Here is a 72,089-nt window from a genome sequence, read left to right as displayed (position 1 = left end):
AAATATTGTGGCACCAACCATCATATCTAACATATCATCAAGCCTAGGGATGAGAAATCGATACTTCACTGTGATCCTATTAATGGCACGACTATCAATGCACATCCTCCAAGAACCATCTTTCTTAGTAGCCAAAAGGGTAGGAATTGCATAAGGACTTAAACTCTCATGGATAAAACCTTTGTGAAGAAGTTCACCCACTTGCCTTTGGAGCTTAGCATGCTCAGTGGGATTCATCCTATAATGAGGCAAGTTTGGAAGGGACGCTCCCGGGACAAGATCTATGGCATGTTAAATATCTCGTAGAGGGGGTAAGTGGTCAGGGAGGTCTTCAGGGAAGACATCCCGAAACTCCTGAAAAAATGATTGGGCCTCACCAGGAGCCATTATTAGGGACTCCAATGAAACCTCCATAACAACCACGTCAAACACAACAGAAGCACCCATAAGTGCACTTTCAAACTTCGTAGAGTTAATGATATTTAGTCCTTTTCGTTCCACAATTTTCTTTGTTTGTTGTGAGTCAACATGTTTTGGGGCTAAAGGGTTAAGATGAATCTTCTTTCCATTAAACACAGAGGAACATGAATTGGGTCGACCATGGATGGTCACATCTAACTCGAATAACCAAGGCCTTCCAAGAATGACATGACCAACATCCATAGGAATGACGTCACACCATATACGATCCTTATATTCTAGGAACTTGATAGGCACCAGACAATGCTCTTTCACAACTATGGAAGAAGTATCAACCCAAGAGACATTATACGGCTGAGGGTGAGGCACTGGTTGCAACCCAAGACGGGACAGAGTAGCCACAGAAACCGCATTAATGCAACTCCCACTATCCACAATGATTTTACAACCCTTACCATTGATTTTGATATAAGTATGAAAAATAGCATGACGACGCCAATCATCAACACCTTTGGGTTGGGTAAGGGTACAACGTACAACACTTAATCGAGGTGTGTCAGGAGCAAGGGGCACAGAACCTAGATCCACAGTAAGGGTCCGGATACAACCTAAGAAGGTATCCTCATCATCACCTAAATCATCAAACTCCTCAAGCTTAGGCTCATAGATTTGATCTTCTAACGGTTCATCAATTATACCCTCATGTTCCTCAATGACTAGGGTTCGACTAGGACAATTGGAAGAAATGTGGTCAAAACCCTTACATTTGAAGCACTGCAAGCGGGAAGAAGTCCTGGGAATTTCAGGACCTTTACCCTTATTTTTCCATACGGGGGAAAATTAGATGGTGGAGGCCCTAAAAGAGACTTAGAGGAAAGAGTGGGCGCTGGGGTGATGGGAGGGCAGTTGTCACCACGTCTTCCATATGGAATCCTCATAACCGACTCATGGTCTCGGACTAAAGAGTAAGCATGGTCAAGAGTAGCGACACCTCGAAGGACAAGCTCGCGCCTAAGATCATATTTTAGGCCTTGTCTAAACCTACTCAAAGTCATGGCCTCATCCTCAACAATATGACATCTCATTTGGAATTCATTCAATTGAGTGACATACTCAGTCACTGGCCGATTGCCCTGTGTAAGGGCATTCCATTGGTCCAGCACATTACTCCTGTAAGATTGGTGCAAGTACTTCTTTTGAAGACGACATTTCATTTCTTCCCAACTTCCAACAAGAGGCACATGACGCCTCTCAAGGAGATCCTCTACACTTTCCCAAAAGAGTTGGGCAGTGCCAGTTAATTTCAGACTAGCAAACTAAACTCTCCGATCCTCAGGGACTCTATATCAGGTAAAGAAACGATCCATATCCCTAATCCATTGAGTAAAAATTCGAGGATCTAGGCAATCATCAAAAGTAGGGGCCTCTAGCTTAATGTTTAGCACTTTTCATGGCTAATAGGAGACTGAGTACCCTGATGGTAATGGTCTTGTTCTCGCTCACGATCATAATCCCTACCCCCACGATCATGTCTGGCATGTTGTCGATCACCTCGTCGACGACGATAGTGCCTATAATGGGACACTTCAGAGTTGTCAGAAGAATGAGGGGGTTCATCAAAATTGTTCAACCTAGCAGCTAGATCCCTGTTCTCTTCACGAGTAACAGCCATCTCAGTTTGGACAACCACTAATTGAGTTTGTACATGTTGCTGGTTACTGGCTAGTTGAGCTAATTGCCAAGTGAGGACATCAAATTGGAAAGGATCCATGGTAAAGGTACTGGAACTAGAGGTGACAAGACGACTACTAAGCAATTGCATGCAATGCAACAGTAGCTAAATGAAGTGCAACGAAGAAATCAATGAACAATAAGTGCAAGCCATGAAAAATATCAACTGAGCAAAATAATAATTTTTTTTTTGGATTAAGTAAATCCAAAATACGGCAAACAAATAATGATGATATTTAAAATGACAAAGCAATGGTCAAATGCTAATCAAACAAGTCCAATCACATAGCAATGCTGATATTTTTTTTTTAAGAATTTTTTTTTTTTGGGAAGGACAATCAATGCAAAGATGAAAAGTAAAAGTTCGGGCCATGAAAGTGAGAATGGGAACACAAGAAATAGGAAGTAAAACAAAATCCAAGTGTTGAATAAATTTGGCCGTAGCAAATGCGAGTTTGGCTAAATTCACTATGGTAACAACAACACATAGAAACAATTAATACATTTTTAAAATGAGCCGACAGTGTAAAACCAAAAAGAGATAGTAAAACTCCCTTTGCTCGTTGAGAACTGTGCACAGTCGATGAAAGAAGCCATGCAAAAGGAAAAAGCTTCTTGATGGTGTACCCGACTCCCTCTCTTTTTTTTTTTTTTTTTTTTTGCTGGCTTTGTTTTACTGCACCTACTGTCCCTGGCTATTTCTGCAGTGGGAGTCGCGCGAGAGGAGAGACCGAAAGAGAGAGACGTCTGCTAGAGGGAGAAGAATCAGAGCTGAGATTTTGTGTTTTTGGCACTGTCTGCCTCAGGTCTGGTGGTTTCGCCGAGGTCTGTGTTGTTTTTTTTTGTTTTTTTGTTTCTGCACCTGTTGTCTCTGGGTATTTTGGCACTGGGTGTTTCGGGAGAGGCACGACAAAGAGTAAGAGCTATATCGGTTGCGCAACACAGATGGAGAGGCCAAGGGATGGGACGGAGGTAAAGGAGAGCCTGAGAGGCTTATCGACAGTGTGCTCGGGAGGTGCAACGTGTCTCAAAGGTATGAGGTGCGATGGGACTCCATGAGGCGGAGGCGCCTGGGGGACGATCCAGGGGAAGACGAGAGGCAAAAAGATCACGGTTTGCCTTGGCGGCGAGGGGCGCTGTTGAATCCAGTGGTCTTTGTTGGTCGCAGCCTGAAATGTAGATAGAGAGAGCGTTTGCTAGAGGGTATATGGATTTGTAGAAATGGTGAACAATGTGGGTTCGATCTAATGTTTGAGAAAACAATAGAACTGGCTCTTGATACCAATATGATGTAGGATAGAAATGAGAAAATAAGTAGGATAACAGTGGAAAGAGAATGAGAGAAACCAGAAGATAAAGAGAGGGAGAAGAAAGCAAAGAGAAAGGGGTTGGAAGGATGCGGCTGTAACAAGCGCTCAATTCTCAATTCAAAACCTCATATTCCAATGTTCCTTACAAGTCCTTAAGTAGTAGGGAAATACAAACCCTAAATAAAACAAATAACACATTAATAAAATAACAATAATAAAATGTCCTTAAATAGTAGGGTAATACAAACCCTAAATAAAATAGATAAGACATTAATAAAATAGATAAAGCATTAATAGGAGATGTCCTCATCAAGAATCCACCACATGTCTCATTCACTTGGCAGAACATTAAATGCCAAAACCCAAGACAACCACCTCCAATTGAAACATGTAGTTGAAAAAGCCAAGGAAGTAGTGTGACTACATTTAACTTTTCACTCATAGTCTCACACCTTTTGCATAACCACACCTTTTGCATAACCACGTCTTTTGCAAATCATTCTACAAATACCAATGAGCAACAATCAAAGTTTGACAAATCCTCATGTGCAAAAGCAATCAATATAAGAGGGCAGAAGGGAGTAAGTATATTAAAAATTTAGAAAACCAAGTTGATATGCTTACTAATAGACAAAAAAGATCGAGAGAAAAATGTCATGCATTACAAATTTACAAGATAGATGTTGAAATAAAAATTTTAGCAATAAAAATTTTCTAGTATCCAAGTGAATTCACAAACTCAGTTATTGATAAATAAAAAGATTAAAAAAAAAATGCAACTAGCTTCCATTTCAATAACCACGAAATAAACCTTGATATCAAGAGCTTTAGAGGCCATGTTTATTGTTCAAGGAGGATAGAACCCTCCTATACCAACTCCAATTCACATTAAGATAAACTTAGATGCTTAATCGGGCATATTCGTAGCTAGTGTTAGAAGATTAAACATTCTTTTTCACTTTTCTTGATAACATACCAATGGGTCATACCACTCGATTTAAGATCTATTTCGCCGGAAAACAGAACAAGCAAATCACTTTTGCAAATAATTAGCACAACAACATTAGAACCTATAACTTTGTTTTCCTAATAACATATTGATGAACATCACGATAATGATCATATAGAGCTAATACTTAGAGATGCCCTCATCACGACAATCAAACCGATAGGGAAACATCTTCTATTCATCATGTCATTTTCCAACACTAGCAGACCGACACTTTATAAGGAAATCGTTAACCTAAAGAAGGGGGTATTTATAGGGAGATTTGTAAGAGATTGTTGCTGTAATTTATTGTAGAAGATTATTGTAGGGGTCCAGATATGTAATTTATAGAAAATTGTTACCCTTAAGAGGGGGTATTTCGTCACACATACCTAGGACAACAACAACTAGGGACGACGACAACTAGGGACCAGGGACGATGGGATCCAGAGATCCTCTACTCAAGGGAAAACGAGAACTAGGGACGAGGAAGATAAGAGGGAGGCTCGGGCAATACGAGGGAAATAAAAGGGAAAGAGGAGAGAGGGCTGTTGGACTATACTTTGTTAATAAAATATTCATTTGGTCTATGAACAGTACCAGGCCAAATATGACTGATGAGAGGAAATCACTGTAGCTCAAAGTCATAAAATTATGCATTTGTCTAATCCAATACAAGCATTCTTAAGACAAATGATGCAATATTTACAAATACTGACATTTGACAAATCCAATGCCAGTACTCTTAGAAGGAGAAAAGTAATAAGAAATTTTCTTACTGTTACAGTAACTGTCGAAGTGAAAATCTAGATGCACAGTGATTGTCACACTATAAATTTTCTTGCTGATGAGTAATGCTAGGTAGAAGCTCAAAAAGTCTTGTGTAAGTCTTTTATTAAAAAAATGGGATCCACTAAAACAAAAAAAGTTTCCCACACTTTTTTATGGTGGGTACATTGTTTTTTATAAAAGATTTACACGAGATTTGTGCATTTAAGGTTTGTATATATCATTATTCTTATTTTATTAGGTTATTATTAGGAAAATTTTTCTTTGAATTATTTGAAATGTTTCAAAAAATTCCTAGTGTGAGAGTGTGTACCTTCAAAATTAATCTAAACGACGTTCTTAAACACCCGATACTAATAAAATATAAAAAGTAACATTGCTTTCGTGGCTAAATTGAAAACTAAATCAACATGGCCAACACTACAAAATCTATGGTACTCCACTCTCTTTCTAGAATCTCTCTTCACCTTCTAGTGACTTTCCACTCCTTCATAGAGTACTCAACCCTTTTCCAAATGAAATAGAAACAAAGATCTCCAGAAGCAGAATTGCACTTTATGAAAATGGACTCACTAATCCAATAAACAGAAGCTCTTTCATGGAAAGACCTCAGCTTAGTACCAGCTATTGAAGCAGTCAAAAAAACTATTGAGCTTGCACTGGTTGGACGACTTGTACCTGCTTGCCCATTGAATAAATCTGCAATACATGCAAGTATCAAAGTGGCATGGAATTTTATACAGAAATTCCTCATAAAAGACTTAAAAGCAAACCTTTTTCTTTTCACTTTCCAGTTAGCTCAAGATAAACACAGGGTCCTTAACCAAGCTCCATGGAACTTCAAAGGGCATCTGCTCATCCTCAAACTGTAGCCTCTAGGATTTACAAGGCAAGAGATAAGATTGAATCACTCAGCTTTCTACGTGCAAATACATAGACTTACACTGGATCACATGACTTTTGACAATGCCACAAACTTTGGAAAGGCTTTGGACAACCTACTAGAAGTGGAAGAAGATCCTCAATTTGGAATAGCATGCAAAAAATTCATCAGCATAAAGGTAGAAATTGACATTACAAAACCACTGAAACAAGGCTTTTGGCTTCCTAGAGATAACAACATAGACATATAGGTTTCCGTAAGTATGAAAGATTGTTTGATTTCTACTATGCATGTGGGAGACTAGGCCACTCACAGATTTTCTACACTCTCCTAAAATTATCCCCACCCACTTTCCATTTGACTCAAGGTTATGAGTAGATAACCCAACAACAAATTAGCCCCCAACATAAATCCCAAGCAATCGCACAACCAAATCCAAACCAAATTGACAACCCATCTCAAAATCCAAGCTCTTAGATCACCTTGTGTTATGAACCTACTAGGTAGAACTCACTCTTGAAAACTAGATTACAAGGGAAGGGTGCCTAGGGGCTTATAAACCATCAACCAATCTCGTACTTTGTTGATGTGGGATCGTAACAACCACCATGCTCCGCAGCTGACGTCCAAGACGGTCCCAGCGCTTACACGGGCTGGCTGTGCTCTAGGTCTTTTCCTAACTCTGGGCGAACACTGTCATGCCGGCATCACTCCCGTGGCACACGATTGCAACTATCGCAACATGACCTCAGACGTGGGGTGACTCTAATACCATTTGTTATGAACTCACTAGGTAGAATTCGCCCTTGAAAACTAGCTTACAGGGGAAGGGTGCCTACTAGCTTATAAACCATCAACCAATCTCATTCTTAGTCAATATGAGATCGTAACACCCTGACCCTTGTACTGATTGAATCGCAGGCACAAAACCAACATCCAGGGAAATTTTATCTAAGTGCAAAAGGAAAGGAAAAATAAGGGAAAAAATTCACAAGGAAGGGAAAGAAACATTAGCTCTCACCTGTGAAAATATCGGTGTCGACATCGGCATCGGCAATCTCCAAGATCGAGAATCTTCATGATTGGCTCTCACCTATGAAGATTTCCCCTTCACAAGATCGGCATTGGCACAACAATCGAGTGTCCACCAGATCTCGGCAAAACTAGCGAGCTTCCAACCCTTCCATGGTGGCGAGCTGTTGTTCAGCAATCTCCAGTAGGAATTAATTCCTTACCACCTAACCCTTCAATCCCGATCAAAGTAGACTTTAATATCATCTCTGTGAATTCCTTCCTATTAGTCAATCCAAGCTCTTAAACCACTCCAATGGAGTCTAATTATTCATACCAATCTCTGACTGATTAAGCACAAGAGGGAATTTCATTTCCCTACATACGAAACAAGGTTGTCTGGCACACCCAATGGAAGTAGTTGCAAGCTGTAGTGGTAGGCTACAAAGCATAGCAAGCAAAACACAATAAAAAGACTCTCTCGGCCGATACAAGCGAGCCCATATCCACCTACCCAAGTTTGGCCATTCGAGGACCTTGCCTAAGCAATCAGGCCCATCATCACTTCAATTATAGTCAAGCAGTCACCAACCCCTTAAGCCCACTGTACACACAAAGCCATGGACCTACAATGATCAATTTATCTTTGAATTGCTCAACTAATGCTACAATATCTCTAGGTAGGAGTAATGCTACATCTAGTTGTGGAGTGCGCAAGTGCAGTGCAGTCATTTTGAAAAAGAGTAAAGTCTATTATTAAAAAATTAATTTTTTTCATGTGGGTCCCATATTTATTCATTTTTTTCAAAATGATTGAACGGTGTTTGTATACTCACGATTGCAACTATCATTTCTCCTCTAGGTAGTCCACCAAAGTCCATGAAGCTTTCCAAGCAGACCTCCCTAACTTAGAGAAAATATTCAAGAGACTGAGCACTCCTTCCACACAAGAAGATATCTGGCTACTGAAAAAAAGTTGCAAAAGAATCTTACCAAAAACCCATCCAACTTATATGTAGAAAATGACCAAAAATCAACCTCTAAAGAGAAAACTCTAGTGGTCATGCTTCTTGAAATGCACTTTAGTGCTTCGGGAAAAATCATAAAATCAAAGGAGCAATTTTGGTCTAATCCATATCATAGGGCAACATCATATACAGTCACCAAGAAATCCAAAACAGCCAATGAGGCGAGCTCAACACTGTCTCCACTAACTCCATGAAGACAATGGTATGGAATTGCAAGAACTCGCCCGACCCAAAGTAGTTAGAAATTTAAGGGTTAATATTAAGAAATATAATCTGGATATCATATTTTTGTCGGAAATCATGGTTCCTACAGAACGCACCTTATCTATTGTGAATAGTCTTGGTTTCTATCATTTTGTAAATTTCCCAACCTCAAAAAAGAAAGGAGGCATTTTGTTGTTATGGCGTCCGGGTGTAAATGTTGAATCTATGCATATTAATATGAATGCAATATCCATTTTGATTTACTCTAATCCTCATAACCACCCTTGGCTAGTCACATATGTTCATGCCCCATCTCAATGCCATAATAAAGCAAGCTTTTAGAAATTGTTAGACTTTACATTCAAAGCTTTCCTGGGTCCATGGTGTTGTATAGGAGATTTCAATGACCTCTTAAACTAATCAGAAAAATTTGGTGGGCGAGTCCTCTTCTGTTGGTGGATTGAAAAATCTTATGGAAAGACATGGCCTAATTGACATCGGATTCACTGGCCCCTCATTTACATGGACAAACAACAGACATGGTAATGCATTAATCAGAGAAAAATTAGATTGTGGAATAACAAATCCTCAATGGAGACTATTATTTCCAAATGCCACGCTGCAACACCTTACCTCTTCGGCATCAGATCATCACTTGTTTCTACTCAATACAACAAAGGCACCAACAACGTGCTTTCTCTTTCAAATTTGAATAATTCTGGATCCATGAGCCACTAAGTCAAATAATAATTCTAGAAGCCTGGAGCAGGCAATTTATTGGGAACCCGATGTTCATACTTTGCAAAAAATCAAGGCTACTAAAGATGCCCTCAAACATTAGAACAAAGCTCATTTCGGGAAAATTCAAGTTAATATCCAGCAAACAGAATGAACTCCTTGATATTTAGTGCAATTCACCAACCCAACAGAACCTCATAAGAGAAAACAGCTCCAACAAAATCTCTAGGAACAACTAAAGCATGAAGAAACATTGTGGCGTCATAAATCCCAAGTTTCTTAATTAATTTCATCAGATTTCAATACCAAATTCTACCATATCTCAACTACCATCCAAAGATGTAGTAATTGGATCGAGACCATCAAACTGGGCCCAGGTAACTAGACAATAGACTAGTTATTGAATCCTCATTCATTAATTAATTTTGGTCTGTATATACATCCTCAAACCTAGTTATGTCAGAAGAATTAGAAAATCTTTTGGAAAAACAAATCACGGATCAGGAAAATGATTTTCTAAATGCAATATCAAACGATGAAGAAATCTATACTGATTTTAAAATAAATCCCAAACCACAAAACACCGGGGTCAGATGGAATGACTACTCTCTTCTATAGATACTACTGGATCATTATCAAAAGAGAAGTAATAGCTGCAGTACAAAATGTTTTTCATAATGGTAAACTTTTGAGACAGATGAACCATACTAATATAGCGCTCATTCCAAAAATACCAATCCAAGTTCACCATAACATTTCCAACCCATCAGCCTGACCAACGTCATCTAAAAAATCATCACCAAAAACATTTCTCCCCTTCAAACAACTTTTGTTATGAGTTGCAACATCAAGGAACATACTTTGATTGCCCATGAATTTTTTCATTACCCCAAAAAAAAAAAAAAAAAAAAAAGGAGAAAGGGTCAAATGGAAATTAAGCTAGACATGGAAAATACCTTCGACTACATAAAGTGAGACATACTTTGATTGCCCATGAATTGTTTCATTACCCCAAAAAAAAAAAAAAAAAAAAAGGAGAAAGGGTCAAATGGAAATTAAGCTAGACATGGAAAATACCTTCGACTACATAAAGTGAGATTTCTTATTTGCAATGATGAAAGTGTTGGGTTATAGTGGGTGGATAAATTTGATTAAAGAATGTGTCACAACAGCTTCCTTCTCAATCCTTATAAGTGCCTCACCCAAAGGATTTTTCAAAGCGTAAAGAGGACTTGGACAAGGTGACCCTACATCACATTTCCTCTTCATATTATGCACAGAGGTGTTATCCAAATTAATAGGTAGATTGGAAGTACAAGGCAACTTTGAAGGTATCCAGTTAAGTCGAAACAGTCATCCAATATCTCACCTTTTATTTGTAGATGATTTAATCATTTTTGAAAAAATCAGTGAAAGAAATGCTCAAGCAATCATTGACAATCTAGGAAAATATCAGGATTGGTCAAGACAAAGAATCAACCAAAATAAGTCCTCATTTTACATTACAAGAAATACTAATCATGCCACCAGATATGCAATTTCTTTAAAACTGCCATACAAGCTATCATCATCCATAATGAAGTACTTAGGGCTTCCAACCTCATCTGGCAGAGCAAAAAAAGACAATTACAAAGAGCTAATGGAGAGAATAAATAAAAAACTTGAGGGTTGGAACTCAAATCTACTCTCACAAGCAGGAATAACCATGCTAATCAGAACAATGGCAAGCACAACTCCTTCATACCAAATGTCAATGCACCCACTGCCAAAATTAGTTTGCAAATATTTGAATACAAGTTTTAAAATTTTTTGGTGAGGCTTCACCAAAGAACAAAAGCATAATTTAACTTTGAAATCTTGGAAATCTATTTGAAAACCAAAAAATATAGGCGGACTTGGTTTGAGATGAATGGAAAACATGAATTTAGCTTTATTAGCTAAAATGGGATGAGAGATGAGTCAATCAAATCCAAGTTTGTGGCATTATCTTCTAATGGAAAATTACCACAACACATCAACCTAGGCAATGTCAAAATCGATTGATTCATAGTTATGGAAAGGAATCCTCAAGATAAGAGAGCTACTCTCAAAAGGTACATGCTCTCAAATATTCAATGGACTATTTCTCAATGTGTGGTCAAGACCTTGGATTCTATAGAAAATTTTACACCAAAGCCTCTCCATCAAATGCATGAGACCCAACCTTATTTGAAGGTCTCTCATCTGATTATACCTAACACTCATTCATGGAATACTGAGAAAATGATAACCATTTTTGAGCAAGAAAGCATCACAAAATCTATAAAATTCCTCTTCCTCCGAATAATCAAAGATTGGACTCCTTGATTTGGACACCAAGCCAAAATGGTAAATTCTCTATTAAAATAGCTTACCATATAGCAGCAAAAAATTTCAATATACCATTGCCAAAATGTTCAAGCATAACACTAAAAAAAACTTTGGCACTTGAAAACCCATGACCACCATAAATTATTAATTTAGAAAATCATTTAGAACATTATTCCCACCAGGGGAAGACATAAAAAGTCATTCCAAACCTCCCTTCAAACAGTCTTCCACTGTCCAATGAATATGAAGAAACCATGTTCCATATTTTCATTGAATGTCCAATCACCAAGATATTATGGAACCAAAGCAGCGAGCCCTTAAATCTCACATTATTGCCGATTAACTCAATGTAGGAATGGATATTGATTATTATTAACCTAGAGCCTATTCTATGCATTGGAAAAAAACACCTATTCCAGACATTTGCAGTTTTAATGTTGGATTTTATCTAGAGAAAACAAAATGATATAGTCCATAATCAATTAGTATTATCTTTGAGGAAGTCAAAGGAACAATTGGAAATCTCCTACCAAGCATATCTACAGGCATGGAAAGAAAAATTAAAATCTCAAACAGTATTCAATTGGCAACTCCCACCTCGGAACCAATTGAGTATTTCTTTTGATGCTGCAGTGAGAGACTCTTATTCAACGTCTTTAATAGTAGGTCGTGACTTAGAAGGTAAGATACTAGAAATATGGACATAAAAAAATTCAATCCACAAATCCAGTCATTGCAAAAACCTCTTCGGCCTTGCTCGTAACAAAGATGACAGAACACTTGCAAAAAAGTCCTTTCATTCTGGAAGGTGACTCTCAGTTGGTTATCTCAGCCATCAAAGTGGAAACTTCATCACCAATATGACAGATAATTCCCATCATTGATGATATCCTTCAAATCTTACACGCTCGAAAAGTTTAGAGCATTAAAAAAATTCATCAATCTCAAAATTGATGTGAACACTCAATGATACAATGAGCAGCAATCAACTTAGCCTTTAGTTGCATACCTTTAGATACTCTATCCATGTGTATTTTGCATATTGACAGTGGTCCTTCAAACTTTTAGTATTGTTGTAATATTTCTATATTAATATTATGCATGATCGATTAAAAAAAAATGGACACGGCAAGCGAACACGATAAAAGTAGGATAAATGATCCTTGAAACTGGAAATTAAGCCCAATCAACCATATCACGTGTGGTCATAGATGAACCTCTTAGTTGCCACGTAGGATTTTCTAAATATTTGAGAAACTCATGTCAGGCATTAATTCTGTGCCATGAAAGTAAACTTAAAAAGATAAGGAAAACACACACAGAACGTAGAGCTCTAAAATGAGCTGCACTTTGAGCTTCCAAATTCCCAAAGCTCGACCCCCTCCTTTCTCCCCGTCTCACTGCAAATCTCCCTCTCTCTTCACCACTGCTAAACACAAACCATCGCACAATGACGAGCCCTGCCGGAAGGTACACTTTTTTCTTCTTCTTTATGCTCAGTTCTTTTCGATCGATTTTTTCCTACATGTGAAGTTTTTTTCGGTGATTCTATGTGTATATGCATGAATTTCACAGCCCCTTATGTTCAATATCAGACACCTGCATGCATTAAGTACCAGAAGCTCTTCCCCGAGTTCAGTCTAAAGAAAGCCTCTTTGGCAATTCAAGTTGGAGCCCTTTTAGCAGCCGTAAGATCAGTAGTACTCTTATCTCATGATCAGTATATAGATTTCCAAAACAAGTTGTTCTGATCTTGAGCTGCACTTTTAAATGGCAATTGTCTTGACAGGTTGAGCAGCCAGCCTTTGCTGTTACTGGGGTGAACAACGAAGAAGATCTTACTTCGACTTTGATACAATTGGGAATCGTGGCATTTGGGTACTTCATTGTCATGCCAGTAAGTGAATGTGGAAGATTTTCTACTTTTGTTTTCATGAATATTTTTGCAATATTAATGGAGCTTGAAATTTGTGGTATTATGTTTTGGTGTATTGCAGCCGATCATTCTGAACTGGCTTAGGATACGATGGTACAGAAGAAAACTCTTGGAGATGTATTTTCAGTTTATGTTTGTCTTCATATTCTTTCCAGGGTGAGATTCTCTTTTCTTTTTCACTTTATTTCTAGTGGTACGATATTAATCATAGAGAAATGTCGTTCTTCATCTTAATTTTATCATATCAATATATCACATATATCACATTAATTGATAGTCGAATTTTAAGTGGCTTTTCATTATATGGTTGACTATATCTTAATTCAAAATATTTTTACATGTGATATCACAATTTTTCTCAATTTAATATTTCTTTACACGTGGGATCCACAATCTTTTTCAACTTCTCATAAATATATCTAAATTCATCTAAACATCCAAACACATTTAGATCCCGTTTGGATTCAAAAAGTGTTTCATCTTATCTCATCTCATTATTACAACTTTCTTAAATTTTCACACAAAATATAATAAACAATTCAACTTTTTTAAATCTATAAATAATAATAATATTTTAACAATATTTTTTTTTTACTTTTTAAACTTATTTTAGGTGAATTCCACAAAACTCATTTCACCATCTCAATTCACTACTATTCATAAAAAACTTAACTCAATATTCAAATGCAGTCTTAAAATATGTCACATTAATTGTCGTGACTAAAAATGATAAAACATAAGACGGAGAATAATATTATTGTTGAACTCATTAGATTCAAGGATTTTAAGTATCATTTTAAAATTTCAGTTCTTCTAATTAATCCCCAACCAAAAAAAATTAAGGAATAAATAATATTTTGGTTTGGCTGTTCACAAATTAACTTATGTTATTGATCATCTGTTGTGCAGCGTGCTACTTTGGGCACCCTTTTTGAACTTCAGGAAATTTCCAAGGGATCCATCCATGAAATATCCTTGGTCTAAACCACAGGATCCTTCAAAAATTAAAAATGACTATTTGAAGTACCCGTTTGCTGAACCCGAAGATTATGCATGAGATAAAGGAAACAGAGCTTTGTCTGCATCACACCAGAAACCAAGAAATTGAAATTCTTGAAACTTCTCTGTAATAGTGAGAAAAATTATGGGAAACTTCTTGTAATTTTTTATACAAACTTTGTTTTCAATCAACTTGCTTAATTTACTTCCAACTCAAAGGACCTAAGCAGATATGGGAGATATTAGCTATATATATATTTTTTTTTTATTTCCAATTTTTTATGAGTTAGTTGGTTCCAAGGAGAGGAGAGAGAGATGAGAACAGACACTGTTTAAATATAAAAAGTGTTTCATCTTACTCATTTCATCATTATAATTTTTTTAAATTTCTACAAAAATATATAAAAAAAAATAAGGAAAAATATATTTGTAAACGATTCTGCGTACTAATACGCGTACCTATTCAATATGATTGGTCAAAAAGTAGATTTTATTGAAAATAATACTAATTTAAATTTAGAATATGAAGGCAACAATATTAGTACGCAGATTAGTACGCAAACTTGCTTGTACATAATAAAAATAAAAAAATAATTCAACTTTTTATCTCAACTTACTATCCAAACAGTCGATAAAAATCCTTTTTCCATGCAAATTGCTGATGTACTTTTTGCATAATGGGACAGGTGAAGAAGTCCCCTCCAAAATAAAGAAACTATCACTAGAATCCCTTCAATTTCGGAGGATCGGGTGCACTTTGATGATTAAGTTAGTTCATTTTCCTTTAGTTGAGAGAAGATTGAATAGAAATAGAGTCTTGGAACCATTCAATTATTAAGGTATATTTGGGTAATGAGATGAGATTAGAATTTTGTTAATAGTAATGAAATAATTTGTAAATAGTAGTAAAATATTTTGATTTAAGATGTTTATTGGGTTTGAGAAATGAGAAAGAAAGAAATGAATAAAAATATCAAATTAAAAACTGTTTGAATATAATTTGTTAATATTATTATCTTTTTAAAATTTTAAAAAGTTATATTATTTTTTGTGTTCGTATAAACTGAAAATTTTAAATTTTAAATTAAAAAATATTTTATATTTGAAAAAAAAATTATGAAAAATTTTGAGACGAATCTCATCTTATTTCACTGTCCAAACAAAGCTTAAACTTTCTTTGCGGTAAGGTGTCATCTTTTGATAGGATTATCATTAACAGAACCCATAAATGGTTGTCACGTATGGAGCTTATAACCGTAGATGATTGGAGTGATTAATTCCTAGAGTTGAAGTTGAGTTGCTATATTATTTGTTGTGGGTTTTATTGTGGTCTTTGTGATTGGACCCACAAGCCAACTTTATCCGCCGGCCATCAATTATCTCCCATTCCCATGGCCGACGTGTAAGCAACTTAGTTGCTTTGAAATCCTGTGTCCTCTCAATTAAAGTGTTGGTTTCCTGATTGAAGTATCCAGTATATATAAAAGTGTTTAACCCTCAAGCTCGCGACTCAGTACTTTATCATACCGTTATCTCTAGTTTTTTTTTTGAAAAATACCTCTGTATTTTATTACTAACTGTCATGTGAAACACCTTTGTCACTATCCAGACTTATTACAATAGAATTTGGTATGTCCTCTATCCAAACAGTTTTTTCTAACAAGCCTAGAGCTGACTTAGCTAAAGTATGAGCTACTATATTTTTTTCTCCATTATCTCTAGTTGATTTCGAGTGAAGTATTATTCTCTTATTATTCTCTTATGCCTAGCTCATTTAACTCAAGCAAGGCCTTGCTCATTTAATTCCAAGTAAGGTCATCTTGCAAGGTTTCTTTGTGCCTCGCTTATTTGATTTCAAGCAAAGTCTTTTCATTTCTAGCTCCTTTGATTCTAAATGAGGTATTCTCATGCCTCGCTCAATTGATCTTGAGCAAGGTCTTTTGTATGCCTAGCTCCTTCGAATATGAGATATGCCTTTTTTGTGTCTTGCCCATTTGATTTTGAGCGAGGCTTTTGATGACTAGTCATTTGATTTCGAGCGAGATCTTAGTTTTTTTTCCTCCTTGGTGATGTTGAGATCTTGGATGGAGGCCTTGCTTGGTAGTCTTGCGTAAGGACTTAGTTTCTTTCCTTTGTGATGATTCCAAGGGATTATTTGATAGATTTACCCTGCTTGTTGGTCACGTGCAAGAACTTACTTTGTTTTCTTCGATGATCCCAATGAGGTTCTACAAAGATCAAAATTACTCGGTGATTCCGAGCAAGGACATAATCTCTTCCCTTTTTAGTGATCCTGAGGAAGTGTTGTAGAGTTCAGCCTTGCTCATGATGACCAAGTGTAACACTTGGGCCTACCACCAAACTCGCTTTCTAAAACTTTTTGGGTTTATACGTATGGAAAGCCCATTTGAGATGAACGAGTAAATTTCTTGAATAAATTACGGTAGGGGTGCTACCCGCCCCTTACGGGGTGGGGCCACCCCTTCCTCGCATGGGCGGAGGGTGGCGATTTTTTTCCCGTAATATGCCTCCATCCATGCAGGGGCGGGGTACCCCGTCCTTTGAATGGAGTGCGAGGGTGGACCTCCATCCGTTCGCTGCCTCCGCAACGCCCCTTTCATACTGGTGGGGGACCCCGCCCCTGGTCTATGCAGAGCGGATCCCCTGCCCCACCCAGGAGGGGGAGGGCGAACGGGCGGTGTAGTGGGTGGCAGGCACCCACTGCCCACCCCTAGACTACGGGCCCAAAATTTTATTTTGGCTGGTATCAAACTTTTATTGGGCTTGCTAATTAAGTTAAGATCATTAAATATTTTTGGAGTAGGTGGAATCTTTTTATGGGCCAAGAAATTTGTTGGACAAGTTGGATTATTTTTGAAGTTGAATCGAGACCCAAAACTCAAGAAAAAGTTCAAACCTTGTGCGTCCAAGACCCAAGCCTAAGAGAACTAACGATCAATTTCCATGCCATGTACGTCTTCTTTCCACTAGGGTTCACGACAACATTATATATATAGAACATGTACACGTTAGATCCCATACATCTTAATCTTCTTCCTCAAATTAGGGTTACCGCAACTAGGGGTGTAAATTTAAACCGAAAAATTGGTCTGAACCTGACCGGTTGGACCGATTTTGAACCGGTCCGATCCGGAACCAGTTCTTGAATTATGCAAACCGGCCGGAACCGGTTCCGGTTCTGGTTCTACGATTTTCGAGACCGGACCGGACCGGTTGGGAGAAAAAATATAAAAATTAATATTTTATATATAATATATAATTATATGTGAAATTTTTATATATAATATATATAATTATATATCATATATGAAATAATTTCATATTATAATTTATAAATTATAACATAAAATGTTAATCTTAAATATGAACATTTGTAATTTATTTGATCATATGTTATTAATATAATTATATATAAGATAATGTTATTATAATTTATAAAATAAAATTTTAATCTTGAAGATGAAAATTTAATTGATCATATGCTTTAAACATAAAATATATATATTAAATTATATTATATAGTTATACTAATATATAAGTTTATGACTAATATTAATATATAAGTTTATAACTAATACTAATTTTTTTACTAAAACAGATTTTTTTAGTAATGCAGATTTTGTAATAGGAACAAATTTTTAAAACAGATTTTTTGAAGTAGTTTTTTTTATTAACATATTTTTATTTTTTAATGACAAACTTTAAAAAATTGAAAAATCGGACCGGACCGGACTAGAAACCGGTAAAACCGGAGATACCGGCTTAGGAGGGTAACCGGTGCGTAATCGGTTTTGAAAAATACAAAAGCAGTACATACCGGTTCTGTCCTAAATTTTGTCCAAAACTGGACCTGACCGGACCGGTTACACCCCTAGCCACAACCTTCAGTTTTCGTAAAAGCCCTCCTCCATGTAGCTGTCGTCACCTTCCCTCAGTCTCCATCGTAAGGAACAATAGCCTCGTAAGGGACAAGCAGTTGCCTCACAAGACAACTCGTCCACGACGGAGGCGCAGCTCTTCACGACCACCACCACTTAGTTGCATGTCTGTTTTTTTTTTTCTTTTCTTTTTTTCACATCCCAGTGTCAACCACAGGACCATCGTGGAACAGCCGCGCAACACCCTTAGCCCCAGCCCCTGCCACAAACAAGCCCAACCCGAGATGCAACCCTATGTCACATCCCGCGGTGGCATTGCACCAAATCACCCACTGCACACGAGTGCCATGAGAAGACTAAGAGCCACTCTTCCGTAGGAATTGCCCTAAGCCACTCTTGATTCTTCACGTCTCAGCCACCAGGGTTGCACCGCAAGACAAGCTTTGTTTTTCACATCCAAAAATAGAGCAACTCACGTCCACGCCGACAACCCCGGTTCCTCCACACCTCAACCGCACGGGTGACTGTTTGTGCTCCTCAAAATAAAGCCAAACGCTGCCAGCGACGGAAGCTACCACCCCTTGCCCCGACTACTCACCATTGAGCCGTAAGCCTTTGTCTCTTACCCTCACGTTCTCACACTCTCTTCATCTCTCTTTCTCTCACATTACCTCTCTTTCTCTCTCAACACTTTCTCCCTCCCTTCCATAGTGGTATGCCACCACGCCCAGTCGCTTGCCGCTACTCGTTGCTTCTCTCAGTAAGTTCTCCGCTGCCCTCTACCCACAATGAGGCTGGATTGTTTTCAAATAAAATGAAAGTGGTTTGTTTAACTTTCCCCTAAGGCTTTTACGTAAAGTATAGTAAACTGTTTGAGATTAAATTTGATTTATGCCCTTTTAGTCACAAGAAAAGAAAAATGTGTTTTGAACGGATCATTTTGGTGGGGCATGATTTTACGATGGGCCTCAGTTTGATTATAGAAAATTTTTATGTTATTTTATGTGGGTTTCGTCTCATTTTATATTAGTCCAAAAAGTTTGTTTAATAGGAAATAGGTAAGGAGTTAAATTATATTAGTTGGTATTAAATTTTTTTATAGTTAGATTTTAGTAGCAAATAAGTCAGAATTTATTGTCCTAGTCGGAGGAATTAACAGAATATCAATAAATTTGAGAAGTGGTGGTATTTTAGGGTTACAAAAACTTTAGGTTTAGAGGAAATAAAATAGGTGACTTAAGTATTTATAGTTCAATCACGTAGTATGTGTTCAATTGGAAATTTACTCAAACTAGATGACTATTCTATAGATGACGAATGATATTTCCTTGGCACTGTGGTGAGGAAATCCGAAGAACTTAAAAAGTCCAGGTAAGCGGGGTTCTAATGCTAGACTTTGTATAAAAGAAATGAACTGATGTTGATTTTGAAAAATATGCATGTTTTGTTATGAAAAGAAATTTGAAACAATTTCAGTTATTTGTTCTGCATTACTCATGAAACTTTGTATAAGAAAAAAACATTTTCTGTCATGAATGGTATAGACATGAGCTTATTTTTTATATTCTATTTATGAACTGTGCAAAGAGGAGCGAATATGAGAATTTATGCATAATTATATGACTATGATATGATTTTATTGTATTCTGAATATGTTCTATTCTCTGATATGATATGATGTAATTTCTGAAAACCTCTAGCATGACATTCTATTTCTGTTCCATTCTGACATTATCACGAGTGTAAAACTATGGCCTCTGTTCAAGTTGGTACCAATTTTTCTATTTCCAGTGCACCCACTTTGAAAGTAAAGTGGTTTTATGCGTGATCTTTCTTGTATTCACACTCGGAGCTCCTAGAATGAATAAGGAGAAGATTTTACATTTTGTTTCTGCTCGGTTAGCCGTCGAGGTTTCAGTTATGTTATGACAAAGGAATTTTTGAAAAATAATATTTCTAAACTTTTGCCTTGATATTTTTTATAACATGTTCTGATTCTATGTTATGAAATATAAATGTTTTGGTTTGTATTCTAAACTATGTAAATGCTCATGTTTACATAATAGTATATGGTATCTTACTGAGTTGTTGATAACTCACCATTTATCTCCATAATATTTTTCAGATAATTTTGATGGTTCAGCTGAAAATCAAGAGTAGGAAGTGTTAGCAATATTTGATGATCGTAGATGAATAACTTTCAAATGGTACAAGTATTTGTTGGAGAGTCATATTTGGAGAGATATTTGGCATATTTATTATTTTATTTTGGTATTTTGAGTTATGGATATTTCTAAATCTTTGTGGAGATTTTAACTTATTTTATTGAGGTATTTCTTTGGTTTCCATGTGGTGGAACATAAATATTTGTGTTAAACAAATAAGTTAATACTTTATGGAGTCTCTGGAGTATATATAATTGTTTTATTAAAGATGATTTTATGTAACAATAGCTAACTCTTTGGACCTTCGGGACTAGGCGTTACACCAAGCAAGTACTTATTTTCTACCCTCCATCACCGAGGAGACCGGCCTTGCTTGATGATAACTAGGCAATTATGATATTTGCAGCACCTCCTAAGATCATCCAAGAGGGAGAAAACAAAGTCCTCACTCGAGAACACCAAGCAAGGTGAATCTATTAAAGATTTCGTTGAGATCACCAAGAATGAAAGCAATAAGTCCTTACCGGGGACACCAAGCAAGGCCCCTAGCCAAGTCCTCATGCTCAATTCCAAAGTTATGTGCTTCTCTTCCATGGTTTCCACAAGCCTTCGATATATTCTAAAACATTCTCGGGGAAAGACAGCAGAACAACAACTACTAGTTTTGCTCCTCAAAACTGCAGATGTAGGAAACGAGATAGAAGCTGAGCAGGAGGAACTAGTGTATCTCGAAGAATAGTATGGGGTCTGTCCCCGTTTTGAGTTATTATAGTCATGCAAAATAGGATGATGATTTTAAGTTTGTGGATGAACAAGTTATGATCTATAATATCTTAGCAATGTTGATGACGTGACTTATGGATACTTTTGGTGAATTAAATTTATATCTATAGAAGTGATATATTAGTCATGACATATATCTAAAACTCTTCAGCTGCGACTAATTTATGCACGTATGTCGGGCATACGAACACACAATGTTTTATGAAATGAAAGGAGTGTAACTTGTGCGGTGTGCATCTTGATGTTGTGGCCTTCTGCCAAATCACAAATGGGGACGAGGGCGTCACACAAAGTCTCTATGACTTGTCTCACCCTTTCAAACACAAATATTTAGGGCATCAACCTAATATGCCAAAGGGTATGAAAAGTCTTGACACAAGTTTAGATCTTTCAATCACGATTAACGACAAGAAGCGCCCAAATTCACTGAGTTCACTCCACAATTTGGGAGATTTGAAGTGATGAAGACATAGGTTAGAGAAAGAAAGAAAGAAAAATATTTTAAAATCAAATTTGATTTAAAAGTGGGATTGGAGTTTTTCCCAATATCCAATTATCTTATTTTCATATCACTTTATAAAGAGTTTTGTTATTCATCGTCTCCACATACAACATTTATTTTTAATTTATTTTAATTTTATTCTTCTTAAACTAATTGAATTCTTTTACTTATTATCTATACACCACACATTTTGTAAGAAAAAAAGATAAAAAAATTATGTGTGGTACGAAAATGATGAGTAGAATTTTTCGTTTATAAATGAACATTTTTAGATTATCTCCAAATTTTATAAAAATAGATTCAAAGGTTGTTGAAAAATGCGCATTCATCGTACTGGGATAATGATATAGTACGTAGAAGTTTTGTAAAATAAGGTCTCGTTTGTTTTCATAATTATTCTCATCTCATCTCATCTCATCTCATCTCATCATTATAATTTTTTTAAATTTTCACACAAAATAAAATAAACAATTTAAAATTTTCAAATTCTAAAACAAAAATAATATTAAAAAAATATATTCTAACAATATTTTATTCAATTTTCAACTTTTATCTCAACTCATCTCATTTTATTTGTAAAAAAAATATTCTAAAAATATTTTATTCAACCTTACTATTGTTATCGAAACAACATCGTTATAGTTGTCTATATTCATTTGCTAGTACGTGAAAGTCACATATAGTGGTGTAACCGGTCCAATTTTGGACAAAATTTAGGACCGAACCGGTATGCACTGATTTTTCATTTTCGAAAACCGATTACACACCGGTTATCCTCCTAAACCGGTGCCTCCAATTTTACTAGTTCGGTCTAATTTTCCGGTTTTAATAATATTAGTATTATGATATAAAATGTAATTAATATACTAATATACATTAGTATATTAATTAATTAAAATGAAATGTAATTAATATACATTAGTATACTTATATATATTAGTATTATTAATGTATTATGTATTTATAAAAAAGAATATGTTGAGAATTGTTTAGGTCATAAAATGTTATTAATATATATTTTATGTTTAAAACATATTATCAAATAAATTTTCATATTTAAAATTAAAATTTTATGTTATAAATTATAATAATATTATCTTATATATAGTTATAATTTATATTATTATATATAATATTAAAAAATTTAAAATATATAATATAGTGAACCGATCTAATCCAATCAACGGATTAATACTAGCAGATTTTGAAACTCAGAAAACCGATTCAAAACCGGACCGATTCCACCGGTTCGGACAGTCCGGGCCTGGTTTCCGGTTTTCGATTAATTTTTACGCCCCAGTCGCATAGTCCAGGTTTGAGAACGGCATTTCTTTTTGAAAAATTCTATTCTTAAGCCTCATACACCACACACCATCATTTTTATGATTTTTTTAATTTTATTCTCTTATTAAATATGTGGTATATGAATTATAAATAAAATAATTCAATTATTTTAAGAATAATAAAATCAAAAAAAACTTTAAAAAAATAAAAAAAAAAATAAAAAAAATTATGGTGTGTGGTGTATGGGCTCATGAATAGCAATGCTCTTTCTTCTTTTGAAGTCCCCTCGTACCCTTCAAAATCCGTCCACTCTTGCGGTGGTTTCAGGTACTTCAATCTCAACTATCTTATGAGAGCTTTTTGTTTATCATTCCGGACCCTATCCGTTGATTTTCTGATTTTGTGATGTCTTCTACGAAGTAGTTGAGAGGGTCGGTCGTGCCGTTGGTGCTTTGAAGTAAACCAGGAGGTAAATTGCAATCAATCTTATATTTTGATTCTGTGATTTTGTGGTTCTGTATCCAATTCTCCGATATCGACTTGCTTTCGCTCGTCCCATGAATACCATACACATACACAGTTGGGTTTTTTTTTAAGTAAAAGTTGATTTTTTTATTTTTTCTTTTCTGTGTAACCCCGTGTTGGAAGTCCTGAAAGGCTGGTTCTATGTAACGACAGGAGGAGGCTTACGTGAACTAAATTTTCCTTTCATGGTAGAAGTTGGAACATTTTGCGACAATTAGAAACCCAATTTAAGGTTTTGAGCCACTCTAAAACACTGACAGGATCTATATACTTGAGAAGATCGGGGCATTGGTGCTTTTTTCTCCTGTTCTCTCTGATAATTATTCTTCAACTTAACCCCAAGGGGTTGGCTCAAGTGGTGAAGGCCTTGATCTTGGATTATCACTCCCTTCAAGGCCCAAGATTCAACATCTCATGGATGCAAACAATCCTTTGGAGTCACACTCTTTGATGAAAAGTCAACGATTAACCAGTTCTGTGTAGGAAAACTTTCGAGGGTGCGATACATGAGACCGGAGTTTACTCTGTAGGGGTGAGTCCCAAGGGCCTTGCCTTGGAGAGATTTTCCGATATAATAAAAATCTCTCCAAGGGCCTTGCCTTGGAGAGATTTTCCGATATAATAATAATAAAAAAAATTGTTCTTGAACTCTTATTTTCTTTGCTTCAGTAGATTCTTCACGAATAACACTTTTTAGGTTGTCTTATTAAAGCTAAAGGAAAATGATATTTGCAGTCCTTAGGTGTGTAAGGGTTAAGTTTGGGTAGTACTATTCATTATTTTATTATTACTTTTCACCTACTTTTTACTATTATTCACTACTATTTTCTACTATTCAATATTCTATCATCATTTTTTCATTTTTTTTATTACTATTCACAAAATATCTGAAATGACCTCTTTACCCAAATACAAATTAAGTCTCACACACTCATTTTGAAAAAAGTGGATAAATTTGGAGCCGACATGATTAATGATTTTTTAATGGTAGACCCCACTTTTTTTCAAAGAGAGTGCACGGGATTTGCACATCACAGAATTGTACCTAGCATTACTCCTTTGTTATTATGAAGGTTCATAAGTGTTACTTAAAAGGGCACATATGAGTGTTTAGAACATGTATTTATTTGATTGCATCGCTCGACTCATTTAAATTTTCCCATACAATGTTGGTCGTTCATCTAATCTTTTCTTTGAATTAAATATTACCCCCTGCAATTTTTATGGACTCTTGTATTAGCTATTGTTAAACTCATGGCCCAAATGCCTCCTTAGAGGAGAATGGTATTCTCAATTTAAGCTATTTAGTTATTTTTTTCCTCCTTATATAGGGGATATATACAGGTGGGTAGAAGAAAACAAATGCAAACAAGCAAAATTATGTATGGATGTGATTTAGGTCATACCTCCAGAAAACATGGAAAAAAGGAAATTTTCTAATGAAAATGTGGTACCATTTTGTTTTTGCTGCATATATATATATATATTCACTTTTGAATTATTAAGAAGTTTTACATGGTAATAGACAGCGAGAGAAACATTTCTCTTTGAGGTTTTTGGTGAACAACATTCTAATGATTATTTGTACCTCAAAATCAAAAGTCGGGTCCCGTTTGGATAGTAAGATGAGATGAGATGGTTTTAGATGAAAATTGAAAGTTGAATAAAATATTGTTAGAATATTATTTTTTAATATTATTATTATTTTCAGATTTGAAAAAGTTGAAGTGTTTATTATATTTTGTGTGTGAATTTATAAAAGTTGTAATGATGAGATGAGATGAAATCGTTTCTGTATCCAAATGAGGCCTAAGTTGGAATGGAAAGGGTGAAACAAAAGATTGGATATCATGAAAAATTCAGACGAATTTGGGATGCATTTTTGCCTAAAGTATTTTGAAATTTAAGGAAATTTGGGATTCAATTTGCTGTGTAAATGAGTTGTTGTTGCCTTAAAATCTTCATGACTTATAACCAAGCATATGAAGAACTGGTAAGTTGCTCTTAAACTATAATTAAAGTTAGCAATACTATCAGAGAGTTTGTCTTCAATGAAGATCTAATACTTGGTGAAGTTGAAACTGGTTCAAACTAATATGCCAAAATAGGTGGTGCCAGTGGGCTAATTTGGTAGCGCATGGTGTTATGCATTCAAATTTACTGAACTTTTGTTCAAGAAGCTAGTAAAACTGAAGGATAAAAGGTGTATTTGGGTTAGAAAATCGTTGAGAATATTTCAGAATCTTTTAGAAAAGTTTTGAGATGTAATTTTTTATTGGGTGCTGTGAAAGTTTTGAGAATTGTTTGAATAAAAATTTGTTAAACATGATTTTATTGGGGTAATTGAATAGAGGGTAGCTAGATTTGACGAGTTGTTCGAATACAAGTTTTTAAGGGTTTTTTTATTATTATTTTTAGAAATGTTGTTTTATAAATGTTGTTTTGGTTTTTTTATTATTATTTTTACAGAATTTACGGAAATGATTAGATGATTTTTGAGATTTAAAGACGTTTGGATTGAAGATGAAAACTATTTTTTGAAAAATTCTGCAACTCTTTTAGTTCCCAAACATGCACTAAAGTTGTTGTTTTTAAATCAGTGATATGAAATGCTCTCTGATATCCACTGTTTTTAATTAGTAATATGACATGTTCTTTGGCATACAACGTACTTTCTCAAGGTCACAATTTTAGCAAATTCTGCTTCAAAAATCAATTATAAATTCAGATTCATTAAATTCTTTTTTGTTTAACACAGAATACAAAGATGCCCCCGAAGACCAATAAGGCATTGTGGGCCATTGAAACCTTGGCCTCTGACCTTCTCCTCCTTTTCTCGTTCAGTTGCTCAACTGGCCTCTTCTTACGTGGCCAAGCGTCAAATGCATGACTCTAAAATACACCGAGAAATAGAATCTCCCCGAAAGTCTGCAGGTATTTGCAATTGCATGTTTAAAACTTTCGTCTTAATGCAAGATATAACTCTTTATTTTTTTCACCGTCTGCTTGAAGTCTTTTTGGGAAAAACACATGCTACCTTTTGTCCTGCTTTCTAGATAATGGATATTTGAAGCATACACCGGAAGAGAAGAGTGAACAGTCTGTTTCTTCTGATGAAGAAGGGCTTGAAGTAAGCAGTTTTTTTTTTCCTTATAGTATTCTTTATCAACACAATTGCTTTACCATGTGCGAAATATCTTTAACTTTGATTATTGGTTTTCATGTTTGATTTAGTATGTAAATTTACTGGAGTTCGACCTATACATGTGAAGGGAGTGGTTCAAACAGATTTTGCATTCTTTGATCCAAAACCCAACGCCTTTACGGAGTGAAGACCTTGCTGCAAACCTACCTTGATACTAAGTAATGGGATTTGAGTGGTTTTGTTGACTTGATATTGGGACAGACCACGGTGGGGACTGTAGTTAAAATAGAGGGGGATGAAGATGATGGAGTTTTTGCTCTTGTGACTGTGCTAAACTTGCAAAGATATTAGGCAAGCAACAAATACCTCTAAATCCTAACAGTATTTGCTGCCACATCTTTCTCCCTATTTTTTCTTGTTTGGCTTATGTAGTTCTTCAATGCCTGACCCTACTGTATAGTCTCCTGGCATCTTTTCTTCTATGTGGTATCTATTTACAACGGTCAACATGTTGTCAAAAACTTTCTGCCATACTAAAGTGGTAGGAGTGGGCTGCCATATAGCTAGATGTTTTGTCTGTTCAGTTTACTGCTGTTTTAGGAATGGCAATCTGCGGGTTTCAGATGGGTTGACACAAAATTGAATCCAACTGATATTAAGAAATGATAGAAATTTTGAGGAGCTGAAAACATTCTTTTTCAATACTTTCTTCTTTTGGACAGATTATCTAGATTTTAATGCATTTGACTTTCATGATTTTCTTGTATCCTTGTCTCCTTCTATGGGTGTCTCTTGTATACATTCTATGTATTTGGGTTGTCTTTTGCTCTGTTTAGTGAGGTTTTATTACTTATTTAAAAGCGGCATCCATCCTCTGTCCTTGCTCTTTTTTCTTGATAAAGTGTCATCTTTATATACAAGTAAAAGCTCCACTTTCATTTCTCCTTTAATAAACTCGTTAAATACAGAATTAGTCCTTGTGGTTTGTCTTAAAGTCAGATTTCTCTTTTGTGTTTTTTAATTGAATTGTTTGCTCTCCATGGTTTAAAGATCAATCAAATTTGTTCCTTTGTTAAAATCCATTAGTAAAGTGTTAATAGTGCTGATGAGGCATGCCACATGGCACGCCACATTTCAGAAAAAATAAAAACTTAGAAGTTATTAAAAATATTTTAAAACTTAGAAACATGTTGAAAAAAAATTTAAAAGAAAATTGAAGAACCAATAAAAAAAAATCTCAACCCCCCCCCCCAAAAAAAAAAAATAAATAAATAAAAAAAAGAAAAATAGAGTGTTGGGCTACCACTCTGGCATCCCAATTCTGGCTGCCACAGTTTGGCTCTGTGAGGCACCTTCATGGTGGCCAAACTTTAGGCCACTCAAAGTGGCTTGCAAGGGCTGCCTTGTGGCGTCTTGATTCTAGGCCACCCTTGGGTGATCGGTGGCGGGAGGGTAGACTTGCCTCGTCCAGTTGTCTTTTTAATACTATTAAATGTTTTATTATTATTATTATTATTATTATTATTATTTAAAGATTTTAAGGTTTTATTTTCTTTTTAAGTTTTAAGTTTTTTTTTTTTTGGTGATTTTTGGTTTTTTATATCTTTAATTTTAATCCCCCCCACCCCACTTCTTTTTAAATTAACTTGTTTTATACATTTTAATCTATCTTTTAAGTTTTTTTTTTCTTTTCTCTTTTTTGTTTTTGTCCTTCACATGGGGTGCCTATATAGCATGGTATGTCAGTATAGTTTAATTGGTCACTAACGAATTTCGAACCGATAGACCAATTTGATCAATATAAAAATCACATGGAGCTCAATTAAAAAGCATGGGGAGCCATATATTTAACCCTTAATAAACTTAATAGCTTTTAGAATCCCAAACATGATGGAAACGTAGTTATATGGCCAGTTCTATCTGTCAAAATAGGTCAAAGTTTTGTATAAATGCCCGAATTGAATTGGCCTTGTGATCTCGATTTATTATATAAACTGTACAAGAGTTCTATACATGGAAAGAAATAAGTAAATGATAATTCTATTCCTATACAATCTGTCAAATATTATGCTAATTGTACAGAAGAGTAAATCAAGGAAATAAATAAGGAAACAAATATGGACAACAAAGCTGTCCATTGACAGCCCCTTCAAATTGATGCGGGTTGGTCAACAAGAAATTGATGCGGGTTGGTCAACAAGCATCAATTTGCTACTTTGGAAGCAATGTCAATGACGAGTAAGAGCTTTAATGAAGATATTGGTAATTTGTAGTTTAGTGGAAATATGGAGAAGAGTGATAACACGAGCTTCAATGGATTTGCGGATAGAGTGACAGTCGATTTCAATATGCTTTGTGTGCTCATGATAGACAAGATTAGCTGTGATCTGAATAGCACTTGTATTATTGGCGTGTAAAGGTGTAGTATTGGTCTCAGAGAAGCCTAACTTAGCAAGTAAACCTCGAAGCCAAATAATTTCGGAACAAGCAAGAGACATCGCCCAGTACTCAGATTCTGTAGATGACTTAGAAACTCTGTCTTACTTCTTACTCTTTCAGGAGATCAACGCATCTCCTAAGAATACGCACCAACCAGTGATGGAGCGACGTGTATAAGCACAACCAGCCCAATCAATATCGTTATAAGCAGCAAGATGAGGAGAATTGCCTACAGGAAAGAATAAGCCATGGGTAGAAGTGCCTTGAACATAGTGGATGATTCTACGGATAGCAGCCAAATGAAGATGATAAGGAGTCTGAAGAAATTGGCTGACTTGCTGTGCAACAAAAGAAATGTCTAGTCTAGTAATGGTGAGATAGACAAGGCTACCTACCAACTTTTAGTATAAACTGGGATCAGCAAGTAGGTCACCCTCCTCTTTGCGAAGCTTGATGTTTAATTCCATGGGAGTGAGATACCAGGACTACGATGCACCTCAAGACCAAGAACATATGTGAGAGACCTAAGATCTTTCATATGAAAAGATTCTGAGAGATGAGTTTTGAGCTGGACAAGTAAAGCAGAATCGGAACTAGTGATCACAATATCATCAACATAAACTAAAAGAACAACAATACCGATGTCTGATTTTCAAAGAAACAATGAAGTGTCATACTTGTTCCGCTTGAATGAAAATTGGAGTAAAGTGGTGCGAAATTTATCAAACCAGGCCCTTGGAGCTTGTTTGAGATCATAAAAAGAGCGACGAAATTTACACAAATGTGAGGTCGGAGAGGGAAACAATCTCGGGGGTGGCTTCATATAAATACACTTTTTAAGATCCTCGTGATTAAAAGCATTCTTGACATCCATCTAATATAGTGGCAAATCATTGGAAGTAGCAAGATCTAGAATTGTACTAACAATGATCATCTTAGCCATAGGAGCAAAGGTCTCTTCATAATTGTAAATGTAAAAGTGGTTTTTTTGTTTTTTGTTTTTCAAATAACAACAAGGCAGGCCTCTTATTATTAAAATCCCTCACTAAGGTGGAGGAAGAACCATGCTTACAAACACCATACCAACCAAAAAATTACATCAATGTCGAATATAAGGAATACCCAATTTATCCATACAAACTAAACCCCGAATACGACCTTGCACCAACTCTTGTCCAAAATCCAAAATTCTACCTTTTGTCCCCTGTTTTGCCAAGAAATCCGCCACCATATTTGCTTCTCTAAAAATATGCCGAAAACGAACATTAATAACACCAACAAGCTCCTTCACTTCCTCCCAAAAATCCCATAAAAACCAATAATTACACACACCCGACGCTAACCACCCAATCACCACGCTTGAGTCGGATTCTACCAATAACTCTCTCAACCCCAATGACCGACATAAATGGAGGCCATCAAGTAGAGCTCTACATTCCGCAATTGTATTTGTTGCTTGGCCATAAAAATGAGCAAACCCGGCTATCACTCTTCCTTGTGAGTCACGAATAATACCACCTCCACCTGACAATCCCGGGTTCCCGCACGACCCCCTATCCACATTTAATTTAAACATTCCCTCCTCCAGTGGACGCCACGCAACAGGTCTAGGCCTCTTCACATAAACTGGAACAATTGGGCAATTCAGCTCCTGCAACACGAACTGGTCTTGACTACCCATCCTTCGGAACCTCCGTAAGTTACTTGTGATGTCCCTTAGTGAGATTTTAACAACTCGCAAGATGGCCCCTACTTTGAAAGTGATATTCTCCTCTCAAGCTGAGCACCTAGCCTTCTATAGTGCCCACGAGATGATAATCGGTAGAACTCCATGAGTCCATCCAACTTGTTAAGATCCCATTGAATGCTCCTACCAAAAGGACATCATCCCTTCCCCATTTCTAATCTGCGGTAGAAGAAATCGACAAGCCTCTGCAAAAAACTTCCAAACATGTTTAGCTCCGTCTCCCTCACAAAGAATATGGTTCAAAGTCTTCACTTGCGGACGCAAACAACAATTACATTTTGATACAACTGGAATTCCGAGACTTCTAATAATATCATCCATAGGAATTGCTTTCCTTCGAGCTCTCCAGCACATGAAGGAAATCTTTTTCGGCACAAAGTCCTGCCATAACCATCTCCTCCAAACACAATTCGAGCCCTGTTTTCAAATCACCTCACAAGCTAATTTCGTTGTAAATTCATTGTCAACCATATGTTTCCAAACACATAAATCCTCACCTTGACGCACTCGAAGGCCAGATCGTCTAATTTTCTCCACCACTTCTTCAGGAACGAGTTCCCTTAATAGCTCATACTTTGGCCCTATGTCCTCCATCACCTCATTCACCTTTAGCTTCGCATCCCCTACCACTGAATTCTCCATTGACAACGGTTCATCTCCCAACTAGTTATCAAACCAGAAACTCACCTGTCCACCTCTAATGAGCCACCTTGAGTTACAGGCTACACTCAGCAAAAGTTGCATAATGCCCCTCCAAAACCGAGAACCTTGCCCCAAGGACATAACCGAAAACAAATGTGCATTACTCACGTACTTAGAGCCAAAGAAATTGGACCAAAACGTATCTCCTTTAATTAACTTCAAGGCAAACTTCATAAGCAAAGAGTCTTGAACCTCCTTGAGATCCTGGATTCCAAGTCCACCTTCATCCATTGGCAAACATATTTTTCTCCATGAAATCCATTTCCTCTTTTTATTCTCCACACTAGATCCCCATAAAAAATTAGAGAAAATCCTTTTAGTAGCCGCGAACACTCCCTTTGGCACATTCATAATTGAAAGCATATGAATCGGCATACTATTCAAAACAAGCTTAATTAAAATAATCTTACCTCCAAAGGATAAGAGTTTATTTTTCCACCCTACTATTTTTTTTTTTGAACTTTTGCCAACGAAGGATCAAACATCCTCACTTTCATTCTTCCCATGTACAGCGGAATCCCCAAATATATGCAAGGCCATATCCTTTCCTCAAAACCAGAAATTCTCTTCAAACCATTCTTTCTTTCATACGGAATATTAGAGGAAAAGAACATTGAAGACTTGTTAGGACTAATCATTTGTCCCGACATTACCTCATACCGGCCTAACATCTCCATAACCCTCTGCATCGATGTTTTGCCACCATTAGCAAAAATCAAGAGATCATCCGCATACAACAAATGAGTAATCAAAGTTCCCCCACTTGAATTAAAAGGCTTGACACTTTCTAACTGAAAACAAATGTAAAAGTGGTTGGCTAGGAGTAGATGACTAGGACAATAGAGATTTATTTAAGTTGGGGGATTGTTAAGATTGAATGAGTGTAAATATGTTATCTTGAAAAATGATGTGTGCAACCGACCTTGGGGAACCGGTCCACACGTGGAGATGAAACACACCATTTCATTTGAATTCTCAAAACGCAAGTGCCAACCCCTTCCCTTCGTCTTCTACACTTAGGACCTGGTCTCCAAGAACCCACGAAGCCACCATCGAAGCCCTTTCATCATCTCCACTCAAGGCAACCTCTTCTCTTCTCCACTCAGATCTAGGCTCTATGAATCCTTCATTGTACGTTTTCTTCTTCTCTTTCGATAAAAAGGAAAACGGGTTTTGGGTTCGTGGAAAATGAGTCAATGGATTTTCAAGATTGGAACTCCATGGCTGTGAGTGCTAGTGTGAGGATCTCAGAACTGGGGTTGATGTCCTTCAGGATACAAGAAGCAACACATGATTGTTTAAAAAAAAAACAAAAGGGATAAAGAAAAGCTGGAAAAGTTGTGTGTTTTATGGTAAAAGAAGATGAAAAATGTGTGGAGACTTGAAATTCACTGCTTTGGTTGCAGCTCTCTATCTTGTACTATTTTTCTTCCATTCTTTTTTTTGGATCGATGTTTGCTATGTGCTAGCTACTCCAGTGCTCTCTCTCTCTTATTGGAAAAGAAAACGAGGAAGCTTTGGTCATATATTCGAGAAAACCATGTCAGCAACAACAATATCTTTTTTTTTTCCCTCCATACATTCGAGAAAAAAGAGTGCCAAAACCACGCAGAGAAAAACGAAGAGAAAAATGGTGTTTTGAGAAGAGAAAGTTTTGCATTTGGAAGCGAGTACTAAAACCCACAAGGTATCTACCTGTGTCTCAATGGTGGAAATATGTGTGGGTTTCCAAACTTTGCAGGACCTCCGTTCTCGTAGTCTTTTTGCTTTTTGCTTTTTGTTTTTTGTTTTTTTCCTTCCACATGAGCTTTGCCACATATAGCTGGTTGCATCTCGTTTACACATGCCGGTTGTACGTAGCAAAACTCTTTTATCTTTATCTAAGAACATTTAATTTGAATTAAGCGGTTATTAGATAATATCTTAGATAAGTCATGAGAGTGTGTATCTAAAGTTCAAGGAGTTTGAAACTATCCAGTTGAATGAAAACTATATTTGATGAGAAGACTCAGCGACAGGTGTCAACAGACGCGCCAGTAGACTCATTCCCAGCAGTGTCATTCTGTCAGCAAAGTCCTACTACATATCAAATTCCTACCAGACTCATTCCGTCAACAGAGTCCTATTAGATTTGTTCTGTCAACAAAATCCTATTGCATTTGGAATTGATCTTCATATTGTTTATTTAAGGGATCCTATTAGTTAGGATCTGTAAAGATTCAGATTTGTATATTTTCTAGAGCACTTTTTAGTGCATATTTTGGTGAGAAAATTTCTTAGAGAATTTTAATACTGTTTCTCTCAGAGAGTGGTACTTGAGTGTGAGATCTATTGTTTTATCTCTCTTGTTGAGTGTGTGCATACTCTGTGTCGAAGTTGAAGTGATTGAGTTCAGCCACTGGAGTTCCAGGAGGGAAGTCAATAGTTTGAAAATCGCCAGATGTTCTAGTTGCTACTGCGGTAGAAGACAAATGGGTCATTGTCTTGTCAAGTAAGAGAGTTAAGTTACAAAGGTTTTGTAATTGTGATTTACTTGTAATTGATTTTCAAATAATAAAATTGATTTTTTTGGCTGCCCCGTAGGGTTTTACTTTTAAAGATTTCTTTAAAGAGTTTCCCTTCGTAACCAAAATTAGTATTATGCATTTCGTTTATTTTATGTTATTGCTTAATTAATAAATTGATAGCATGCTTGATAACTAACTAATTTGTTGAGTGAATTGGTAGATATTTACACTGCGTTATAGGGGTACTTGGGTAATTTCAATTGGCATTAGAGCATGGTTCACTCATTCGAGTGTGATTCGTTCCTCTGTTGACCATGTCGCTATATGTCCCATTACACTTTGATGAGAAAAACTATGCATATTGGAAAGTTCATATGAGAGCTTTCCTCAAGTCTTTGGATGAACGTGTGTGGTGTACAGTTGAGCGAGGGTGGATTAAACCCAAGACAACTATTGATGCTTTACAAGAGATAAGATCACCAACTCTAATTGGAGTAGCAAATGTGTAAGATTAAAAGAATCTCAATGTGTGAGATTGCTAAAGAATCTCAATGTGTGAGATTGCTAAAGAAGCATGAGAGATTTTGGAGGTTACACATGAAGGCACAAGAATTGTAAAAAATTCAAAATTACAGTTGCTAACCTCTAAATTTGAGGAGACTAAAATACTAGAAGATGAGAGCTTTAATGATTTTTATGTTAGACTTAATGATATTGTTAATTACAGGTTTAATCTTGGCCAGAAGATGGAGGATTCAAGGGTCATGAGAAAGATTTTAAGGTCTTTGCTTGAAAGATTTTGTACAAAGGTTACAGCCATAGAAGAAAGCAGGGATTTGCATACAATCAAGGTTGAAGAACTAGAAGGTTCTCTACAAACTTATAAATCTTCTCTTCCTCAAACAAGAATAGGTAAGTCTATTGCTTTAAACACTGTGGAAGAAGATCGAGATGATTTTTCTAATAAAGAAAATCTGAACAATGAGGATATAGATCTCATTGCAAGAAAATTCGAGTTTAACAAGATAACAAATGGAAAGAAAAAGAGAGGTAAAGAATTTCCTGCTAAAAAGAGTGATTCTGAAAAATGGAATAAAGATAAATCTGAGCAAAAAGATAAAGTTAAGTGCTATGAATACTCAAGTTATGGGCACATAAGAATAGAGTGTTCAAACTTTAAAAGAAACAAAGGAAAAGCTCTTAATGTCACACTTAGTGACTGTTCTGATTCTGAAAGTTTCAGATCATCATCTGAGGATGAAACTTCATTTATAGTTTTTCTGCTGTTGTTAATGAATGTTTTTATGTTTATATAACCAAATCTAAACGTGACAGTGATGATAGTGATTCAAAAGTTGCTCTAGTTGTGGCTGATCATGAACTAAGTTTACAAGAAGCCTACAACGATCTATGTGAAGAGGTGGTGAAGCTGAAAAAATTAAATAAGAAGTTGTATAACAAGCTCATAGCCGTGGAGAATGAAAAAAATAATATGTCCGAGACATTAAAAATTTCTGAAGTTGAAATATCAAGATTGAAGACTCAAAACGTACTTGAGAAAGAATTGGAAAAAGTTCAAGAATACAAGAAAACAATTGCAACTCAGAAATTAGATGAGATGTTGAGCTCTCAAAAATCCAGTTGTGATCGCACAGGTTTGGGGTACATGATTTCCCAAAGCAAAGAACTCCAAGCCTCATCATCCGCTACCACTTCACCAAAAGGCATTATCTTTGTTGAAGGAAGATAGGATGAGGAAACTCCAAAGAAGGCTGTGTCTAAAACTCATGTTTCAAGAGCCTCACATGACAGATCAATGACGAAGAAACCCAACCAAGATAAGTCCAAAGGTAAGTTTACTCTTATTTGTCATTTTGTGGTATGCTTGGTCATATAAGACCACATTGCTTTAATTTAATAAAAGTACAAGAAAAAGAAGGAAAAATAAAAATTATAAGGAAGAAAAAGAATTTAGAAAATAAGGTTGAAGAGTTGAGTCATCAAATAACCTTCATAAGCCTTAAACTTAGTGAACTAGCAGAATTTTGTCTTCTCAACAAAGGAAAAAGTGTGCAAATTGATATGGATAAGTCAAAACTTAAAGTAAAATAGGTAGTCAAAGAAGATAGTGAGTGGACCTTGCTAAGAAAGAAAGCCATTGGTATGTGTGATATCAAGTGAGAAGCACCTTATATAATTGCATTAGTCTAGGGCATGCATTTTTGTTTTATTTTGTTTTATGTTTATGTTTTCAGTTTAAAATACATTATTTTTTTCTGGTTTGTTTTTTAGTTTATTTTTTGAAGGAAAGTACGTACTTAGTATGTCAAGGTTTGAGCATTTGAGCTCTCACATAGTAAATTCTTGAACTTGTGCATTTCTCTATTTTGTGCAGTCAACTTTGAGTTTACTAACTCTATGAGTCATCTTGATAAAGTTCATTTTCAAGCACTGTGAGGAACTTATAATTATGCTTATTATAATCATGTTCCATTTTTATTATTGAGATGCTCACCAAAGAGGGAGTCCATATCTTAAATTGACTAATACTAGTTAAATTTAGTACTAAAAACAAGAGATCCCCTTGCCGAACACAAATGGGTGATCCATATAGAAAAAGTCGATATTTAATCATTATGAAAAAAGACAAACACCCTATACAGATTTGTCCCTGAAGTTCTTATAGAAAAAATTATTGCTCTAATCATTGTGGAAAAATATGAGCAATAAAAATGGACATATCAAAGGGTTGTGCAAATTTCTATTTGGAGGAGATATTCTTTCAAGTATCTAGGTTTTAACATAAAGTTTGACTTTTAAGGTGAGAGATAATCTCTTGAGAGTATCTATGGAAATAAAGAAATAAAAAAAAAAGGTGATGGAATATATATATATATATATATATATATGATTTCTTGAAATAAGTATTCTAATTCACACTCACATGAACTTTGATATTGATGATCTTATGAAGTGTGAACAACCATTGTGATTGTTACAAATATGAGTGTATTTTATTTTTCTATGTGAGTGTCACTATGCTTGAATTGATATGCATTTAAGTATGTTCATTGCTTTTTTTTTTTTTTTAAAAAAAAAGGGAAAATACAAAATATATTGTGTAGTCTTTTTATGGTGTTATTTTTTATTTTTTTGGTCTTACTCAGTTTTGAGTAGCTTAGTGTCTGTGCATAAGTTTACAACTGATGGTTGTTCATTTGGGAGTGGGTCTCTGTTTTAATGGCTTAGAGTCGTTGAGAGGGAGATGAGAGAGAGAGAGAGATATATGAGAGGGAGATGGCTAGCATCGGGGAGAGAGAGAGAGAGAGAGAGAGAGAGAGAGCTGAGAGGGAGATAAGAGGGAGAACGACGCAAAATGCAAATGATAGAAACCCAAAACGACGCCATTTAGTGCATTAAAACCAAACAGCATTGTTTCATATATTTTTTTTCAAAACCTTGGGTCACTTACACTTAAGTGAAACAACGTCGTTTTATCTAAGATATACAAATATATATTATGTCTACCGGTTCAACGGTCTGATCCTGGTTCAGATCGGGGACCGAACTGGCTGATGTCGATTTCAATCATTTTCTACTACCGTCCGACCGGTTCTCCACTGGTTCTGATCAGTTCTCCACCGGTTCTTGACTCCTGCGCCGATTTTCGTTGGTGACGGTCGGTCCGGTCGATTCCTGTACACCCCTAATATGCATATGTAACCCAATATTATTATTCTACCCCATTTAATTTACCACAATATTTGACAATCATTGACAAAACAATTTTTCCCACCTTTCCCTTTTAAAATCTTGAACATGAAAAAATCAAAATAGAAAAACTTATCTACTTCTTGATAGTTGTCAATTATAATTGTAAAATAATGGATTCTTTTCAATAATATTTAATCATTTAATTGCAAGTCAAAACTAATTTATGGAGGCCCTCCAGATATTTTAATTTGCTAATTCAGTACTTAATTTCTATTAATTTATAAGAACTCAATCGTTTAATCAAAACCATAAGTTCTTATATTAATGAATTACAAGAACTTGTCCTAGTCTATAAACTGAACTTTCCAGTTCAAACACACACACACACACACACAAATCTTTTAAACAAATTTCCTTAATTACAAATAAAAAAACGAGCAATGAGAAATGGGAATGATGTTGGTAGGAAATGGTTAATTTGACAACCTCAACAACTATTGATTCCCGCAAGTTGGAGTAATGGACATAAACAATACTGGCGAGGTAGACTTTGTGGTAAAATGTGAGCCCTCACTGTATTGATGGACAAGTTTGGTTGCGAAAGTAGTGATTTCCACCAAAACATCTTGTGGGTTAAACTATTACCCATGAATCCTTTTGGTGGCAAACAAAAATATTTCTCGTGAGTTTAGATCAAAATCATGGCTTATTTGTGACGAGATCAGAATTCTTTCCCCAACGATTTTCAGTTCGGCTCCCGTTGATCGAGTTCCCAAGCACACCTATGAAATCAATAAGTGCGTCTCCTCGGTTCCTGCAGCCCTTCCATTTCCTAGTAGTTGATTGGACAGGCCGGCTGCAACTCTCATTAATGGTGCTGCCCGTCGGTTGAGTTCCCGAGGTCATCATTTCAGTTCCCGTTGATTGAGTTCCCAAGGCCACTTGTCCATCCAATAAGTGCGTCTCCTCGGTTCTTGCATCCTTTCCATCTTCCGATGGCTAATTGGACGAACCAACTTCTCCTCTCCCCACACCTTAGGGATCCCATTGGACCGTGCTTCTCACACGCCTGACATGACAGCTGCCACTCGTGCTGACCGTACCATTTGGGTCTGCGTGGCGCTTCATCACTGTCAGCATTGCTTCATTTCCTGCGTGCCTTCCAGCCTCCCTCGACTATATAAGGCCCCCTTCACCTCCATTTCCTCCATTTTGGTCTCTCTCTCTCTTGGCATTTTCTCCCAACTTCTTCTCCTGTCGCCGTGCGTTCCTCCCCTTCCCAAGCTTTCTTACTCCTCCTATGCCCAAGCTTTCTTACTCATTTGCCATCTTCCTCTCCACTTCCCAAACCGTGCCCGTCGTCTTCTTCTCGTCGCTACTATGGACCCCAAAGCTCCGTCGTCTTCTTCCCAAACTGTCGCCCCATACTTCGTAGGGAAGCGCTGGGTTTCATCCATCACCAGCACGGATCTTAAGGTGTTTTGGGCCAAATACGACATTCCCACCTTTGCAGTCCTGGAAATCCCCAGAGGGGGGAGTGAACCCTGACAGAACGCGTCCCGGGTGGCCCTCTACCCCTTGATGTTCGCAACAGACTACGCCTCCCATTCCGCCTCCCCATTCACGAGGTTCTGAACTATCTAGGGTTGGCCCCAGTGCAACTCCATCCCAATGCTTGGCGACTCCTAGTGTCTAGTTGAGTATCTTCTAGATGGCTCTCAATGGAACTGCCGAGTAGTATCCCGACCTGACAGCTCAGGTGTTCCTATTGGTATATCACATCAACCATCAGTCAGGGAGCATATGCAGTTTCCAGGCTCGGACTCTCGGTAGAAAGATAGCTATGCTCGAGCAGCGCCACTCGAGCATTAAAGAATGGTCCCGGAAGTACTTCTTCAGGGTGGGCTCAGGTTGGGAATACCCCGAGCGGGAGGCAGCCCACAAGGAATATCCAGTCCAGGCAGTTTGGGGGTTTCTCCCTTCCACGCAGAGCTTGGGTGAGGGCCCATCCTGAAGAGTCACACATCGACCTGGCCCCTCTTGGATGAGAACATTCGGGATCCGTGCCTGATCACACATACGCAGTGGGTAGGAACTTCTTGGGTGAGATCCCATTGCCCCGGGGCTAAAAGCGCGCTTCAAGTTCCTTTGGTGGCAAGGGGAAACAACCAAAGTTGCGTCATGACCTGCCCCAGAGGACTCCGAGTAGTGAGGCTTGGGGGTCTGGTAGTGGTACCTCCTCTTCTCAAGGTCGTGGTATGGAGTTCGGGAGTCGTGTTGAGGTGCCCCGGGGTCGAGAGGCTTATGAACAGGGACAATAGGAGTTCATGCACTCGAAGCTCTCGGTCCCTTCAACTTGGGGGAGCACGTCATTCCCTAGTGGTTCGCGCTCCACCGCTAGGCCTTCTTCTTCCTCAGCAGGCCCCCGGCCCGACCCCGTCGGTCCTTCCGTCGACCATCTGTTTGCTGTCATGGATGAGGAAGGTGAGTGCGATCTCGCTACCGCTTTTTTCAGCTCCTTTGCGCATCCCGACCCTCGCGAACCTAGTGTGGTCGAGCCGTTCATGTCTTTTGAAGATAATCTGAAGGAGGACTTCGCCCGCAAGGCTCTGCAAATGACCTCGAAGACTGGGCCCCGGGAAGAAGACGAAGAAGAAGAAGGAGAAGAAAGACAAGAAGGACAAGGGAGAACCTACCCAAAGGCCTTTTCCCCTGTGACTGAGAAGCTAGAGGAGGTCACCAGGTTTGCCTTTCCTAATGATAGGATTGTTCCCTCCCTATCTTCCTTCACTGAACCGAGCAGCGTGGGCCTCGAGGGAGGTCCCGATGATTCCCACTCTGTTGTGGAGCTAAGCGATGACGACGACTCTCAGGCTCCATCATCGGTTGGTTCTGCTTCGGCTGGTGAGATTCCTTTCGAAGGAATTCTCTTGGGGGATACCAGAATTCTCTTGGCAGCTGGAGGTTGCTGACCCTTCCTCTTCCACAGAGGCTGGGGCAGATAGGCCCCAACCTCGAACTTGGACAAGGCCCAACCCGAGGCCACCGAGTGGGCGGCCTAGAAGCTACCCTTCTTTGCCCAGGTAGGTTTACCACACACTTTGCTTATTACATTGGGCCTTTTACCGCCCCTTGCCTCGGCGTTTCTAATTGTTCTTTTCATTGCAGGCCCATAGATCGATTGGCTGCGATGATTGGTGAGGAGCAGGGGAGCTGGAGGAGGCCAATCGAGAGCTCGGGACGCTGGGACGCTTTAGGTATTATAAGCTAAAGCAAGCGGCCCAGAAGATTAAGGACCTCAAGACCATGTGTAGATGGCTGGTTAACAAGGTGGAGTACATGAAGGAGCAGAACCAACGCTTGGAGGTGGAGGCCGCGAAGCGTAAGTAGTAGAAGAAGAAGGCTCTGAAAAAGCTGTTGCACGAGGCTGATGAAAGCCTTGGCCGGTGGGCGTCTATGGGCAAATGCCTTGAGGAGAAGCTGCAGTCTACTCGGAGGGAGCTGCATGAGTCTCAGCGGGATCGGGTTTTGATTGCCGGGTAGCGTTTAAGGCAACTCTAGGCACTTCAAACTCACCAAGGAGGCCCAGCACCAAAGGGAACAGCTGCGGCAGGCCAAGGAACGCCTCAGCAAACTCTCGCAGAAGGTGATTGAAAAGAATCTTAACCTCATGGCCCGCGATATGGAAATCTCGGGTATGAGGTCCCAGTTGGATGATGCCGCCCAGCATTCTGTAGAGATCAGGTCTCGGGATGCGAATAGTAATGCTATCCGGGATACGGCTTGGGCTTATGGCTATCGAGAGGGCCTTAAACGAATGCAGGAACACCTGCTGCAGCACCCTGGATTGGATCAGCATACCTTGGCCCTAACTTCCCTTCCCCCGAACTCCCAAGCACAAGCCTATGTCAAGAACTTCGGGAAGCCAGGATATCCCCCGTTCCCCATGGGCGCTCCTCCTCAGTGACGGGTCTTTTTGCCTTTTTAGAACCTTTGTAAAAGTTTTTCTCTTTTTTTTTTTTTTTTTTTTTGTGTGTACTTGTAAATAATGTACGTTGTGCATAAAAGTAATGAAAGTGTCTTTCTTCCAACTGCTCGTGTTTTACCAATTGCTCTTTGACTTTATGGCGAATCTCGAGACTTGGCCCCACGATCTAGGGACCCTGTCAAGGGACTCAACTTCTTTGGTGTTGAGGCCTTGACGAGGGCTCAAGATCTAATGTCCGGCCTCGACCACATGGTGAGTGTAGGACTCGGCTTTGTTGAACGGGGGGTCGACGAGTCTAGGGACATGACCTGACCCCGCAGCGAGTTTAGAGACTCGACTTCTTTGGTCATGAGGCCTTGACGAGGAGTTAGGATTTGATGCCTGGCCTCGACCCCACGACGAGTCTAGGGACCTGAGTTGTTAAAAAGGGGGTTAGTGAGTCTAAGGACTTTGCCTTACCCCGCAGCAAGTCTAGGGACTCGACTTCTTTGGTTGTGAGACCTTAAGGTGGGCTCGGGATCTTCTGTCCGGCCTTAACCCCACGGTGAGTCTAGGGACTCGACTTTGTTGAATGAGGGTTGGCGAGTCTAGGGACTTGACCTCCCGCAGCGAGTCTAGGCTTCTTTGGTCGTGAGGCCTTGATGAGGGCTCGAGATCTGATGTCGCTTGAGATCTAATGTCCAGCCTCGACCCGCAAGTGTAAGGACTCGGCTTTGTTGATCTGGGGTCGGCGAGTCTAGGGACTTGACCTTACCCTGCAGCGAGTCTAGGGACTCGACTTCTTTGGTCGTGAGGCCTTGACGAGGGCTCGGGACCTGATGCCCAGCCTCGACCCCACGACGGCGAGGTCCCTAGCTTTGTTAAACGGGGGGTCGGCGAGTCTAGGGACTTGGGTCCGTAGCAAGTCTAGGGACTTAACGTCTTTGATCGTGAGGCCTTGATGAGGGCTCAGGATCTGATGCCCGACCTCGACCCCATGATGAGTCTAGGGACTCGGCTTTGTTGGTTCCAAGTTTAGACGACAAAGAATTTGAGGCCAACATACAGGCATTCTCGTAGTTCATTAAATAAGTTTACAACTTTCATACAAAGTATTGCTCCATGTTCCTACACGTAGTACTTCTTCAAGTATTTAGTGTTCCAGGGCTAGGGTCAGTTGCTTGCGGTTGTTACATATGAGCCTTCCCATCGTGGTCCCAGTTTTCCTTCTTCCTAGATTGTTACTCCAGTCTGTCTAAGCACCAAGTCACCCACTTTGAAGGACTGCGACCTGACCCGTTTGTTAAAGTATTGCTCTACCTTTCTCTTATTACTTGTCGTTCGCACCGCCACCTCTTCCCTTCTCACTTCCAGAAGATTCAGCCCTTCGACTAACCTCTCATTGTTGGTGTCTGGGTCGAAGTACTGAATGCGGAACGTGGTCGTTCAATATGCCCATAGTACGCTCGGGAGTTCTTCGGCCCATGCTTCTTTATGATCCCTGAGCTTCTTCTTGAGGGTGGAGAGGAGGGTTTTATTGGTTGCCTCAGCTTGGCCGTTGGTTTGGGGGTGTTCTGGCGAGGAGTACTTCACCTTGATTCTGAGCTTCGCGCACCACTCCTAGTAATGTGTGCAATCGAATTGACTTCCATTGTTCGATATGAAGCTTTGGGTATGCCGAATCGGCAGACCACCGACTTCCACAAGAACTTCGTGATGGTTTAGGAGGTGATGCTCGCGAGGGGGCCTCCGCTGCGACTCACTTTGTGAAGTAATCGACTTCTACGACCACGAACTTGGCCCCTCCTCTGGCCGTTGGGAATGGGCCAATTAGATCCAGCCACTGGGCAAAAGCTCATGGGGTCGTGATCGACGTTAGCTCCTTCGGTGGGCAGTGCAGCACCGACCCGTGCTCCTAACACTTTGGGCATTGGTTTGCAAAATCATCTACATATCCTTAAGGGAAACAGGGCCAGTAGTATCCAGGTAGGGTTACCTTTGCGGCTAGCACCCTTCCTCCCAAGTGGCTCCCGCAGACTCTTTCTTGGATTTTCTCTAGAACGTACTGCGCCCATCGTCTGGCGATAGGCATCTGAGGAGTGCCTCGGAGAAGCCTTTCTCTTATACAAGACCACTTCCAGCAAGGTGAAACAAGCCGCCCTGTTCCTGACCTTTTGTGCTTTTTCGAGTCGTTTGGTAGTTCGCCCTCCTATAGGAACTTCCTGATGTCTGCTACCCATTCGGGAGATGCTGGGCTGGCGATCGACATCTCACCCCCGATGGACGGGGTGTTGACCGTTTTGACCACAGTGTGTTCCGAGAGAGGGAGTTCTTCCTATCCGGATGCGGCTTTTTGCTAATTGGTTTGCCTTCTGACTCGCTTCCCTCTGGACTTGCTGGATGTGGAAATAGACGAATTGTAGATACTTTTTTAGCCTTTCACCTTTTGTGGTGAACTGCCCCAACACCTGGCTGATGACCACTTAGGAGTCGGCCTTCACTTCTACCTCCTAAAACTTTGGCAACTGAGCAACTGACATCCCAGTCAAGAGCACCCCATACTCGGCTTCATTGTTAGTTGTTTTGAAGGTAAGCTTGACCACGTAGTTGCGTTCCTCCCCTTGTTCAGTGACTACATGCACCCTCACACCTCCGCCAACCCGGCAAGACGAGCCATCTGCATAGACCTATTAGGGCTTTCCTTGGGGTGCAAAAGGGACTTCCTCCAGGAAGCTGGTGAACTCTACGACGAAGTCCACCATCCTTTGATCGCGGTGTGGGGCAAATACTCCATATCGAATTCGCTGAGCTCGATCACCAACTTGGCGAGCCGTCTTGAGGTGTCGGACTTCTGCAAGATTTTCTTGAGGGGAAGGTCGGTGAGCACTTTCATTGGGTGGGCTTGGAAGTATGGCCTTAATCTTCTTCCAGTGATGACTAGGGCAAACACCAACATCTCAGTCTGTGGGTACCTCGCTTCAGCTCCATAGAAGGCTTGACTCGTGTAGTAGACAGGCTGGTACCCTCCCTCTGCTTCCCGGACCAACACTGCTGACATGGCATGCGAGGATACAGCTAGCTACACAGTCAGGTCCTCTCCTAGTTCTGTCTGGCTCAACAGCGGGGGTGGCCCAAGTACTTCTTCAAATCAGCGAAAGCTTCTTCACAAGCTGCATCCCATTCTTGGGCCTTCCTCATAACTTTGAAGAAGGGGAAACACCAGTCAGTTGATCGGGTGATGAAGCGGTTTAGGGCTACCACGCGGCTGGCAACCTCTGGACTTCATGGAGGTTGCGGGGGGAAGGCATCCCCATTACCGCCTCCACCTTCTCAGGGTTCGCCTCAATTGCTCTCTTAGAGACCATGAACCCTAGGAACTTTCCCGATTCCACCCCAAACGTGCACTTTGAAGAGTTGAGCTTCATCTGGTATTGTCGCAGGACGAAAAAGGCCTCTTGAAGATCTGCCAGATACTGCTCGGGCTCCTTGCTCTTTACTAGCAGGTCGTCCACGTACACTTCCATGTTTCGCCCGAGCTTGAACATCTGATTGACCAACCGTTGGTAAGTGGCGCAAGCATTCTTGAGACCAAACGGCATGGCTTAGCAGTAGAGTCCTCAGTTCATAAAGAATGTTGTCTTTTCTTCATCGTCCGGGCCTATCCTAATCTGGTTGTACCCTGAATAGGCATCCATGAAGTTGAGAAGGGGATGTCTTGCTGTCGAATCCACAATTAGGTTGATACGTGGCAATGGGAAACTGTCCTTTGGACAAGCTTTATTCAGGTCAGGTAATGAACTTCTCGGATGAACCCCGACACTAGGAGACGGTCCACCTCCTAGGCTATCGCAGCGTACTTGTAAGCACTAAAGCTTCGTCATTTTTGCTTGAGTTTCTGAGCCTTTGCGTCAACACAGAGCCGGTGCTCAATGATGGAGTTATCTATCTCGAACATCTCCTTGTGGCTCCAAGCAAACACGTCTTGGTGCTCAATGACAAGACGTTTCAAAGCCTGCCTCAACTCTGGTTCTAGCCTGGTCCCAATCCAAATCATCCGCTCTGATCTCTGTTGGTCGACTGAAACCAACTCCAAGGGCTCATTGGGTTCGGCCTGCTGAAGGGCTTGCTCTGTGGACCTCTTCATCCCATTCGGCCAGGGCGGGTGACGAAGTCGGCTCGGGCGTCTCTCCGGCACTTTCAACTGTCGTGACTACCTTGACCTTGTGGCTCAGCTCTCGAGCGTAGCACTCCCAAGCTAGGACCTGTTCGCCACAGACTTCTCCCACTCCCAAGTTAGTCGGGAACTTCATTTTGATGTGGTAGGTGGAAGTCACCACCCTCAAGTGGTTCAAAGTAGGATGTCCCAGTATTCAATTGTATGAGGATGGGCTTTTGACCACCAAGAAATCGGCCATGGTTGCAGTAGTTCTGGGGGCCTTCCTAGCTAAGACAGATAGGATGATGGCCCCCATTGGCTAAACTATGTCTCCTGTGAAACCCTTGAGCAGCATAGGGGCCGGGCGTGTCAGTCTGGGCTGATCCCCATCCTGATGAAGGCTTCCCAGAACAAGATGTCTTCCAAGCTACATTGTCAGCTAGAATCCATTGAGTCGTAAAGTCTGCGATCTGCATCGTCACCACCAACGTCATCGTGCGGGTGGAGGGTGCCCTCTTCGTCCTTCTCGCCAAAGGTTATCGTGGCTCCCAGGCACCCTGACGGAGGTAGTGAATACCTCCTCATAACATGCCTTCCGAGCGTGTGCTCTCCGAGCTGACGAAGTCCTTTTGCATATCCTTTGGTAATCGTGCAGATTTCCCCGATTGGTTTGTCTTCTATTGGGGGCTCCTCCGAGCTGTTGTCCTCGTTCTCTGCCTTCTCGAGCTCACATCCCGCCATGGTCCCAAATGAAAGGCCCCCCCATGCCGGTGTTCCCGTTCCTCTGATTGGCGCCCCTGGTTCTATTGGTCTTTGGTCTTCCTTGGTGGTGCTATGCTTGTCGGTCATGTGGTACTCGCAGTATTGGTGGCCCTCTCTGTCTCAAGCCGGCTCTCTTTGTGGGCTCGGTTGACGATCTCCTTCTACCCCCAAACTCGTGTGAGCGTGGGGCACCCCACGTGGTCGGGTCGATGCTTCTCCCTTTCTTTTTGTATCTGGTGCTCTTCTTTTGGGGCTTCACAGTTGTGGCCTCCGTTTTGTCCAGCCGTTTTCAGGTCTATTTGCTCCATCTCAGACCGTCGCGAAGCCGTCAAGGCCTCGAGGGTGTCTTCGGCGTTGATGAATCCGTCCGCCCGATCCATAAACTCCCTCAGCGTGGTGGAGGTCTTCTGCGCAATTTCGGCCATAAACTTCCTAGGCCAGATTCCCCCCAAGAGGGCTGCCAAGGTGATCTCGTCTTGGTTACGGTGGTCATGTGTTCCCAATTGAACCAGGAGAGATACAACTTCAGGCTTTTGTCGTCCCGTTGTTTGACTGTGAAGAGGAGGTAAGCAGCCGGGCCCCTCCTCTTCCGACTTGCCATGAACTGCGTCATGAAGAGACCCGAACCAGGCCTGGGTAGCTCCTTTCAGTGTTAGTGGGAAGGCTTGGTAGGCAATCTCTCCCGGGAAGTTGTGCAGTGGGGCTTTGGACCCGTCGTACACTTCCATCTACAAAATAACTCCCACATTGTACGGGAGGTCGGTGTTGACGAGTAGCTGGTCTATGGTGGACGATGTAGTACACCAATCCAATCGAGGTTGCATGGATGTGTAACCCGAGAGAATTGAAAAAAGAATACTAAAATTCTAATCACATCTTACCAAAAACAAAGTCTAGAAAGAGGTGGAAGAGGAAGAGAAGAGGACGTGAAGACGAAGACAAAGACGGTAAGGAAGAGAGGAGTAGGGCAAAGAGGACAGCGAGAGCAGTAAGACATGGGGAGTAGGACGAGGAGTACGTGGAGAGGAAGAGAGGACGGAGGAGGAGGAGAGGAAGAAAGGAGGTAGAAGGAGAGGAAGAGAGGACGAAGAAGGAGAATAGTAGGAGAAATTAAGAATAACCATAAACGAGAAAACTAAATTAAAAAATAAATGTGTTATCGGCAATCAAGTTATTCATCTTACTTGAAGAAATAAGTGAATTCAACTAGAAGAGAGAGATAACTAACTACCCCGGTTAATATTTTTGCCCTTCATACATCCAGCATAGATATGAAATGCCTTGTAAGAGGGTAAAAGTGCTGCAAATAAAATTTCGTGCAAAAAATTATAAAAAGTTCTAAATAGCATTTTAGACAAAAACAAATTTGAGTATAAAAATATTACCAATAAGGATCAAGTCCAAAAGTACACCAATCCAATTGAAGTTGCAGGGATGCATAAGGCTAAAAACCCGAGACAATTGAAAAAGGAATGCCAAAATTCTAATCACATCTGACCAAAAACAAAGTGCTCTTTAAAAATATACAATAAAGAAAGTACATCTAGGAAAAGATGGAGGAAGAGAACATGATGTGAACGAGGACGGGAAGAGGAAGAGGAAGACGATGACGGTAAGGAAGAGGAGTAGGATGAAGAGGACGGTAAGAGCAGGAAGAGATGGGGAGTAGGACAAGGAGTACGTGGAGAGGAAGAGAGGATGACGGAGGAGAGGAATATAGGAGGAAAAGAAAAGTAGGACGAGGAGAGGAAAAGAGGAGTGAAAAGGAGAAGAATAAGAGAAAATAAAAAGAAAAAGAAAATAACAAATACCATAGGAATAATCATAAATGGGACAACTAAATTAAAAAATAAATGTGTAATCGCCAATCAAGTTATTCACCTTACCTAAAGAAACAAGTGAGTTCAACTAGAAGAGAGAGATAACTAACTACCCAAGACAATTCTTTTGCCATTCATATATGAAAAGCCACGTAGGAGGGTGAAGTACTGCAAATAAAATTTCAAACAAAAAGTCTCAAATGTTAGAGAGCATACAAACTTCTAAATAGCTTTTTATACAAAAAGAAATGTGAGTAGAAAAATATCACCTTTATACAGAGCCTTTGTTGCATAAGGATCGAGGTCGAAGGCCACCAATCCTCTACAATTATCGAGCTTTGGTAGGTACATTAAGAACTCCAGAGAATTAAAAAAAAAGAATACCAAACTTATAATCACATAGACCAAAAATAAAGTGATCTCTAAAAATATACTATAAAGATAATATATCTTGAAACTGTAGAGGAGGAAGAGAAGAAGACATGAACGGGGATGAGAAGAGGAAGATGAAGACGGTGAGGAAGAGAGGAGTAGAACGAAGAGAACGGTGATAGCAGGAAGAGAGGAGTAGGACGAGGAGTATATGAGGAGAGAAGGGAGGAGGAGAGGAATATAGGAGGAAAATAGTAGGAGTAGGATGAGGAGAGGAAGAGATGAGGGAGGAGGAGGGGAGAGGAGTATGAGAAATTAACAATAAGAAGATCGTAAAAAATTCTCTAGGAATAACCATAAACAAGAAAACTAAATTAAAAAATAAATACGTAATCGGCAATCAAGTTATTCACCTTACTTAAAGAAAGAAGTGAGTTCAACTTGAAGAGAGAGAGATAACTAACTACTCAGGACAATTGTTTTGCCCTTCATACAACGCCACGTAGGAGGGTAGTGCTGCAAATAAAATTTCATACAAAAAAGTCTCGAAGGTTAGAGAGCATAAAAAGTTCTAAATAGCATTTTATACAAAAACAAATGTGAGTATAGAAATATCACCTATATACCGTTCGTCGCATAAGGATCAAGGCCAAAAGCTAGCGAACACACCAATCCAATCAATGTTGCAAGGATGTGTAAGGCCTCCTTTACAAATCTCAAATTTTGGTAGCTATTATATTACAAACTCGAAAGAATTGAAAAAAGAAAACCAAAATTCTAATGACATATGACCAAAAATAAAGTATTCTCTAAAAATATACTATAAAGATAATACATCTTGAAAAAATTGGAGGAAGTGAAGAGGACGTGAACGAGGACGAGAAGAGGAAGACGAAGACGGTGAGGAAGAGAGGAGTAGGACGAAGAGAACAGTAAGAGCAGGAAGAGAGGAGAAATAGGGCGAGGAGTACGACGTGAGGAAGATAGGAGGGAGGAGGGAGGGGGGGAGAGGAATATAGGAGGAAAATAGGAGTAGGACAATGAGAGGAAGGGAGGACAAAGAAGGAGAAGAGTAGCAGAATTTAACAATAACAAGAATATAAAAAATACTAAAGGAATAACCATAAACAAGACAACTAAATTAAAAAATAAATGTGTAATCGGCAATCAAGTTTCACCTTACCTGAAGAAAGAAGTGAGCTCAACTAGAAGAGAGAGATAACTAACTACACATGACACTTTTTTTGCCCTTCATACTTCCAGCATAGATATGAAATGCCACGTAAGAGGGTAAAGTGCTGCAAATAAAATTTCATACAAAAAAGTCTCAAATGTTAGAAAGCATACAAAGTTTTAAATAGCATTTTATACAAAAAGAAATATGAGTAGAAAAATATCTCCCACATACAGAGAGCGTTCGTTGCATAAGGATCAATGCCGAAGACGAGCTAACACACTAATCCAATCAAGGTTGCAAGGATGCGTAAACTAAAAGTGTATTATAAAAATCGAGCTTTGGTAGCTATTATATTAAAAATTCGAGACAATTGAAAATAGAATACAAAAACTCTAATCACATGACTAAAAATAAAGTGTTCTTAAAAAAATATACTATAAAAATAGTACATCTTGAAAAAATTGGAGGAAGAGAAGAGGACGTCAACGAGGACGAGAAGAGGAAGACAAAGACGGTGAGGATGAAGAGGACAGAGAGATTTGGAAGAGAGGAGTAGGACGACAAGTACAAGGAGAGGAATAGATGAGGGAGGAGGAAAGGAATATAGGAGGAAAAGAGTAGGAGTAGGACGAGGAGAGGAAGAGATGAGGGAGGAGGAGAGGAGGAGAGGAGTAGGAGAAATAAATGCGTAATTGGCAATCAAGTTATTCACCTTACCTGAAGAAAGAAATGACTTCAACTAGAAGAGATAGATAACTAACTATCCAGGATAATTCTTTTATCCGTCATACTTCCAGCATAGATACGGAACGCCATGTAGGAGGGTGAAGTACTGTAAATGAAATTTCTTACAAAAAAGTCTCAAATGTTAGAGAGCATACAAAGTTCTAAATAACATTTTATACAAAAACAAATGTGTATAAAAATATCACCTATATACAAAGAGCATTCATCGCATAATAATCAAGTTCGAAGGCTAGCCAATACACCAATCCAATCGAGGTTGCAGAGGCATTAAGGCCATCTCTACAAACCTCAAGCTTTGGTAGCTATTATATTAAAAACCTGAGAGAATTGAAAAAGGAATACCAAAATTCTAATCACATCTGACCAAAAACAAAGTGATTTCTAAAAATATACTATAAAGATAGTACATCTACAAAAATGTGGAGGAGGAAGAGGAAAGGACGTGAACGACAAAGAGGACGGGGAGAGCGGAAAGAAATGAACAGATGAGGGAGGAGAGGAATATAGGAGCAAAAGAAGAGGAGTAGGACAACAAGAGGAAGAGATGAAAGGAGAAGGAGAAGATCAACATAAATTAAAAATAACAAGAATATAAAAAATAATATAAGAACAACCATAAATGAGACAACTAAATTAAAAATAAATGTGTAATCAGCAATTAAGTTTCACCTTACCTGAAGAAAGAAGTGAGTTCAACTAGAAGAGAGAGATAACTAACTACCCAGGACAATTGTTTTGCCCTTCATACATCTAGCATAAATATGAAACGTCACGTAGGAGGGTGAAGTACTGCAAATAAAATTTCATATAAAAAAGTCCCAACTATTAGAGAGCATACAAAGCTGTAAATAGTATTTTATACAAAAAAAAATGGTACATATAAAAATATCACCTATATACAAAGAGCATTTGCCACATTTGGATTAAGGCTGAAGGCTAGCCAATACACAATCCAATTGAGGTTGCAGGGATGCGTAAGGGCATCTACAATCCAATTGGCTTTGGTAGCTATTGTATTAAAAACTCGAGAGAATTAAAAAAGGAGTACTAAAATTCTAATCATATCTAACCAAAAACAAAGTGATCTCTAAAAATATACTATAAAGATAATACATCTACAAAAATGTGGAGGAGGAAGAGGAAAGGACGTGAACGAGGAAGAGGAAAGGAAGACGAGAACTATGAGGAAGAGAGGAGTAGGACAAAGAGGACGGGGAGAGCGAAAAGAAATGAACAGATGAGGGAGGAGTAGGACAACAAGAGGAAGAGATGAAAGGAGAAGGAGAAAAAGATCAACATAAATTAAAAATAACAAGAATATAAAAAATAATATAAGAATAACCATAAATGAGACAACTAAATTAAAAATAAATGTGTAATCGGCAATCAAGTTTCACCTTACCTGAAGAAAGAAGTGAGTTCAACTAGAAGAGAGGGATAACTAACTACCCAGGACAATTGTTTTGCCCTTCATACATCTAGCATAGATATGAAACGTCACGTAGGAGGGTGAAGTACTGCAAATAAAATTTCATACAAAAAAGTCCCAACTATTAGAGAGCATACAAAGCTGTAAATAGTATTTTATACAAAAAAAAAAGGTACGTATAAAAATATCACCGATATACAAAGAGCATTCGCCACATTTGGATTATGGCTGAAGGCTAGCCAATACACCAATCCAATTGAGGTTGCAGGGATGCGTAAGGGCATCTACAAGCCAATTGGCTTTGGTAGCTATTGTATTAAAAACTCAAGAGAATTAAAAAAAGGAGTACCAAAATTCTAATCATATCTAACCAAAAACAAAGTGATCTCTAAAAATATACTATAAAGATAGTACATCTACAAAAATGTGGAGGAGGAAGAGGAAAGGACGTGAACGAGGAAGAGGAAAGGAAGACGAGAACTGTGAGGAAGAGAGTAGGACAAAGAGGACAGGGAGAGCGGAAAGAAATGAACAGATGAGGGAGGAGAGGAATATAGGAGCAAAAGAAGAGGAGTGGGAGACAACAAGAGGAAGAGATGAAATGAGAAGGAGAAGAAGATCAACATAAATTAAAAATAACAAGAATATAAAAAATAATATAAGAATAACCATAAATGAGACAACTAAATTAAAAATAAATGTGTATCGGCAATCAAGTTTCACCTTACCTGAAGAAAGAAGTGAGTTCAACTAGAAGAGAGAGATAACTAACTACCCAGGACAATTGTTTTGCCCTTCATACATCTAGCATAGATATGAAACATCACGTAGGAGGGTGAAGTACTGCAAATAAAATTTCATACAAAAAAGTCCCAACTATTAGAGAACATACAAAGCTATAAATAGTATTTTATACAAAAAAAAGGTACGTATAAAAATATCACCTATATACAAAAAGCATTCGCCACATTTGGATTAAGGCTAAAGGCTAGCCAATACACCGATCCAATTGAGGTTGCAGGGATGCGTAAGGGCATCTACAATCCAATTGGCTTTGGTAGCTATTGCATTAAAAACTCGAGAGAATTAAAAAGGAGTACCAAAATTCAAATCATATCTAACCAAAAACAAAGTGATCTCTAAAAATATACTATAAAGATAGTACATCTACAAAAATGTGGAGTAGGAAGAGGAAAGGACTTGGAGAGCTGAAAGAAAGGAGGACTAGGACGAGGAGTACGTGGAGAGGAAGAGAGGGAGGAGGAGAGGAATTAGGATGAAAAGAGGAGTAGGATGAGGAGAGTAAGAGAGGAGGGAGAAGGAGAAATGAACAAAAACAAGAACATAAAAAATACTATAGGAATAATCATAAACGAGACAACTAAATAAACAATAAATACGTACTCGCCAATCAAGTTATTCACCTTACTTAAAGAAAGAAGTGAGTTAAATTAGAAGACAAAGAGATAACTAACTATACAGAGAGCATTCGTCGCATAAGAATAAAGGCCGAAGGCTAGCCAGTACACCAATCCAATCGAGGTTGCATGAATGCGTAAGACCTCCCTCTAGAAATCTCAAGCTTTTGTAACTAATTATATATATTAAAAAAAAAACCATGAGAAATGAAAAGGAAAACGAAATTTATAATCACATCTAAAAATAAATAAACTAATCTTTAAAACCATACTATGCAAATAGTACATCTAGAAAGAGGAAGAGAAGTGGAGGACGTGGATGAAGAAGAGAGGACGAAGATGAAGATGAAGATGATGAGGAAGAGAGTAGGACAAAGAGGACAAGCAGAGGAGGAAGAGAGTAGGAGTAGGACTCCTTACGAGTAAGGGAAGGAGAGGACGGAGAAGAAGAAATAGAGAAGGAAAAAGAGGATGAGTAGGAGGATGAGTAGGACATAAAGGACGAGTAGAGGAAGAGATGGAGGAGAAATTAATTATAAGTTCAAGAATATAAAGAATAGTATATGAATAACCACAAATGAGACAAATGCGATTTGGCATACAGAAGTTCGTGCCTCGCATGGAGCTCCATCTCCTATAAATCATTGAGTTGTGCACCCACCAAGAGTGTAGCTCGAGGATGAGTCTCGATAAGGCCAAACGCCCTTAAATATTAAAAAAAAAAAAAAGCACAATATCATTAAAAACACTTCTTTAATCACTAAGTAAAGAAAAAAAAAAAGTTGTTAGGAGAATTCATTGGGACCCAACTCTCAGTGTGACTTTAGCTTTTCCCAAATCCTTTGAGCTTGTAAAAAATATATTTGGCAAGAAAAATTCTAACATATAAAAGATTATACAAAAGCATCGATCCCAAATCTGAATTCACCGTACCTTACAAAGAAAGTGATTTAACTTCAACTTGAAGAGAGAAGGACAACCACCCGAGACAATTTTTCTGCCCTTCATACATCCAATATATATATATATATATATATATATATATATATATATATATATGAAGAGCCATGTAGGTGGTTTAAGAGTAAATAATATTTCATACAGAAAAAGACCCAAATATGGGCCACAGAATATTTCTCCGCATGCCGCATATAAAGGAAAAAAGTTTTTCATAAGATCATTTTCAGTGGATTGACAAAGAAAAAAAGACAACAATATGAAAATGCAATCATAAAACACTGATATATAAGCACAAAAGTCAAGGAATTATCAAATAATAGAATAATATGCCTTAAAAATTAAATACGAGTGTTAAAGAGAAAATAAAGCACCTCTTATTATATGCATAGTGAATACATGCTTCAAAGAAAACAATATAGATAATAACAAAATCAGGAACATTTCAGATGACTTAAATCCAAAAAATAAAAATAACAAAAGGAAACGAGATTTGCTACTCTTCAATCCCCACACATTACATACCACACTTAAACACGACAATTAAAGTTAGTAATCAAGTAAAGTTAGTGAAGGATAGAGTCATATAACACGACAATCGAAAAACCTAAGTAAAATGACAAAGTGCTTGATCTATAAAGCTATAAAGAGAATAACAAAAAGAAATAAAATCTAATTGGTGATGACAACTGACTCACAGAAGAAAAAACAGCTTCTAACGATTATAACTATTGATGCCTTGCTAGCAAAGTAATTATCAATATGCAGTACTTGTCAATAAATGTTAATGTCAAGAGTGACTGCCTTTCAAGATCATAGTAATTAATATTTGGACCTACAAATTCTAACATATAAAAAATTATACAAGACAATGGATCCTAAAATCTGCAATCAAATTATTCACCTTCCCTAAAGAAAGAAGTGATTTAAATTCAACTAGAAGAGAGAAAGATAACTACCCAGGACAATTGTTTCTGCCTTTCATACATCTAGCTAAGATATGAAATGCCACGTAGGAGGGTCGAGAGCTGTAAATAATATTACATGCAAAATATCCTAATGTTAGTGGGAGATTTCATGAGTCTCCCTCTAGTACCAGCAAGGTCTATACCAAAGTATCTTCCATAGACAGAGCAGTCTCTGACTAGGCTGCCTTCCTAGCTACTTCACATGTCTTATCTCATTTAAACAGAAGAATGAAATAAGAATAATATAATATGATGTGCAAAAGATGAGCCAGGAATATTCACTGTTGTAAGACTCTGGAAAAATGGTTCAACAACAATGATGAAAGGATTAGAATACTTGTAGTACTAGTACCCAAAAAGCCATCTTTAACATGATTCACTTTTCATTTTCTCTCTAGAAAATGAAATTAGTTTTAATAGTATTGTTGTTTTGCATGACATAGAAAGAGTAACAAACTGAAAGAAAATATAATGGTTGAAGACAGTTGAGTCACAGGAGACAAAACAGCTAATGAGTATACGTGTTGATTCCTCAATAGCACAGTAGTTATCATAATGAAGTTGTCAGTATCTGTTAATGCAAAGAGTGACATTTTTCCAAGATCATAGTAATAAATATTTGGCAAGACAAATTTCAAAGTTATAAAAAATTATACAGGAACATTGATCCTAAAATTTGAAATCAAATCATTCACCTTACTCAAAGAAAGAAGTGATTTAAGTTCAACTAGAAGAGACAAAGATATCTACCCAGGACAATTTTTCTGCCTTTCATACATCTAGCATAGATATGAAGCACCATGCAGGAGGTTTGAGAGCTGTAAAGAATATTTCATACAAAAAAGATCCAAATGTTAGTGGGAGCTTTCTTGGTACGTACCAAAGTATCTTCCATAGACAGAGCAGCTCCGAGTAGGCTACCTTTCTAGCCTTTCCATAAGTCTTATCTCATTTAAAAAGAATAATTAAAAAAGAATAATATAATATGACGTGCAAAAGTTGAGCCAGAAGTATTCACCGTCGTAAGACTCTGGAATAATGGTTTAATAACAATGATGAAAGGATTAGAACTATTGTATTCACTAGTTTCCCGACAAGTCATCTCTAATAATTCACTTGCTAATTTCTCTTAAAAATGGAATTCAAATGGAATTAGTTTTAACAGTATCGTTTTTTGCATGACCACCTAACCTAAACAAAGTTCTCTGAGATTATTATCGATGGAGGCTCTTCAGAACATAAATGAGGCAATCATCTTACAAAACTTAAGAGTCTCATGTGGTTTCAACCGGAGGAGGCAAATAGCAAATACACTTGCAATTGGCCTACATGAGCATGCTGAATATTTGGAGTGAAAAGACCATGAGACCCATCCTGGTCCAACTTAAGAGGACAATTCCAGGACGAGGAACCCTATATAAATCCTCAAGCATACAAATTTATCCTATCAGATGAGGTCATGTACAATTATTAACACTAGGTGTTTATTTGAGGGGTTGGTTTGATATGATGTACACTAATGAATGTATGTGGACTTTGCACAAGCAGACCCGAACCTGTCAACCAATGATTATATTCATTCAAATAATTTATATTCCATATCTGTGCAGAAACTAACTCAAGAAGAGTGTATGCAACACAGAGCAAGAATCTCAGCATAGTCCAAGATAGCTTATAAGGAGTTATAAGGACGACAGACGAAAGCGAGAGCGATTAAATTCATCAAGAGTCTAGACAAGAAGCATAAGTAGAGTAATACTCCGACTCCAGAGCCCTCCATGGCACGGTTCTGAACTAGAGTAACAACAGCCCCCGCCCCATAAAATTCGAGCACCAATATGCTCCACGACAAGCGTTAAAACTGGTAGATTGGTTTTCTTTTAAAAAGGAAAAAAAAAATATTTAGATTCACACGGTTCAAAGGTAAAAGGGCCAAGAATAATAAATCTCATCCACCAAGAATACCAAGAGGCCAACCTTAAGGTCTCCGTCTTTCTTGGACCCTAAAAGACTAAATATATAATAAATAATAAATAAAAATGAACTCAAAATCAATTATAAAAATAAACTAAAATACGGAAGATTGGGTGTTCAACAGATTTTACTTGAGGGGACCTTCTGTCTTCTCAATGGAGCAACGATCGAGAAGAGAGCATGGCCACGTTTGGGATCAGGTCCAATTGTGAATCCCTTAGTTGAATCAATGAAATCCCTTCCGCGATGAATACGAATCAAACCAGCAACATATTTACTGCAATGCTTACAGTTTGGATCATCCCGATGCGTCTTGATCGCCGTGAAAACCACCATTCTCTCCCTTGAAGCATGAGCTCTCTCGCAATATGCAGGCGTATGTTCTCGTGTTCCACCTCCCTCCCTCCCTCTCTAACGGCTATTTGTTTGTGTGAGGAATAGTGAATAAGTGAATATACAGTGTTATATATATATATAGAGTGTGTGGAAGGCGTTGGGGGTGGCTTTCATTATTGGAAGATCAGAAACGGCTAATTTTTTAATTTTGTTTATAATTCAAATTAAAGCCATGGTAAATAGATTTATTATGCAGGCTCTGAAGAAGTTAATGGGATAGCTTATAGAAAAATTATATTTATCATCACACTACACACCACTCATAACTTGTATATGTTATTCGTCTTCACCAGTTGGAGTATCATTTTTGTCTTCAAAATTTCTAACTTTTTCAATTCTAAAAATAAGTATAAATCATCAAGAACGAAACATTTACTATCTTTTAAAAAAGAGTAATGTTATACGTACGCATAATTTTAAGTACAATATTATACATATTGAGTGTAGTCCTATTTTATCAATATTTTCTATTTTAATTTTAATTTTAATTTTGAATTTTACAATTTTCTTTATTTTCGAACTTGGATTTTGATGCAGAGGATGGGTACGAATATGGAGGTTCGGCTCTGCCTGAGTTGTGAATGTATAAAGGTTAATTTTTGGCTCTTCGTTATTTTTGGAAGACTATAAATTGTAATATTCTTTTGTTGGAAGACTTGTGGCTTATGTGCACTAGGATGGTGATGTAATTTAAATTTATCTGAACTATTAAACTTTTTATGACTATATTTTTATTTTTTGCTACAATTTAATTGTATACATTATTTAAATATGTGAGCACACACTTATCACAATATGATAGGGGTGTATGACCCCAACATCCGGGCGTTGCGGCTCCCACCAAGTCACAAGTGGGTGTTGGGGACGCCATAATATTCAACCTCTTATATTCAACAAGTTAAGATTTATAGGAATACTATTGTTATAAACTAGGTAGAAATTAGCCTTTGTTTCTTAAGAGATTTGTTTATTGGGTCTTTTCTTAAGCTTCTTGGCTAGCTAGTCTAATGATATTTTATTTATGCTTCTTATTTTCATCCTGCATAATGCAAGAACAAAAGCATTTGATAGTGAAAAATGCATGCTGACTTAATTTAGAAGGGTAGATACTTTTCATTTTTATTAAAAAAATGGAAAAATATTCTTTGCTTCTCATAATTAGACATCCTTGTGTGCAAAAGTTCCAATTTCTTAAACCATTGCTGCACTACTCTGTCATCTTCTAACAAATGTGACAACTCTTCAACCAATTAACAAAGGTAAATTGAATCAATCAATACAAAGATAAATCATGTATAAAAATATCAACCTTAGGAAGAACTAAAGTGAACATACCTCACTCAGCAAAAATGATTGTAAGAGAAATCTTATGCGTCTTGACATTTGAGAAGTATTATAAACATTTGAAAATTCAAAAACTCATAGAACCAAGAAGATAATAACTCAACCTAAAATAGAGGTATGTCTGGTAATGGTTGGCATTGGTTAGTTAGATTTTAGCTAGCATAACCGACTTCCTAACTCTCTCTTACTCGAGCTCCTCCTCTTCTTCTTCACAACACACACAAGTGAGCAGCCACCAATACAACACACATCCAAGGCTGCTACAAGTCTAGCCACTATCATGGTTCCAAACTTCAAGCAACAGCAGTCATGATAGCTGCATCAAGTAGTCGAAAACAACAAACCGATTTCTCCTCCATTTTAGCTACACTACTGACACTTGCATTTTGTCCACGCTCTGTTCTTTCTCTAGTTTTCATTTTTCTCCACCATCCAGGCAGTAGCCTTACCAGCCACTATGACAGTAACTGTACAACAAATGAAGAAGAAGCAACAAACACCATGAGTTGCGTAGCAACAACCAGTATCCACGACAACTATGCACAATGGCTTCCTTTCTCCCTCCCTTACTTTCTTGCAAGGATTAGCACTTGAACCACACTTCACACTCAGTTCAACCAAGCCATCAGCCACGCCACCATACCAACATACCAGCTATGAGATCAAACTGCTTCTCCATTTGTTTCCTCCACCGTGATCAAGTCCTGTAGCAAGGAGAGTAGCCTATATTCTTCATCTTCCTAAGCCAGCTAGCCACCTAGCTATGTCCAGCTTTGTGTGCCATGGAAGGCCATTTAGTCAACCCCATACAACACCCCATACTAGCTAAACTCATTTGCCCTACTCGTGAGCCACTTGTTTAGCCCTAAGACACACCTATTTTGCCCATGTTCACTCCACTTTCTCCTCTTCCCTATCTATTTTTGTAAAAGCCACCAAATCAGCAACTCATGTCCAATATTTTAGTCTCTCTCTGCCACATGTAGAGGTTTTCTAGCCACACCATATGCCTAACTCTTGACCATGGCGTTTGGTAAGAATTTAGATCTTTACAACTCTATTTTCTAGGCTGTTATATTTATATAATTGAATGGTGTTGTGTTGGATTTCATGGATCAAGCCAGGGAGGTGATTGAATGGACATTATTTTGTTAGTTTGTGTTGAGGATTGTGGAGTCCGGTCCACACCGCTCGAACGGAGGCAAGTCAGAGAGTTTGCTCAAGACCGCTCGACAGTGAGCTTGAGTGAGACACAAACCCTAGCATTCGCTCGACACCCGCTCGAGCCAATGTTGATTTGATCGTTCACTCGACACGCGCTCAACACGCCGCTTGAGTAAAGTACTCAGTTTTGCCAGATTAGAGTTTCCAGCACCGTGTGCTATATATATGTCATATTTTGACATGTCTTGTACGGCCTTAAGCATATTTTGACAGAGAACAATTGCCTAGTGAGTGCATATTGTGTGAGAGAGCAAAAAGTCATAGAGAGTGTGAGTTGAGATTGAGTGATTGTAATATCCTCTGGTTAATAAGATTTCTGCAGTTCTGTGGACGTAGACAATTTGTCGAACCACGTATATTGTGCATCGTGTTCTTCATTGTGTTGTTTTTACTTTATTTGTCATCGTTAGTGTGTGTTTTGCACAACATTTCACAACAGTTTGATGTATGTTAAGTTTAAATTATGTATAATTGATGGAATGGACATATTTGAGGTTGAGTTTTTAACTTCAATCATGTATGTTTATGTTGATACATTAAGTTGGACAGATTGTGTGTGTGTGTGAAGCTTGTGAAAGGTGCATGTATTGTTATTATATGTTGAGTTTAAATAGATGATGGATTGAGTATATGTGTAAGCTTTCCTAAGATGATGCTATCAGGGGCGGAACTAGGATTTGGTGTGTGGGGGGCGATTAACAAAGTGTATCGTATGTATAGGTGAACGGTAACCCACATTTGAGGTAGCAAAGTGTGTCACCAACATTTAATAAATTATTAAATGTGAACCTCTCACTTGACAACTAAATTATTCAAGCCGTCAATCTGAACCTCTCACTTGAGCTCCATTAGACTTAAGTGAACGATAAAAATGAAGTAAACAAGCGATAAAAATTAGTTATGTGGTTTTATCTTTGCCTTCACTCCTAATTGTCAATTTGATGGTAGTACATATGTACTTACTAATAGAACTAATCCAAATTAATAACTTAGCTAGTGGAAGACTTGAAAATAAAAGTATAAATAAGTAGGAAAAATGAGGTTGTAGATTTACCAAATCGCTTATAAAAAGAGATCAATATATTTTCTTGCCTCTTATGAGATGTGAAAAAAAAAAAGAATGTGAGATTCTATTAATGACAAAAAATAGGTGTGAGTATGAAAAATTGTTGAAAAACTAAAAGAAACCTAGACAACTAAGTACTAGGTAAGATTTTTGAAAATATTTTGGTGGGGCAAATTATCTTTATATTAGGACATCTTTAAAAAACCATATACTAAAACATGTTTTTAAATATTTTTGGGGGGCCAAGCATCAATGTAGGTCCACCCCTGGATGCTATGTACATGTTTCTTGTTGGCAATAGCTTTTATCTAAAGTAGAATCTTGGTATTGTGTTCCAACTACAATATTCTAAGTCATTTCCCGATTGTGTTTCATGGGGGTGTTGGTCTATTTTGTGCAGGGAATTAATAGCCTCATCCTTCGCATGATGCAAAATCTGCCACTTGGAAAGATAGCACTAATGTCTAAAATTCATACAATCGACCCCTCGTAGGTTGAAATTATGCAATTTTAACAACTAAATTAATCCTTGCAGTTTTGACTCTGATAAATATGGAAAAGCGTTAACGATCTAATTTATTGAAAAAAAATTCTACTTAGCATCCTTACACAACACGTGATTTTTTTTCCTTCCCTTATCAAATATGTAGTGTATGAATAATAAATAAAAGAACTCAATTAGTTTAGTAGGAATAAAACCAAAAAAATAAAAATAAAATTGGTGTGTGGTGTATGGAATGATGAGTAGCAAAGCTCATTATTGAATGTCCCATAAACTTTTCAATATCTTAATTTGATATATTTTCTAATATTTCTATGAAACGTTTGAACCAGAGTGAATCAAATACATAATTTATAAAGCATTCAAATAATGATTATGGAATATAAATATTATCTTGTATTGGTTGCATTATTAATTACAAGTTCATAACGCAATCGGAATGCCCTTTTCACTTGGCTCCATGGGACCTCACCATGCTTGTTGCACACTACACCCAGGGGAGCCTTCTCTTCACAAATCCTAAATGGCAGCCAAAAACTAAGTATTCACACCAAATATCTATCTTTGAGACTTTAAACGAACTGGATTCTTGTGTCTCGAACATCCTTCCATTATCAATAGGATTGGACTTGAGAATCCTAGCTCTACCAACCATAGTTGCTTAGTCGTATTGATCCCCAATCTCCTATAATACACTACCTTGGCTGAATGGAGAGTTTGGATACCTCTCTTGAAGTCCCAAATCATGTTTCATGTCCTGTACTGTTCTTGATCTCCCATCTTCTATGGCCTTCTTTAATAGCTTCATCTAAAGAGATGAGAAAGACCAACATGTGGGAATTGAATGAGAAGTGCAAGAGACAAAGGAAAGGAAAGCCAAGCGAAACGGAATGAAAAGATGTTCAAGGGTTACTGTAGTAGGTGTAGAAAAAAAATGAGCACACATGACCAATATTATTAGGATAGCTAGAGATCTTTAATGTTCTCCATATTAGCACGTACAGGAACATCAAAGCTACTTGTCATGCGTTTTTAAGTTGGATAATTCAACTGAAGAACTCTACTACTTCTAAGATCAAACTCATGTTCTTGCTTTTATTCTTTGGCAACTAGCTTGAAAAACATGTAGATAGTAAGCAAATAAATTAACAAAAACATCTTAGCTTATGGGGCGAAAGGCCTGTGGCCTGATTGGCATAACCCTCAACCTCCAAAATAGAGGTTTAGAGTTCGAAACCCCCTTCCCCAACTGAACCAAAAAAGAAAACATCTTAGCTTATGGATTTTCCAACAAAACCTATATGATTTAACCCTAATATAATCAAATTCCATAGCCACAACCAATTCTAGCCAATCCATGCTCACTTTTTTTGGCCATAAGCTAGCTTTATAAGCTGGTTGAGTTTAGTTTGGGTTGGATCTCCGATCTAGTAATTGGGACAAATTAGATAGTAAAATTAGCACTGAAAGCATGGTCAATTAGGGATTCGTGTGTATATATATATATATATATGTGTGTGTGTGTGTGTGTGGAGTTAAGAGTTATGAATAAGAAAGTGAATCTTAAACATTAGCCTCCTTCAATATTTTCATGAAAGTTTAGTTTGATCTTGTTGAGTGTAGAGGAAAACTTTTTTATATCAATCCTCTAATATGGTGAGTTTGCACAACCACCCAAAGCCAATCCCATGGTAGATGATAGACACTCCTCTACGGAAGCAAAATCACTTTCATTTCTTAACAATTTGCTGTCAGCAACATCAATTATTGAAAGGGATAATGACTCCTCTACAAGAGACTTCAAGCTCATTTCTTGGGTAAACATATCATTTGTGGGCCTTTTTTTTATAAAAGTTTCGATCAGTAGAATATCATAACTATACACATCACCTTTTAAGGAAACAAGTCCCTTAGATCCATACTTTCAAGAAAATATTATACAAAGAAAACATGAGCACTATAGGGAACACAAAAATAACAATTCCGCTACATACAATCATTTTCACCCACGAAATTGCGCACACAGCTGATGTCAACTCTTGTTTTATTAAAAAAAATTATGAAAAAAACGAAGAAAAAGACAACAAACTCGACAGACTCTTTACCCCACGTCTCCCCATTTTTGCATGAAAAAGTATAGCTGAAAATGACAGACTTTCATTTATTTTGCAAATTGCATAAATATAAAAAGTCATCTTAAGCAACTTTATTAAGTCGTTGAGAGATAAAATAGTTTCCTTCCTTCTAGTTCTCGCCCTCCAAAAATAGAGAGAGAGAGAGAGAGAGAGAGAGAGAGAGAGAGAAGAAGAAGAAGAAGAAGAAGAAGAAGAAGAAGAAGAAGAACTAAAGCAAAGAAAAAAAAACCCTTCTGATTAGCGGTAGATTTGGATTGGGCAGAATAACAGAGGTCAAACCGCTGATGGCACACCACTAGGCACCAAACCTGATCTGGTTTTCATTCAGTCTCTGACACTCAGACTCAACCCAATCATCTAGCCAGCGGCTCGCGCTCGTCGATCACTTTAACTCTACACCTTAGACTTCATCTCTTCATAGGTAAACAAAAAAAATCTCTCTAATCTCTGTGGTTTTTTTTTTTTTTTTGGGTTGTTGGGGGACGTCTTGTTCTACACTAGAGCAAGAGAGTTTGAGAATCCAAAGTTTTTCTTGAAACTTAATCAAACTAGGCTTCTATTTTTTGCCAAATTTCTCTCTCTAAATTATTGTTCTTATTCTATTTCCTATTTTTAAAGAATTTTCTCTCTTTTCCAGATCTCTCTCCCACTGCCTCTCTTTTGTCAACTGAAGAAGCTGCACAATTCACAGGGTAGGTAAAGAGAGAAAGAGACGGAAAGAGTGAGAGGGAGAGAGGGCTACAAAGCAAAGAGAAGGGGAAAGATAAGAGAGAGGCCAAAGTTTCCTCATCCGCCCATAACACTCTAATTTCCGTCAGAATACCACGAAAAGCAACGTTTCATTTTTCACCATGGCACGCCAGCTCATTTCTTATGCAAAGGGTGTGCAAAAATGACTGCTTTTAGACTTTTCCCAAACATAATAAAAAGAAAATAACTAAAAAGGCCAATGTGTTACCAAAAGGGAATGGTCAAATAGTACTCCAGCTAGCAGAAAAATATAATATTGCTATATATTTATATAAGACTAAAGTGATAAACATATAATTCCATCTCACCTGGTGCCATATACCCAATTGTAGCAAGAGTCATGGTTTGGATAAGAGAAACCCCATGACTTAGGAGCTTTGCAATGCCAAAACCAACAACATGTCCAACCATATCTACCTCTAATAAGGCATTGCTAGGCTTCAAACCACAATGAACAATAGGTGTTGAATAATCAAGGTGAAGGCATTCTAGTGCTGCTGCCACATCAATCATTATATTTAGCCTCTGTAATATACCCAAACAAAGGTTTTCAGAATGCAACCACATTTCTGGGTTCCCATTAGGCATATATTCTAGTACCAAGGCCTTGAAGTCCATGTTACTACAAGTACCGATAATTTTGACAAGATTTCGGTGTCGAATACTGCTTAGTACCTCACATTCTACGTCAAGACTCTTGAATGCCCCTTCTATTTATAAATTTAGAACTTTTATTGCAACATTCATATCATGGAAGAGTGTTCCTACTCATCCAAAACTCTCTTCTCCAAATAAGTTGTTTGCAATAAACCCTTATGTTGCTCGTAGAACTTCTTGGTACGAAATGCTTCTCCATGTTGCCAAAGGCAATGAGCCTTTTCTTGTATTTTGCAGAGACTAATACAAGGGACACTACAAGTATGGTCAACCCCAAAACTGTTGGTAGTACATATTTTAGTATTTATGCTCCTTTAACCTATTTTGGTCTAGGAACACCTCCCTTGCATGGGGGAACTTGAAGTTGAGCCTCACCACAAAGTGCACCGTTTGACATAAATGAAGCAGTTGAGAAATGAACAAATGGCCCTTGTCCAAATTGAAGGAGAAATTTAGATATTTGAGATACAAGAGTGCTTCTAAAGACTTGGGAATCTCTCCAGATAAATTGTTATAAGAAAGCTCTAAAAGCTTCAAACCTACCAATCCACCAAAAGATAAAGGAATCAAACCTTCTAGTTAATTGAAAAGATTTTTTTTAGCCCACCAATTATTACTGGGATATCACCTGATAGTTGATTTTTTGAAAAATTTCATTATTCGACTAAATGTTTGTATGAACCATATTTTTTAATAATTACAATTTTTTGGATGCAATTTAAATTTTTTTCCAAGAGACCACTTTTAAGAATAAAGAAAATTCATCCCTAAAAAATTTTGTCCTTAAAAATTAGATTTATTGTAGTGTTGTCTTCTTCCTCTTCTCTCCTCCTCCATGGGCCATGAGGTGGGTATCAATTTGCTCAGAAAATCACGTTCACGATAGGCTATGGGTCTTTATGTAGATCCACATCCAGTCATGGCCATGGTTCTTTGCCCAGATCCACAACCACGACTGGCAATTGTTCGTTCAAAGAACCACGAATATACAATTGCCTAGCTTTGGTTTGATTTTCGTTAGTCAATTGATATGGATTTTGGTTGGTTGGTTGATTCCTTGGTTGATTTTGGTTTGATTAGATTTTAATTCATTCGAGTTCAAAAGAGCCGCCAAGCCACGAATCTGGTGGTTTCGCACATGGACAGCCACAATCATGGCTCTCAATGCACAAATTTGGATTAATGGTGGCACTTAAGGGTGGGGATATAGTCGGTGGACTGAGGCACTCGTCTGCTCATCGAATGAACGGAACTAGGGAGTATACAAAGGTAGGGATGAGGTGAAGGGGGCAAAAATGGCTCTAATCCAAGCGGAGGCAAGATGCGAGAGGGGTGGCTATCAGCCCGAGTAGAGCGGGAAGTATTAGTGTAAATAGAAAAGGTTATTAGAGGGTATTCTGGTAAAAATGAAATAGACACATGTGCTTTATTTTACTAGCATATAAATACTTGTAAATGTACATGTAACATGGCAACTGAGATAGATTCAACTAACAAGAACCTTTCCTTTTTCTCAATCCCTAAATTATCTCCATTTCTCTCTCTATTAGTTCAATAATGTATTCAGAGTTTTTCCTTTTCTTGGACATGGCAATCCAAGTTTTGTCATGGTATCATAGTGGTACCTTCTGCTTTTGATTTACACAATATTTGTGGTATTTTTCATTCTAGAAATAGAAATTGAGATTTCTGTCAAAGTTCTAAGATTTTTCTTTTAGACCTGTTTAAGAATTTCGAGATCTTTTCAATGAATTCTAGTAAACTTTTTCAGATTTTTCATTAGTAAAATTCTTTCCTTAGCATTACAAGAGGAAAAACAAAGATGGATTTTACATAGTAGCGGAAAAAATGTTGATACTTCTACTGCCTTAACAACAAAAATTAGCCCCGGCACTTCAATGATAAAGAGTAGTAACAAATCAATGCAAAATTATGGTATACCACAACAATCTTTTTCTAGAAAGGAAAAAGTAGTGTGCAATCACTGTGGCTATAATGGATTTAAGTGTGTTGTTGAGGGGGAGTTAAAAGGCCTTTGAGTTAAAAAGTCTTTTGTGAAGGGGGGTAAAAGGTGAGGGGGAGTAGCAGTAGAAGACTAAGGGGGAGCAGCACCAATAAAGCAGTGCAATTGAAATTTTTTTGTGGCTAATGATTAATTTTCATATTTTGTGAAATGTGGTTTAATTCAGTTCCAAGTCTAGTTGCATTGTTTTCAAGTGAATGGTTTGAACTGAACTTTTAATATTAGTTAATGATGCTTCACGAGATCTTGGTTTGTTGGTTGTTTTTGTTTCAGGTACACACTACACTCATCAATTGAGTATTTTGTCACCAATCTGCCAAATGGGGAGATTTTAAATGTAAAAGTGGTTGGCTAAGATTAGATGACTAGGACGATAGAGATTTATTTAAGTTGAGAGATTGTTGAGATTGAATGAATATAAATATTTTATCTTTATCTAAGAACATTTAATTTGAATTGAATTGATACCATGTCAAAATAGGTCAAATCTGTATGAATGGCCGAATTGAATTGACCTTGTGATCTCAGTTTATTATATAAACTGTACAAGAGTTCTATACATGGAAATAAATAAGTATATGTTAATTCTCTCCCTATACAATATGTCAAATATTATGCTAATTGTATATAAGAGTAAATTAAGGAAACAAATATGGACAGCAAAGCTGGCCATTGACACTATCAGGGGTGGAGTAGGAGAGGTCATTGAATAAACACAATGACTATGTGTCTATTATAATGTATTTCAAACATATTATGTTCATTTTGAACATATATATAACATCTCCTAACCCTAACATGAGTTGGTCACAAGTCCTTTTTCCTCAAACCAATTGATGAGGCAGGTTACGTGGCTAACATTTTTTAGCCATTCCCCTTGCTAGAATGATTTGTATTTTGATTGCTGACTGGTTGACAGCTATTAACATTTGTCGATAAGCTGACTACAATATCATCTGCCTGATCAGAAGGCACTGGTGGTCCTTCAGCTTTCCTTTGCAGACTCGACAGCCTGCAACTCATGAGGTTTGTGCTTTTTTGAACATATCGTGAGTCATTGGGATAGCTTGATTATGTTAACTGAAACTCATACCACAAACAATGCTTTTAACTCTTATTTTAACAGAATGTTGCAAAATCTACTGGTTACATCCTTTTATATTTCTCAAAGCAATGTATTCATATTACCAGTGCAATAAAACTGTCACAGCTATGTACTTATCTTTATTATTTTGCTCATTTCTTCACTGAAACGGCAAAGTTTCTGCATAACTTTTAGCTTATGTCTTTCACCTGAAAGATGTGAAATCTATTACTGTACCCACCCAATTTCTTTCAATTGCGATTTTTTTTTTTTTACTTTTGGTTGATATATTTGTTTGCTCTGTGGCTTTATTCTTGAGACTAATGACTTTTTATAATCTAATGTTCTGTTTGGTAACTTTTAATTTTTTGCAGCTTAGGAATTATCAGTTTATGGGATTAGTCATGGCTTGTTGAGCAGACAAAATTTATATATGAGAAATTCTAATTGCAATCCTTAAATAGGGACTGCATGTATAAGCCATTCATTAAAAAAAAAAATTATCATTTTGATAAGAATATTATTGTAATTTTAAAAAAATTTAAAAATAAAATTAATTAGACTTGTAATACAGTCTTTAAATAGAGACTGTATGTAACATTACTCTTTCTATATTCAGACAAGAGTTGAAATCTTTAATAGATGAATCTTGAGGCCAGTCAAGAATGTATACAATATTTTTGAGTGTACGAGCATTCATTTTCCCCCCTCCCATTATTTCTGCAAAGGTTTTAAACTTCGCTGAGCTCATCTCCTAGATACATGCCAATTTATTTATTTTTTTTAGTTTTTTATTTTTTAAACTCTGCTTGTATTTTTCTTATGGTATGGGGATTTTGTGCTGAGGATTTCGCCCAATTTTGTAACCTCGGCAAGTTAGTGAGAACTGATGATTCTTTTATCATATGGGGGAACATTGTGCTAATGCCCTTAATTAAAAAGGGTTATATGTTTGGCAAATGGAATGAGACATAAAATTCTCATATCATCTCATCATTACAATTTTTTTACATTTTCTCACAAAATATAATAAACAATTCAACTTTTTCAAATCCAAAAAAAATAATAATATTTTAAACTTTAATCTAAAATACAAAATTCTCAACTCACTATCCAAACCTATCAGTCAAAATTACAATTACAACTCTTTTGAGATCGTTTATGTAACGCCCCGTTCCCGGAGGTCCGGAGAGTTAACTCTTAATACCTCAAAACAACTTAAATAGTATAACTATAAAATCCGAAGAAAAAAAAAATCCAATAAAATATTAATCAATTTAATCAATACAAATATCTAAGTTCCTCCATGGGGACAATAAAGAAAATCTCAATAACATAAATTAAAAACTCTATAAAACTCGAAATTATCCTTAACTCATCAAATCAAAATATCCGAAACATAAATTCAGTTTACTAACTACGACTCTCAAATAAACACTTATACCCTCGGGCACTTATTCCACTCTGCTCATCACACCTGCTAAAACTTTATACTCTTGTTCTCCAGCTGAACCATCAAAAATAGCTGAAAAATATATGGAGATAAGGGGTGAGTTATCAACAACTCAGTAAGCAGATGATATATACTAGTATGTAAACATGAGCATTTACAAAATTCAGAATGCAAAACAAAAATATTTTCTTTTAGAATGCAGAATCAAAATAATGTTTTCAAAATGCAGCGTCAGTACATATTATAAAAAATATCAGAGCGAAAGTTCAAAAATATTCATAATCAAAATCCCTTTGGCATAGCATAAATTGAAATATCACATCTTATCTTATCAAATCAGAACAAATACCATGTTTAACCCCCGTGGTAGGGTTGTGCAAATCCCGGTAGCTAACCGAGCAGAAACAGAATGTGAATCTTCCCCTTATTCATTCTCGGAGCTCCGAGTGTGCACATAGAAAAGATCACGCAGAAAATCATTTTGTTTCCAAAATGGGTGCACCAGAGACAGAAAAGTCGGTACCAACCCGAACAGAGGCCACAGTTTTACACCCGTGGTGAGGTCAGAACGGAACAGAAACAGAAACAGAATGTTATGCCAGAGGTTTTCAAAAATCACATCAGATCATATCAGAGTACAGAAAAATCTTCAGAACAGAACAAAATCATAACACAACATAATTTATGCACAAAATTTCATATTCGCTCTATTTTTCAAAGTTTAGAAACAAAATGTAAAAAAATAAGCTCATGTTTACACCAGTCATGGCAGAAAATAATTTATTCCTAAACAGAATCTCATGAGTAATGCAGAACAAATAACCGAGGTAGTTCAAATTTCTTTTCAAAATCAAATATGTATATTTTCCAAAAATAACCTCAGCACATTTTATTTTAATGCAAAGTCTAGCATAGGAACCCCGCTTACCTGAACTTCTTAGCTTTTTCAAAAATTCCTCAAAAACGTCAGACAATAATTAATCGTCACCTATAAGATAATCACGTAATTCTCATAAATTTCCAATTAATCACGTATTTCGATATTTAATCCTAAGCTTATAAAATAACCTATTTAATTCTTCAAAACCTAAAATGACCAATCATCACTTTCTAAAATCGTCAATGCCAATTTAATACTATGACTAACACATTTAAAAGTCAGACCTATTTATTAATGAAAACAACTTATGAAGTTTAATACTAAGTAATATAATTCTCCCAAAATATTTTAAAATAAACCATAACTATTATTAAAAAGACTAAAATATATCTAAAATGTAGAAATAACAATACACCAATATTATTTACTCTTAAAATAAACCTTCACTTAATAACATGTTAAAATACTTAAGCGATTTAAGGTAAGTACAAGTAAAAATTTCGTTAAATAATAATAAACAAAAAGCTTTAATCGTAATTTAAAAGTTTAAAATAAAATTTCACAATTACTAAAATAATTTGCTACCAAAGTACAATTTGAAAATCCTATTATTGTATGTAAACTTTTCTTATACCACCCGTATAAACCACGTAAAAACAAACCAAAATATATCAACTTGAACACATTCTAAAACTAAGGGTAAAACTATAATTCATCTTCAACTACCATGCAAAAAAAATAAGTTTACGTATACTGGAATTGCATTCACGCAATCTCGGTGCACAACCGTGAGAATAGGGATGCGAGGTACTTACAGCCAAGGGAAGAGCTGCGCGCGACGGGGCAAAGAAGGTCACAGTGGTGAGGCACTGAGAGAGAGAGAGATAAGTGAGAGAGAGAGATACGAGAGCACCGAGAAGGAGACGGAGAGAGAGAGGACTCCTTATCGAGAGAGTTACACGCGGCGACGGTCTGGGGTGGCTATTGTCGGTGGCACGGCGAGGCGTGGCTGAGGTGCTGGATTACAGGT

General features: G+C 37.6%; 1 protein-coding gene, 1 long non-coding RNA gene and 1 other non-coding gene across 3 annotated transcripts; 2 read left to right on the top strand and 1 right to left on the bottom strand.

Moving 5' to 3' along the window:
- Positions 1 to 4,574: 4,574 nt before the first annotated feature.
- Positions 4,575 to 4,662, bottom strand: LOC118344911. Its single transcript, XR_004798642.1, has one exon. It is a non-coding gene; the product is annotated as a small nucleolar RNA Z102/R77 (small nucleolar RNA).
- An 8,079-nt stretch (positions 4,663 to 12,741) lies between these two features.
- Positions 12,742 to 14,637, top strand: LOC108995496 (NAD(P)H-quinone oxidoreductase subunit L, chloroplastic-like). The gene is made up of 5 exons (XM_018971074.2): positions 12,742 to 12,921; positions 13,047 to 13,139; positions 13,241 to 13,348; positions 13,449 to 13,543; positions 14,297 to 14,637. Exons 1-5 carry the CDS (start codon positions 12,790 to 12,792, stop codon positions 14,442 to 14,444), a joined length of 576 nt encoding a protein of 191 aa, XP_018826619.1. The 5' UTR covers positions 12,742 to 12,789; the 3' UTR covers positions 14,445 to 14,637.
- Positions 14,638 to 23,367: 8,730 nt separating this feature from the next.
- Positions 23,368 to 27,391, top strand: LOC108995499. The gene is made up of 4 exons (XR_001996867.2): positions 23,368 to 23,488; positions 26,303 to 26,478; positions 26,601 to 26,674; positions 26,779 to 27,391. It is a non-coding gene; the product is annotated as an uncharacterized LOC108995499 (long non-coding RNA).
- Positions 27,392 to 72,089: the final 44,698 nt, after the last annotated feature.

This window comes from Juglans regia, chromosome 16 (assembly GCF_001411555.2).
Source record: "Juglans regia cultivar Chandler chromosome 16, Walnut 2.0, whole genome shotgun sequence".
In the NCBI taxonomy this organism is placed as follows: domain Eukaryota; kingdom Viridiplantae; phylum Streptophyta; class Magnoliopsida; order Fagales; family Juglandaceae; genus Juglans; species Juglans regia.
This window is presented reverse-complemented; position numbering and strand designations above follow the sequence as displayed.

What these genes read in the sequence shown, in the direction of transcription:
- LOC108995496 (XM_018971074.2), top strand. Translation starts at nt 12,790, where the DNA reads ATGAGCTGCACTTTGAGCTTCCAAATTCCCAAAGCTCGACCCCCTCCT. An exon ending in TTGGAGCCCTTTTAGCAGCC is followed by an intron (nt 13,140 to 13,240) that starts GTAAGATCAGTA and finishes TTGTCTTGACAG; the next exon opens with GTTGAGCAGCCAGCCTTTGC. An exon ending in GGTACTTCATTGTCATGCCA is followed by an intron (nt 13,349 to 13,448) that starts GTAAGTGAATGT and finishes GGTGTATTGCAG; the next exon opens with CCGATCATTCTGAACTGGCT.